Genomic DNA, 72,089 nt, shown 5'->3' on the forward strand with positions numbered 1-72,089 from the left:
TGGTAGAACAAAATCAATAGGCAGCAGATGAAAATTGTTTTGTTTGTTTCCAAAAAGATAACTAATAGATGTTTCAGAGTGCCAGTGATGACAGTTATTATCTGGCAGGTAAAACTTCTTCAGAAAAGTGGCTTTCAAAGAAATTTTGCAGGACTGAGACGTGTTTACTTGCATTAATCTCAGGGTGTGGATATGTTGATTATCAGTAGTAATTTCCTGCACCCTACCAACGTGATTGACCCATTCCAGTCTGTTCTGCAAATGAACACATCTAGTTAGTTATTCACCAAATGCAGTCAGGATAATACACAATACTGCCAGATCTGTGTGTGCAGTGAAATTCCTCAGGCTAATTTTGATCTTTGGTACTCACTCTAGTCTTCTGCACTGTGTAATCTCATGCTTTGTTTAATAACTAATGGTTTATTTGTTTTCTTTGTGCTACTTCATTGATTCATTTTTCTTTCTCTATCAGGTTTTTCAACTAAGAGTTCTGGCTAGAGGATGGGCACGGCTTATCTCCTAACTCAGCTTTATTCATATATTACGTAGCTATAGATTAAATGTAATGGTCTCTAGCAAGAGTTTCTCTGAGTAGAAGATGAAAAATAATCTGGCAAAATTAACAAGTGATAGTGATTAAAAGTAAGCCAAAACTGTTAAGGTCTATTCACATGAAGTTACTGCTTTTTAAACATCTGTGGCTGTTCAGCTGACTCCCAGTTTTCACTCATCACCAATATTTCCTGGATTTTGCAGAAGTAGTCTAAGTGATCTCAGATGTGTTTTTCAAAGTGAATCTCGGGTGGTTTTTTTGTAACCTTTGTCAACATTTCAGTTCATTGTGCTGTATTATTTTCAGCAGATTGGCATTGTTTGAAATGTCAAAAAAATTTCATTTAACTTCTGCTGACAAAGTTTGTGGGGTTTGAGTTTTGTTTTTTATTTTAGGGAGTGCGTGTGCTACATTTGTGCTAAATTTACCAGAGCAGATCTGTTCTTTGAACTACCAGAACCTCAGTGATGTGCTCCTTGTGCACAAAGGAAAGGAATTTTGTAGATACTGTGGGCCCAAGAGACTAGACTAGAGTGTATACATAGAAGATTGCCTTTGGTTATACATTAAAATAAAAAGGGAGGAACAGCTGTCAGAATGAATTCTGTGGAAGGAAAATTGACTTAAATTAGTAGTACAGTACTGGCTTCAAGTTAACAGGTCTCAGAATTATGACTGTAACTGCAGCTTCAATTGAAGGGATGAGTAGCAGTGAAGTGATGAGTGACATATTGCAGAAGGAGAATAGAAATCGTTATTCATCTTTCCTATGATCCAGGAAGCCCCTGGACTTTCAGTTAAATATGCAAAGCGATATATATAACAGTGCTGGAATTACTATTTACTGCATAGTATGTGCAAATTATAGCATGTTTTATGTTTAACTGATAAAAGCTGTGAATATTTCATTTCATTAGAGATGCAGTATGTCCCTTTCCCTGAAAATGCTATTTCTTTTCAACTGTTCTTGACACAAAGAACATAATAGTGAGAATACAAATGGACTCAACTCCAGTGCCTGCATGCACAGTAACACACAGGCATGAGCATATGCATGTTTTTGTGTTCCTTGCACACCACAAGTAGTGTACAAAGAACATAATCCATCAGATATGGTTGCTGATTACTGGTTCAGTCTATTTGGCAGAATCACACTGCACTAGATTTCCTGTCTGAGGTCAGATTAAAGGTATTAGTAACAAGCACAACCTGATTGCAGAGGATTTGTAGCAAGCAGCTTTGAAATAAACGGTATCAAGGGTACTGCCTATGACAAACTGTAGATGTGCTGTGAATTCTAACATGCAACTCAGACAAAAACTGTTGAAACTCTAAAGTAGGCACACTCCCTCACAGACACAAGCTTGCAGTATCCAATCAGTTTAAGAGGTAATGCACAAATACACTGGTTTTCAGTTTGAAAGCTTTGCTATATTACAAACAGTAAAGGTTTTCAGATGCAGTGTTTTATGAGGTTTCAGTAATAAAATAGCTCATTTTAATCTTAATCGTATAGGACTGTCAGCCTTTATAACAAGTATTGGAAGTGTTCTTAGAAAATGCTCAGTACTCTAATGAGAATAGCTCCTGTTTGAGCAGTGCTGACATTGGTATGTTAACGCTCCAAGGAATATTCATAGTGTCTTCATCTATAAAACTCAAACTTACAAAGCTACAAGTGATAAATGTGACTCAGTTGCCTCTCTTACATTCTGTAAATGCATCTGATTCTGTAGCAGGTTCAACATTTTGAAGATTAAATGGTTATGGAGAATCACTGGTATGGGCTAAAATGTTTTTAGAAACGTATCAGCTGTTTGAAATAAGTGTGATACATGGTTTATCAGAAAGAATGACAACAGGATTTTATTTGAACACAGTAACGTAAGGTGGCTGTTACTTTGAGAGAAGTTTTATTTCAATGTGGTACTTCAGAACTTAAAATATTTTGAGAGGGCTAGATCAACTTTAGTATTGTAATCAGAAGTCAAAATCTTAGCACTTTTAACCTTGTTCTGTGCCCATTGCTATCATAAATGAAACTCAAACTTCAGAAGTACCCATGAAGATGCTTGCTATAACTGCTATAAATATAAGGAAAGCACCCTATTATTTAATTGAACCTTGTTGTGTCCTGTGTTTGTCTAAGTAGTGATGACTTTTCTTTTTCAGGTCCTCAAAATATATTGCTGCTGTCATTGTTGGGCCATATGCTATGCATAGCTACTGTGGGGTTTTTGTTTTTTTTTTTTCTTTCTTTTTTTTTTTTTTAATTTCTCCCCTCCTACCTCAGTTCATCTCAGAATGACAGAGCACACAATTTGCTAAACTAGCATGATTGTTTGAAAATAGTATGTTGAAAAAGGCATTTAGCAGGCCTGTGAAACTCAAGTGAACAAAAGCTCAATTCAGTGAGATAATGATGAAGAATTATTTGTTTATGCCAAATTTTAGCAATAGTTGTCATCATTCTACTAAAGTTTTATTTCTTCTGATCTTTAGTTTTCTGTGGTATATTCAATATGTAAGGTTTTACTGAAGCCAATGGTGTTTGTGCGTGTGCAGTAAATATTCATTATTTAAGTGACATACCATGTGTCAGATAATTTTGCCTCATTAATTTTGCCTCATACATTTGGAAGGGAGCCTTCCCAAAAACCCAAAATAACCTCCCCAAAACGGTGCATCAGAAAATCCCCTCAAAGTGTTATTTGCTCACAGATGCCATAATTAGTTTGCTGAAAGCTGAGACATCAATGACACAGATTTCTGATTGGAAATCCTTACGTGAATTCAGCCCTCATGTAACACGTGGGTGATGAAAGAATCTTGGGTCATACACAAGGCCAGAGCTTGGCCTATTGTGAATTAGATGGAAATCAATTGTCAATGATTGTAGAAGGTAACCCTGGTTATGGATCATTGAACTGACTCTAATTAATTTAGGAGACTGACAGGTTCTGAATAAAAGACCTGCCTGACTCAGCTAGCAGCAGAAAGTAAAATGCAATTCTGTAGCTGATGTTTGGAACTTGAGAAGACAGCTCTAGGCGTTTAAGCAATACCCGTTGTTATTTTTGTTCATCTACATTGTCTTCGGTCTGCACAAATTTCAAATAGTTTTCAATTTCAAACTATTTCCGGCATTAAAGGCTGTGCAGTTATAGCTGGGAAGATGTGAAATGGGTTACTCTACTCTTGACTTAGTTCCAAGCAGGAAGGCCAATATTAAATTTAATACTTTGCTGTAAGTCCAGGGGAAAATGTCCTTTGCTGTTTAAAAACTAGTGCGTGTGCAGAAAATAGGATGGTGAAGTGGGTCCGTCCATGCTATCTGGGGCAGCTGTGGGATGCCTCGCCACTCAGCGTCGGGCTGTAAGGGTAGTCAGGGTTTGTTGAGTGTTTCTGGAAATTTACATGAGTAATATTGATTTGTTGACATCAGTAGACTGCAAGTTCCCCCAGGAGTTATTGAAATCTATTATGCTTGAGCAAAAAGTTTTGTCTAAAATTTAGAAAAAATTCAATAACGATGTCCTGTTTCTACAAAATGGCAAACATCACATTGATTTTTGAGTGTGATCAGAAGTCGGATGCTTAGTATACGCAGCATCATCTTATATTTTTAAGTATTTTGGAAGTTAGGAATGGTAGTTCCCTATAGGCAATTGTTTCTTTTCTTACGCAGCCAGCTGACCTGAAGTTCCAGGGGTTTGTGTTTTCTGTGTAATAAAAAAAAATAATAATTCTGTTCCTTTCATTCCTACCTTCACCTGTAGGAAGAACATTGTATACAGTGGTTTGTGTCCATTCTCCTTCCCTCTTACCACCAGTCATCTAAGTTACGAGTCCCAAGCTAGCATTTTGCAAACTGAAAATTATGCATTTCCAGTGTTGTTACTTAAAGCAAATAGTGCCAGTTATCCTGATGGTGTCCACAGATGGCAGCTGCAGTGAAAAAAAGTGAGAAGCAAGAAACTCATAGCCGTATTAAACCTTTAAATGACAAACCTGTTGATTCTGTAAGAAAAATTATTCCCATGTGTGTTACAATTTAAATATTCAACCTGCAGAGTTCTTGCAGAAATTGGTTTCTGCACTGGATAATGTTAGTGAAGATGGTAGTTGTTCTCATCAGTTCTGTGTTCCCTCTGAAGGGAAGAACCTTTCTGTTTGGAAACAGATACAACATTATTTGTTCATGGGAAAAGATTGGTCAATTCTGACCAAATACAGTAGTATAAAATGTGCCAATTTAATCAAAATTGGAATATTTAGCAGAGATATCGGTTACGATGAAAAACTTGTGAAATAAATACTTTACTTTGAAGTTGGAAAGATTTGTGAAGGAAGTTGCCTCACTGGAATGTTAGGGAATGCTTTAATTTCAAAAACCGCTAAAATGCTCTCAACAAATCATGAAATACAGACTTCTTTTGGTGTTAAGAGTGCAGACGTAGTACAAGAGTACCAAACTGGTTTGTTTTGCTTCTGAATACAGAGATACTAATTTGGTCTTTCATTCTTTCATGTCCTTCCAATATTCAAACCGTTAGAGTACAGACGGCTTCTCCTTAGCTCTCAGTGTGGTGTGTGGGAACTACTTGAAGAAACAAGTAAACACTTAGTTAATGGGTGTATGGGAATATAACTTTCATGTCCTTCAGTTCTTTAAATGACTGTTCCTTGAAAATACCTATCATAACTGTAGCTTAAGGTGGAGCTTATAACTCTAATAAACCTTTACAGATGTCGAAGGATTTTTAAATCTTCTGAAACATTAACATCACCACTGGATAAATGGGCTAGGTGTTTTTTGTTAAGGAAAAAGAACATCACTATAATGGACAGACAAATGGTGGAAAATGTGCTTAATCCCCATTTCAGTACTTTTAATCGCTGTTGTTGCCTCAGCACAAATACTGGTACTAAATTAAATGTATGTGGAAATACCATGCTATTCAGCAGTCTAGTGTGACATGGTAATTGAGCTATATTTTTGGTAAATGTGAATTAGTGATGGTTGTATGCTTCATTTTATACTAGTAAGCAAATAAGTTCCTTTTTTTATAATTGGTCCGCTTCTGCCCTTGAAAATATTTGAGCCTTAAGGACTGAAAACTAACGACAGAAAGAAGGATGAATACCCAGGGAGCTAAGGGTAACATAGCAATCTGATATAAAAATTTAATGAGCTTTCTTTTGACACTCCAATTTGTCTTAGCAAATTTTTCTAGTGAACAAGGCCAGAAGCTGTATGCAAATGAGCTTTTCTTGTGACTTGTGCTTGCCAGACTGCTGCAGCTGCAGGGGGTGTTAGGGTGATGAAATGGTATTGCACATAATGGGGTTAATGAAGATTACAAGTTACTTTCTTCAGGGAAGTGTACTCTGATCATTTTTTTGTTTTGTTTTAAGCAGGCTTATACTGAAAGTCAGAAGTTCAAGCCTGTGTTTAAAATATTGTAAAATCTAAGTGGGGCTTGAGGCAATATATCACAAATTGCAGGTGGTTAATTAGCTATTGTGATCTTTTCTGACTGATTGTACTTCTTTGCGTGTGTAGTTTTCACTTCAGAAACTAACACCTTATGAGCAGGGCTGCAGTATCCTTTATGAGTGTTTCTTGTAACTCACCACTAATGAAAATAATTGAAGAAGAAACTGTTGGGCTTGTCCCAGCCTATCCATACTTTACAATACAATATTCAGAAAAGACAATATCAAAAATCTATAAGCTATTATTTAGATATGTGGAAAATTTTCTGAAACTACTGTGATTTGAGTCTTTAGATTAATGAGCAGCTGTAGAAAAACTTATGATATGCTTATTTACTCAGGAAAAGAGTAAACAGGCTTGAGAAAAGCCAGATTTTTGTCTAAATTTAAGTTGCCAGGAGATAGTACGCTTCATGTACTTCCTGTCAGTGAAGACTTCAAAAGCTGTTATCTCATGAAAATTAAATATTCTAGGTAGCTCTCTGTCATGCAATAAAGTTAGATTTTGAGAAGCATCAAAGGCAGAAATCTTCAATTCTCTATAGAAATTTTCAAGGAAAAATAGAAGGCAGTAGCGTATGTTGGGTTTTTTTAGTCATCCTGGGGGAATTGTGCCCTGGATTTTCACTTATCTGAGTGCTCGAGTCCAGATTGTTTTTCATTTTATTTAATGTATCAGGGAAGGGGAAGACTTGCTTGTTTATTTTGAAAAAAACCTATATCCCAGTCTGTTGTCATGAAGTCCTGTGCTTCACTGGCTTCAGCGATACACTATAAAGAACTGTTCCTGTTTTCCTTTTCACTTGTATTAAAGCACTTTGCTTTTAAACTATCCTTTGTTCTACCTTTTCTTGTTTTATTTACTTGTTAGGTAAAAATTTTTTTTTTTTTTTAAAGCAGGTAACTCGTATTTCAGTTCCTATATTAGGAGATTTTTAAGAAGATACTTGTACTGTTTTTTGGTGAGTTTTTCAGCATTTACATTTTTCTTCACAAATCAGTTTTTAGTCAAGTTTGGTAAGTGATAAAAATTCCCTGACTAAAAATTCCCATGATAAAAAAATCCTTGTATGTATGTGTATATTTGTAACTTCTGGTGAGGTGGTTTAAGATGCCTTTTTTTTCACACCGCTGCAACCAGGTTGAGGAGAGAGGTTCAATGAGGTGCTTTGCACAAGTCAGCGGCTATCTTAACCCATTTTTAGAAGCCTCATTGAAGAGTTGTTTAAACTGCTTCAGATAAAGTAGATGATGAACTGCAATTTAAGAAATGTCATCAATAAAGTTTACATAATATATAAACATTGGAACAGGTGCTCTACTCTTCAAGATTACTTAGGGCCCTTTTCTGAACAAAGTAACTGGCCTAAAGTGCATACATTCCAAGTGTTTTCACTAGAAATGTTTTCAGAGCTGTTGGACTTCCATTATATATGTATCCAAGATATAAAATCTTACAAAAGTTGACTTACTGAACCAATTTGTGATTGTCTCATTACTTTTCATCTCTTTGATCTTCTATTTACCTTATATTGAGGTAAGAAGGAGAAGCGGAGGTACTCTAAGATCTGTCTTGAAAAGTTCTAGTAACTTCTAGTAACTTCTAGTAAAAGTTCTAGTAAATCAAACTTGAGAAGTTGATAATGGTGTTGTATAGTGCCGCTTACTTATTCACTGGATCCAGAAGTATACAAAGAGAATATCGATTACTTTGGTATTAGGTTATAAAGAGAATATCAATTACTTTGCTGTTTGCTTAATTAGATTATTTATAATCTAAATCTGTATTTTAGTTTAAAGCTATTCAAGGAGTTACTATTCTCCTCTTGTATAACGTCTGTTCAAGCCTACAATAATGATCAATTGTGTTGAATATGGAGTGCTGTGTCTTAGTGATTATAAGAAATGGAGCACACGAGAGTGAAAAAGCAGATGTGTCAAACATCCCTTTTGCAAATAGGTATTTTTGTAACTGGCTGCGTGTCTGAAAGTATTTCATACCAGAGAAAAAGTGAATGATTCTTGACATGTGAGTGTTTTAATATTTTCAACGGCTATGGCAATGTTTTCTTACTGAGCACCATAGGCCGGATAAGTGGGTGTGCCAGATAAGCTACCCTAGGCAACCAGAGTTCAGCCTATGATAAGACCAACTGAATGTGACTCGTATAAACATGCAGGTGCTTAAATAGGGAATCCCATATGTCCATTCATAAAGACTCTCAAAAAGCAGCATACCTTTTGATTATAGGTAATTCTGCTGTTACTTTTTAACATGCCTTGAAATATTTAGCTCTTCAGCTCCAAAATGATTTTGGAAAAACTTTGCCCTGTGTCTTCTGCTGGCTGGCTTTTCCTGGGAAAGCAGTGGCCCTGCATCACTGATTCTTTCCCAACAATTCATTTAATTTGGTTAAAAAATTGAAATCTCTTAATGGTCTTCCTTTTCAATTAAGAAGATTACAGGAATTTACAGGATCAACATAATTAATATGGATTATTCAAAACATTGTTTTGAATGTTTAAAAATATCTAGAAATCTTTAATCAGTAAGTACCCATATGAATTATTATTGACTTTTGTTTATGTAGGGCCATTTTTCCTAATGGGTTCTAAAGAGTTTTGCAAACAAGAACAATGCTAGTTTTCAGTTTGGTACCTGAGGCAAAAAAATAAACCACCCAAAAAAATTGGGTGATTCAGATCCCATTTCTGCTCTAAGTCAAAGCAGAGATGATGTGGAGTGTCCTGTCTCTTGCAGGTTCTCCTTTAGCTATTTACTTCTTGTGTATGCTAGGTTGATTTCTTTAAACTTACTCTAATTTATGTGCTGCTGTTCTATTTTAACATACTACAGTTAATAGGAATGGGGCCAGAACTCTGCTTCTGTGTTCCCCTGCCACCACCCGTGGCGAGTGCTCTAAGCAACACGTTACAGTCATTTTCTTTCCTTTTACGATCTGTGCCAGTGAGTTTCCCATTCTGTCCAGTGAAGACGTGGGGCAGTACTGTGTGGGTCTGTTAGCATCATCGAAGGAGCTCTGTGGCTGCCTTACCATTTAAGCTGTACTGTGAACCACAACAGAGAAAAAATCCTGCTGAAACCAACTTTTTGAGCAGGTTTTCATTTAAGCTGAGCCCATTCCCTGATCTAGGTCACAGCAGAGCCCCTATTAGCTAGACTTAATGGGGCAGCAGGGGGCTCTGTCATGCATATGAACAGCCAGGGGTGATCTTCAGGACCTCCACTGACATCCCTGTGTGTCAAACTGAGCAGTAGGGGAGAGGGAATCTCTACCAAGTTTATTTCATCTTTAAACTGGGTTTATTTCATCTTTGATATATACCAGAAGTATTTGGTGTGTTCAAGCTTTATGAATACTTTCTGTGATGTAGAGAATGTGTGTTGAGTATGGGTTTTACTGGAAAAACAATCAAACAATTATGTCCAGTTTGAATACAATTCCAGTTGTAATTTGGTATAATTCAACAGTTACACCATTGACTTCAGTGAAATTGAATTGGATGAAGAGTATTATGTCCTGAACATACACTTATGTGCAACTTAATGATATTAAGCATTTTGGCATTCTGTATTTCCATGTACAGGCACACAAGTGCAAGTTTAAGCCCCAACATTCACTGTAGTTCACTTTCTTCACTGCAAAAGTGGAAATATTTTTGCTTCGGCATTACATAGGCTACCTCCTATACTTTTCTGTATTTTTATGCAGAGGCAGAAAGAATCAAGACTGTTTTGTGAAAATGTCTGTTTCTCCTCTTTATGAATATATTTGAAGCCACTTACGTAAGTGGTAATATTGGTGACCCTGTCTGCTCCAGGTTGAAGAAGGAAGGTTAGAACAACAATAGGAATAATTACCTTTCCTTTAAGTTAACAAACTCATTTCTCTGTCTGGTAAGCACTCTAACAAAATGGTTTTATCTTTATTAAGCAACAATTCCAGCAGATGCTCCAAAGAGGAGGCTTCTTCTACCAACTGTGTAGGACGGCTTTGAGGCTTTTGTTCATTTGGGGTTTTTTATGCCTCATGTACTGCAATATTTGAAAAGATGGTGCCTACAGGAGCAAGGTTATTTCTTAATGTTATTTATAGACATGTTTATTGGGTGGAAAAGATTGTACTGAAATGTCTACTTAAAGCAAATCAAACATGACTGCATATGTGTGCCAATTGCTGCTTGTTTTTCATTTTCTTAAATTACTAATCCCATAGTGCTGTGTTCATGTAGGTTGTTTAGGGAAACAGATGACATATGTTGTAGTACTTAAGCTGAAGTAGAGCCAGGATAAAGACAGAAGGTGTTTGTTTAGCTTTAAATGAAGCACAGTCTATGAAATGACTTACCACAGTGATAAAGGATAGACAAACATGGTGTGCTTTGTAGTCAGTGGCCTAAGAACTAAAGCAGTTAGTAATGCCCAAATGAAACAAAAGAATTATTTGACTCAACTTTTGTTGTTCAAGATAAAGAATGCTTCTAATCACTCCTGACAAAGGCTAGCAAAATGGTTTACTTCTAAAACAAAGACATGTTGTGAGGCTTTCTTAGTACATAATCTTGCAAGCTATGTCAAAAAGAAAGGAGGAAAACTTCAGGTACATAAACTATGACTTTCAGCTGTTGCCCCAGCTGTGTTTTCTGGAAGGGTACATTTCCCCACTGGATAAAGTTCTGAGATCAAGTCTCAGATACAGTCAAGAGACAGAAGAAGTAAGAGGTGAATGACCAGTAATTCCAAGAATAAAGTAAGTTACTTCAGGAGTGCAAAAGTTATCTTCTTCCTATTCTCAAGTTGCCAACAAAAAGCTCATTCTCTTGCCATGGCCCTCAGCTGAGGTCTTGCTCTTAAACAAGTTTATCCAATCTACTTTGCAGTGGATTTAGGCTGGGCTTTACCATGGTCTTTGGTGTGGTCACTCAAGGTAGATGGGTTCAATGTTACTACAGCATTATAACTGGCCTTGAAAGGTTGTGGGAAAGGGCTAACGGGAATCTCATGAAGTTCAACAAAGGGAAGCGCAAAGTCTTGTGGAATAATGCCATTTATTACCGTAGCCTGGGGGCTGACTAGCTGGAAAGCAACTCTGTCAAAAAACTCCTGGAAGTCCTGGTGGGCAAAAAGCTGCACATGAGCCAGCAATGCACCCTTACAGCAAAAAAAGCCAACAGCATCCTGGGCTGCATTTGGAAAAGCATTGTCAGCAGTCGAGGGAGGTGATAATTTGGATGGCTGAGCAAGCTTTTGTTCTTAAGATTCCTTAGTTTCAGTCTGTCTTTTGTTACAGCATATTTCATCTGCAAACCTGTGTTGTTCTGCTGACTTGAGCCACGTTTTCTCTATTCTGCCCTCTCAGCCCATGTTTCTAGTTGCATTCTTCCCTTAGTAATCTGCTGTTCTGCTGCATTTCGTAATTTACTTCTCATAAGTTAAGTTTTAGCTATTGCCAGGAAAAACATTTTGACCCTTTCTGTCAGCTGGGTTGCCCAAGGGGTTGTTATTGTTGTTTCTGTTAGAGGAAGAAAGAGGAGTTGAGTATTTGTAATACAGTTTAGTTTTTTTACAAAGACTATACAAGAGCAGGCTGCTTGGAGCACAGCAGGAATCAAACGTGATGTTTGTCATAACACCAAGTCCTCACTAGGGGGAAAAATGTCCCTTTTCCTTAGGTGATAACAGTGCTTATTCAAGTTTCACCTTTGTCTTCTTTACAATTTCTTTGTCTTACTGGACTTCTCTTGATCAGAAAGGCATACTTTTACAAATATTATCCAGTGAAACCCCACTAGTAGCTGTGCGTGTATCTTTGTGTGGCGATGCCTGTGTTGGTAGGGTACTGTCACTGTTCCATCAAAAAAGAAAAGTGTGCTTTAAATTAGAATTTCTAGAAGTTGGAATAATTTTAGGGAACAATCTCTAATGCTTTAGTTAAATATCTAGCCATTCTCACAGCCGTGCTTGTGGTAGCTTTCTGTGAGTGTGAGAAGAAATTTCTAACTTGCACATACAACTTTTTCACAATGTCAGTTGACTATTATTATAATGACTATAGGCAGAAAAGACAGGAAATACAGTTTACTGGAACCATTACCTCTTAGTATATTTGTACAGATATGATATATTTTGTATTATGAAGTACAAGGTTTAGTCCCATGAAATGTTTTTGCTTTATCAAATTGAATGTTATCACTGTCTTCTAGTTTGACAGGATGTGATAATCTGTTTTACTGTATGTACCTGTAATCCTTTGATTGAAACAAACCTCTATTCCAAACTTATAATTTTTTGAATGTTATGCGAAGGTGATTTTAGTTAGAGTACACTAGTGTTTTCAGTTATTGGCATTTCTGTCTATTCATAGAATCATCGAGTGGTTTGGATTGGAAGGGACCTTTAAAGGTCATCTAGTCCAACCCCCTTGCAATGATCAGGGACATCTTCAACTAGATCAGGTTGCTCAGAGCCCTGTCCAACCTGACTTTGAATGTTTCCAGGGATGGCGCATCTACCTCTTCTCTGGGCAGCCTGGGACGATGTTTCACCACCCTCATCATAAAAAATTTCTTCCTTGTATCTGGTTTGTGTTGTTTTCCTGTGGCGCTGAAGACTGTGATAATTGTTCTTGATGGTTACCATGACTGGTTGAGAGGGAGGTTCAAATGGAGGACTTAAGGCATTTTTGAAGACGTATAGAATAACAACAAACACAAGCCCCATGCTTTTTATCTAATCTAGCTGTCTTTTTCAGTGAGTGAATTTGGAAAGGATTCTGTGCTAGTATGTAATTTCTGTGTTGTAATGAACATGTATGAAACCGCATTTTCTTGCCTTTTTAATACTTGTATAAAAATCAAAGAATATTATCTTATCAGAGAATATTACCTTATCTTCCACAAGGCTTATGTTAGTGCATTTAATGTTGCATTTACCAAAGATTAATATCACAGATAAACCTGTTAACTGCTGTGAGGACCAGTTTTGTAATTTTTGATAAATTTGTGCACTGTTTATAGTCATATAGAAAGTCTGCTGCAGTCAGAATTTGAAACTTCAATCACAGCCCTGTGCGTTGGTGACTATATAATCCTTTCTCTGACTTTGCTGGGGGGGGAATTCACTTAACTGCCTCAAGTATGTCTGTCTTTGACTGTATTTCTTGATATTATTGTAGAGTTGTATATAACTTAATGTGCTTCCCTTTGCACTTACACAATGTGTACTATCATAGAACTGATGCCATCAGTAAATACGAAGTTTTCACTGAGATAATCTGTTTCTGCACTTTACAAGAGTGAGACAGGTAATCTGTAGATGAGTCAAGAGAATCTGGTTAGGTGTTTGAAGATCATATATACCTTGTGGGGCTGTCTTCTGTTCCTGAACATTGTAACTGGCAAGAATTGTATGTCAGAATAAATGCTGCACTGTAAGACACAACCTCACTCCCTGCCTCTCCTAAAGAACTAAAGTTACACTCTGTATGGTCTTTATTCAGTTTTCATTCCTACCAGTTGATCCTAGAAACTATGAAGATTTAATGTTAACTTTTTTCATCTTGTATAAAAATTTTCTTTCTAGACTGTACACTGTGTAATGTTAAGGAAGAAAACCATAGATTCTTTGATACAGAAGAGAAAGAGACTATAAATATCGTTATACATAGTTTAATTTAAAATGACATGATAAATGTAATACATATCTTTAATTTTGTTTCTAATTCACTTAACCATTCACTCCATGTTTACAAAAAAACATTTCCCATTTAGGTTACCATTTAAAAATTACAATATTCTGTAGAGCACATCTAGGAAATGACCTTTCTTCACTTGAAATGCTCTAAAATTAACTTTTCATAGACTATTAGCAGCACTCCAGGGACAGGTTCTTTAATGTACTGGATATTGCTTTCAAAGTACTCTTAATTGCCTAAATTAATAATGGCTTCTTTTTTTTCCTTTGGTTCTTGTAAGGGACAAATGAATTTGAATCACTCTCTAAAGAATTGAATCACTGGCCATCTTTTTCTGATTACTTTTTTCATCCATTATGAAATTAAAAAAAAACCCAACCCAGCAAGGTCACCTTCAGCATGTTTTTTGTTTGTGAAAAAACGCAAAGGAAAATGACACTGACTCCACCAGTTCTTAGAAAGAACAGAAACTTTTAAAATATGGGGAGTTGTCAGCTCGATGTGTGTATATAAAAGGGCAATGTGATAGCTTCTGAATAGTACAATGAAAGATATATTATTATTCAACTTAAAATACTGATGCAATAGTAGTTGTGTAAAAAAAAAAAAAAAAAGGCCAATACAAACAGATTTCTGACCTAATCTGAAAATTAGAGGAAAGGATAAGCCTGATTTGTGAGTCTTGTTTGTATTTTTTTAGGAATGTAAAAGTAAAGCAGATGTAAAGTCTTCCCGAGGTTTTGGGTTTTTTTAGCTGTAAGCTTTATTCATTAATGTGAAAATCTGCATTATGGAATGTAGATGAGTTTTCTGTACTCCATCTGGCAGCTCAGAAGAGATAGAAAATTAGTCAGGAACCTTATTAATCACTTGGGGATCAGCTGAGTATGTAATTAGCCCAGAACAGCTTTTTAAAATGTTGCATATAAGGTATGGTAAATCAATTCCAGCTCAATAAATCAGGCTTGTTTGCAAGCTTGAACTTCCAAAAGTAGTACATTCTGAATGCTGATCTACCAGCAATTTGATGGAAAGCTCTTTACTGCTGGCTATCAGTCTTGGGTCCTTAGTGTTAGCACTCAAATTAAAAAGGGAAGTGTGGAAAATGAAAAGGTTGAGAAATTGCAGTTTGGATAGTCTCAAGTGCTAGTGACAGACTTTGAGGAAAGCAGTGTATAGGCATTCAGGTTTGTGCTTATGACTTGGGCTCTCATGGTTCAGGAATGTGCCTTTTCAGGTACTACCTGCTAATGATAGAAAAAGAATGATTATATCTCTCATCCTGTGTTAATTGTGGCTACTGGAGTATTAACCCAGTGAAACAAATGGAGTAGGTGGAAGCAAAATAAATACCTATGGTAATTTAATCTAATGGTGTCTTTAAGAAATTCTTTTACCTCTACTGTATTATAGCTGCTATTTTAATATTAAAGTTAGTATTACCCTTAAAAAAACCCCAGATGCATCCTTTAATTATTAATTCAAGGAAAATTAACTAAACTAAGGGGGCAGGAAGACTATGAGTAGAATTTGGTGACCTGTTTTGAGTTCTTAAAATTTCCAGTGTAAAGAAGCTTAAAATGGGTGTAAGTTCTTTTTAATATAAATGTATACTATATTTAAAGCTGACAGCTGCAGTGTGAATGTCTTGTTTAAAGGGGAATTCATTTTATGTGGAGTTTTCCCTGGAAGAATGCAAGACTTGACATTTTAATGCTAACATTCTTCTAATGATGTCTTCTCTGTTTTTTTGAAAGCCTGGCTGGCAGTTTCAGTAGTCCCAATGCAGTATATTTTCATGAGACAGGGATGCAGTGGTTTGTTTTGTAGACTTGTATTTTGCTGTTAGAGGCCATTTACTAGCTCTTCTTTCAACTGAACCATAGCAGGAATCCTACAAGGAATTACGGCAAATGCTGTGAGAACACTCAAGGTAGTCCAGCTTTGCAGCTAAGAGGCTTACATTACGCAAAGGTTTACTGAATTTATTAATCAGCAAAAATAATATGACAAAATTGTTGTGTATAAAGTAGAGAGATACTTTTTAATTACTTAGATTTTAACATGATGGATTTCAGGCTATCTTGAAATGCCTAGATAACTGGCAGTGAAAATTCTCTAGTAGCGTGGCAGAGAATGTATCACATATCCCCAAACTTCCTCTCTTAATGTTTTGGATTTCTACAAGTAGAAGACGAATCTTACTCTTAAAGATGATACAAAGGTTTAATATGGCCGGGTCTTCAGTGGGCTTTCTGTAGCATGTATGATTTTGCATGCTTTTAATCTGCATGTATATGCCGATGCATTAACAAAGGCGTTATGCTTTGCACTAACATCTTAGTCTACATTGTAATACACTACTACCTGCGTACATAAGGGTGAAACTCTCAGGTCCAGCGTGTAAAGCTGTCATCACCTGCACATACAGTTGAGTTTATCAGCACTTCATAGTGGTTGTTAGTACACCTGACTATATGTATCCAGAATTCTGTGTGGAGTCTTGGACATGTGTGAGTGAAAATCCGGCTCTTTCTGCGCAAGTGATGAGCTGGTGAAAGGGGAAAAAAAGATATATTATACATAGAAGAACAATTCTAGGGAATAACAAGTGAATTTTATTGTGTCACTGTCATATAAATCTGAGGAGATTCACAAATATTGTGTATTGCAGTACCTGGCACAGGACACTAGGTCAAAGCTAATTTTAGTTCTGGACCTCTTGTTCTCCCTATTGGGTGTCATTGGGTCATGATGCAAGTGGCTGGCTACAATTGGAAAATGTAGACTCTAAAGTGGCACTTTGTTTCTATGGTCATTACCAAAAACAGAATTCATTTTAATGAGGGGAGAAATTTCCCAGAGCAAGAGTTTTGATATGCTTTAGAAGATTAATCTCACTTTCAATAGAAAATATATCTGTTATCTTAAAGTGAGAAACATGCTGCCACAGCTGGGACTCTTAATAATCCCTCTGTTTGCTTAATTGCTTAGTGTTGCTTTTATAATTAAGACCCATTAACTTGTCACATATTGATAGTGGTGATGGACCCTGAGAAAGGCTTGTAGTCTCCTGTAGTTCTGAATGTTCATAGGAGTGTGTTAGTCTTCTGTTGTTACTGCAAAAGCAATAGAAAGAAGTAAAAAAGAGATTCTTGTGAAGTGCTGGAGTCTGACGAGTAGAACACGTGTAGTTCTATGTTGTTCAATAGGCAGCTGATAGTTAAGATAGCTTTATTCCTTTTGATGGCACTTCCCAATCTTCTGTAAAGAAGCTCAGATATTCACCAGCATTATAACATGGTGTGTTAGAAATCACTTTATATAAAAGTTAAGTTATGCAACAATTAAACTGGGAGCCTTTGGAGCCAAAAGGTATTCACAATCTTAAGGACACACCAAAGGGATCTCCAGATGTTGTGATCGTGTATGCCTGGGTTAACTTTAATTTCCTGAATGTCTGTCAGAGAAATACCACCAGCTGAAATGAGCAAGATCTCAGGAAGGAAAAAACAATACTATGTAAAGTAGCTTTTAAAAATCTATAAAAGCCATTCTTTGTACTCCTGTAGTCTGTACAAAGATACTGCAGTTTACAATAATTGTTTTAATGTACTGTCTGTGCATCTCACATACATAAGTGACAATTTACCAGGATCTCTGGAATTGATTTCATTCAAAAACAGTTTGGGATCAAGACTTGAAATGGAACATATTGCATCTTTTCCTTTTTTAAACAATAAAAGCGATAGAAGGAAAAAATGTGATCCTTTTATTTTTTGTATTACATTTAAAATACATCAGCATACAGGTAACATCAACAAAGCGACGACTTGGGGATTTGTCCTTTTTAACACACTTTCTTCAAAGATACAGTAATTGACACATCCACTGATTTTGTTAGTCTTTTTAGCATTCTACAATATTGCACAGATATCAAAAGTATACTGAAAAGATTGATCTAGAAACATTGTTTTAATCAACTGTGTTTGAAAGAACTGGTTTCCTGCATACACATTTTCCCCTGTTTTGCTGCACTTACTCTGGACGATGTGAATTTGTGGCATAGCTAGAAAGGAGATGTGTAATCTGAGTGTGAAGAAACCCTTCTGGCATGACATCTGTGGCACACTATATCCTTTCCTTGTATATGCTACTTTGAGGAATTTAGAAAGCAGCTAATCTGCCCCAAGGTTTTTCCCACAAGTTAGTGGGTCAAAAATCAAAAAACTATATGTAGGACAATAATTTCCTGATACATATGTGTGTGGAATTTTACATACCACCATCTCTTTGGTTGTTTTGTTGGTTTTTTTTTTTTTTTTTTCCTTATGACATTGTCCTTTGATGTATGTCTTGGACATACTGTTATAAATCTAGTAAAATTAGCTTTTATTATTATTTTGTGAGACACAAAACCTAAGCACCATATTAGAAGGAAACATTGAACTTCCTGGAAAAGGGACCCTTCTAGGTCTATTGAGCACATAGCACAGCTTAGCAAATGCCATCCATAGAATAGTTGCTGCTTGTGAAAGGTACACAATAATCATAAGGTATTTTTGTGGTTCATTAGCAGTTAGAGACTATTTTTGAAGTGATGTGTGCAATATACAATGTTTTCTCAGAAGCCTATGAAACAATGAAAAAAAGAAATCTGATTAAAACAGTATCAGAGAAAGCATTGGGATGTGCTATTATAACTTGAAATCTCATTAAACTATAACGAGTTAAAGGGAGGGCAAATTTTATGCTTCAGCAAGTTATGAGGGTCTTTGACATTTTCAGCTACAAATAATTAGTTCATGGTGACGATACCTTAGTTCCTTCTCTTGCAGCACAGTATATTGAAGCAGAGCAATCTGTTGGATGCAGATAAGCATTTACTGAAAGTCATTGTAAAGTAATAGGAAATTGTTCAGAAACCTCCACTAAAGCTGAAGTTGAATAACCGCAGGAGCAAAACCCACATACTAATGGTCCTATTACATTCACAACAACTTACACTTAATTATTATTTAATAATTTATAACTAAGATTATATCATTGCATGTTTCACTACTGGATTACCAATTTAAAGTAAACTGTATAAAGTGAGGGTTGTATTCTTTTTCCTAGCATAATCTCAAACAGGCATGGCATATAGTGTTATCTTCGGCTCTGTTTGGAAGCATGTTTATTTAGGTTATTTAGGTTTATTTAAGTTAGCGATGAATGCACTAAATGTTACTAATATTTTTATTTCTGTTAGCACAAGGCAGGAAATTACCTTGCTTCCTTGAAATGTTGATAAGGTTATTTGTGGAGCTATTGGGCTGTCTGCTAGTTAAACACCACTGTTGTTATATTTCATATTTTAAAATGGAAGTGGAATGAAATAGTTGTGGTCATAGAGCAAATGGGGGCAGAACCTGGAACAGATCTGCATATTTTGTACTGGAGTACAGAGTTGTTAAGTCCAGTAAGATGTTTTCTTTCGTCTCTACTAACAGGGGATTTGGAATATTTTTGCAAGTTTACTAAAGATAAGCAGTGTGAGCATTTTTTGAAGTGTACATATATGTCTTGATTTTGGTCTTATTTTTTTGAAGAAAAGCACTAACAAATCTCTGCATAGGCAAAATACAAACGTTTGTTGAAACCTACACAACTTTAAGTTTCTTCTTTTACACACTAATCTGGTGCTGAAAAAGGATCATTAGGTTTTTGCACCTCACTAAGTACTGTATATTACACTGCTCAAAAATAAATGACATAGTTTTAACAGAATTTTGGAGTTACTTGCTGGCAGAAAACTTGGAAGGAATTAACCTCTGAGGTCACAGAAGGCTCCCATATGAGCTAAAAGGTGAGGGCACTAGCCTAGTCTGCCGTCCCTTGAAAGTGAAGGAACCAGGATGTTTTCCACATAAGACTGTCTCCTCGGTGGCAGCCTTGTCACCAGCTGTCTCTTCTGATTTCTATATTGAGTCTGCTCGTTGGTTGAAAGTCAGGATGAGACAAGGCGAGGGAAAGGCTTAATCAAACAGCCTATTATTTAAGTGAGGTGCCGATTCCCAAGAGGTTATTGTGATAGCTAGAGGGAATAGTTTCTATGGGAACATTTGTCTCACTACTGTTCTCTAGAAGTAAATCTCTTTGCTGAGTCTAGGCTGTCTTCAACAACTTACTGACATTGAATAGTTAAAAAAACCTGAACCAAACTAATATAAAAACCCGAAGATGTCATAATTTGTAAAGTCTCAAAGTACAAAGTAACACTGTTCTTTCTGTTCTTACAGGTTTTTTTCAATACCAAGTTGTTATAAAGGACTTGTGTTTTGCTGGTATCAGTCAGTGGAATGTTTGAAACAAATGCATAGTTTTCAGATACTTCTTTTCACTTTCTGTTAGCCATACGCAGAGCTGTACTTCTGCAGGTTTACGCAGCAACTGAATGTTGTCCTTATATGGCACCTCCATTTTAGCTGAGCAGGATGAGAAATTTGTTTAATTTTAAATTGCTGTTCAAACTTGCTCTTTGTTTCTTTTATATTTTGGAGAATTTTCAAACTTAAGATTGATTCAGTATCAGTGAAGCTCATGAAGGAAATTTAGAAGCTTTTTGATGCTGTACCAAGATTCCAAGTTCTCAGTGATGCTAAACTCCTTAATCGCCCCTTAACTCCTTCTTTTCTGTGATATTTTTTTCCCCTCTGTGGACTTTTCAGTGGTATGCACGTTTCCCTTTTTCTAGGTAGAAGAATGAGTCCTTCAAGCTGAAAGTATATAGTCTAGTCCTATCTTTCATTGTATCTTCAAACCCATAAAGTAAAAGCAATAATAAAAAAAAAAGGGATTTCCAAGGAGCTGTATATCTTTAAACAGCATTGTTTTTCCAGTATGACTGGGTTCCTAGCAGGGATTAGAACTACACTGGAAAAAATGAGTTACCTCTTGCTTTGGAGTCTTGCAGAATAAACAGTTGTGTGAGAGTGGTGAGCTGAATGAGAATACACTACATGCTGTACAAATGGGCTTAAAATCTGTCATATTGGACATGGCTTCTATTCCTGAAGGCTTGGAGAGGCCAGGTTATTGTCACGCAGTCGAGGATGGCCAGGCTCAGAAAGCCGCAGGGCCTGCTCTGACTGTGCTATAATGGTTTTAAATAAGCTCTGCGCACAATATTGTTTGCTGATACTGAACAGCATGGGATTCATTTACACTGCAGCGAGTGATACAAAAGGAAAAGAACTTCCGAAGAGCTGATAAGTGATGTTAAATCAGAAAGCTTTTCTGATAAAGAGTAGGTGGTATGACAAGAAAAAAAGATAAAAAGCTTTATCTGTTGCTTAGGAAAAAATGATGCAAAAGGAGGTGAGAAATGCAATTAACTTAATACTAGACATAAAAATACATAGGAAAAGGAATGTAAGTGATATCTGGAAAAATATTCAGAAACACAAATTTGAAGAAAAAGACGTTATTACTTCTGTGTGTGTTATGTAAAATCACATAAATAGTTGGCAGATCTAAAGTTTAAATTAAAAAAAAATCTGTATTAAAAAATACAGAAGAAAATCCTTAGAAAAATGTCTGGTTTTCCCCCATGTAGAATTATGACTGATTTAAAAGAAATACTTGTAAGATTGGAAAATGACTGTATGTTGAAGACAAGTATTTCTAGTATTTCAGTTTAGAAATTCTGCTTATTTGTTAATATCATATACTCTCTTCTAGTCTGTCCGAACCCAGTAGAAAGTAGTGGGCATTTATAGGATGATTTGGATAATCCAAACAACAGTGAAGAATTTGGCTTTATGTTAAAACACGTGATGCTTTTAAAAATGTTAACAACTAAGGATCTTGTGTGAGCATAATTTGTTAGGAGCAACAGGTTTGATACCAATGTTTAACTAATGTGAATTGAATTGTCCGTTTTCTTTATGGCTGTATTTGACAATTATGAGATAAAAATTTATTACAAGATTAATGTTATTTTTAAGATGATACATTTATAGGCATTATTACAAAACATGAAGGTCAGCTGTGATATAAGTTCGTAGGATTCCTTTGAAAAGAAATTATTTGTTATCATTCCTGAATTGATTAGTGGTAATTTTTTTTCCTCCCCTAGTTTTTTCTTATTAAAAAGCCAAGGTTAAATATTAATGACCAGTTTTGTTTGACCTATCTATGAATAAAAGCAAAAGACAATGTAATAATACTCAATATTACTCCATTAACCTTCAAGAGTTTGTATTCACAACTAGATCCAAGATTATATTAGCCAACAAAGTTCATTACAGGCTAATGCCATTTTGTGTAATACTCCCTGTAACATATCCTTAATTTATGACATTAATCATCAATGACAAAAATTTTAACCTTTTATGGCCTCCCTTAAATTAACGAAAATTAAGCCTCACAGGATGTCAAATTACTTAGATTACTGCTATTGATGGCCAGTCTGCCAAATGATTGAATATGACTTTTTGATATGCTTCCTTTTGTGAGGTAAGTTCTGTGAGAATCAGGAAAATAATATATTTCCTGCTGTAATCAGGAGTCAGTTCTTCAAATAGAATTCTCCATGGGAACTAAATGCTGGAATTTTCAATCAGATTTCTGAAATAAAATCTTGTTCATCATCTTTTGCTCTCCAAAAGAGGTGCTGTTAAATACTGTGTTTTCAAAATTGAATTACTTAATTTACTTAAATTGCTTACGTTACTTTAAAGGACAAAAGGAACTAGATATATAAAAATTAAGCAATCATTTTCATTTTCGTTTTCCACTAGATTTATTAGTAGGCTTTTTGGATGTGAGTATAATTATCTCCATATGAAGAATGGTAGAGTAGACTTTCTCTCAAAATTGTTAAATGGGCAATCTAAAAATGACCTAAAATTTTAAATTACCCCACTCCCACAGAGATAATATTAGAAGTCTTTTTAATAAGAGAAGCCCTATGTTGTATAATGTTTGCGTTTTTTTCTTCATTTTTTACTAAGTACACCTGCAGCATGCAACACTGGATTTTGATATTGTAAGAGTTCATCTACTCCTGCTGGTTTTTCCCCCTGAAGTTATTATTTTCTCTTCATGAAGAAATAACGTAATTGGTTGTGGTAGAAGTCATTCAGGGGTCAAAAATAAAGGATTAGGATGACTCCAGGTGGGGAATAAGCATTAGGAACTAATATCATCTCTTAGAAAACAGCAGTCCTGTAATTCTAATGAGCCTTTGGCTCACAAATGGAAAATAACAGCAAAGCTATTTGAATTGCTTCTTTTCCCAAGCAAAATATACCTTCCCCTTCCTACCTCCTACCAACAATTTCTCTTGATACAAGTATGCTTAAATTGCATGAGGTTTTTGTGTCTTATGTGAGGGCAGAGGAATGCTGCTCAGGCTTAGGCTGCCTGCAACAATGGGCAGAATTAGGTTTTATAATACGCATTGTAAAACAAGAGTGATCAAAAAGTGATAGAAGGATTATAGATAGCAGTGGACATACTTTGTATGTAGTGGGCAAATGCTGATCATTATTGGAGTGAGTTAGAAAACAGAAATGTTGTTTCTATAAAAAACCCCAGAATTTCAATTTTTTTTTTTTTTTTGTTTCAAACTGTTAATGGCTGCTTTTTGGATGAAATACCAGTGTCATAAATATTTTGTTGCAGTTTCTGTAATGCTTTTATTAAAAACCTTACCAAAGAAAAGTTCACTCCTTTTAAATAAAAGTGGTGTATCTTTCACTGAGTGAGAAATTTCAAACACTGTTTGAATGTTTACAATAAGAAAAATCAAGAGAAGTGTGTGTGTGTAGGGGGTGGATGAGATGATCCAGTATATACTAGAAATAAATATCAGCTAAAAATATGAGTGTTCCTCGAGGCTCACTGTGAAAGTGAGGGATAGAATTATTTAAAAGACAGGTGGGATGGAAAAACTCTTTGTGACAATTTTGAGCAGTCGCAAGTAGTATGTTTGCATCTGCTTAGTTTTTAATTTTCTTGTTTTGTTTGTTAATTAAAATAGTTTAATTCTGCACTCTCTGGAGAGCAGAATGAACAATGAATTTGTGACGTTCTGACTGAAGTAATTTATTTTTTTTTACACCTCTCTGCCTTTTACTTATATGCTTATTTATTTACATGTACTTTGTCAGTATTGTTGGTAGAACTTGCATGCCACATTTCTGGCTGAAAAGTGATGGCCTCCTAACTCTTCCTGCCTGATTATTTGTAAAGAAATGTACTATTGTCTTCTTCATTCTACTTAAAATAAAAGCATGGGCCAGGATAAAGCATGAGTCTATAGATCCGTTGTTCCATGGCTTGAGGTGCAACCAGAGCATGCATCTAACATTTCCGGAGGGGAGGGGTTGCTAGCATACGCTAAAGGCCATGCCAGTGCTGCTTTGTTCACCATGCTAACCTGGATAAACGGATACGGGAATGTGCTGTAATCAGATCTAACTTTCCCAATGTAGAAGTACTGAGAGTCAGAGTACTAGAGTACTGAAAAAAGACTGTCAGTTTTATTCCAATTTTAATATCTTGAGAAGAGTATCAAGGCTGAAGGCAGTGATAGGTAACAGCCTAACTAAAAATAACTTCATTGCAGGAGAAAACTTTTTTTTTTTACTGATGGTTTGTGAGACTTGTTGTGGAGCATTTCACTGTCCCCTAATTTGAAATGACATATCACAATAGGATTCACGATGCAGTCTGTGTGCGCAGGGCAGGATTAGCAGGACCTGGGTCACACCCAAGAGACTTTATGCAAGAGGTTTCACAAGTGATGAATGTGCTTGTCTTGAAAATTCCTGAGTTGGTGCTCCCAGGCTCAGTCACTGTGTGGGGGTAGTGGGCAGTCCTGACTAGCATGTGGAAATAGTCTGTGTCCTGTAAGTTAAACAAGAGATTAGTTTGTCTGCCCTTCTGTGAATACAGATGAAATAGGTGAATAAGGGGCTTGAAACTGATCCTGCATCACTTTGAAAGTTGTATGTGAGTTTACTTAGGTTGACAGCAGGTGTGCAGCTCTAATGAGAGTACTTTGTAGAATGTTATTTTTCTGACGGTAGCATGTAATGTGTACTCATGTAGTTGGCTATATAATCCTTGTACTAATCGTAGGTTTAGTATGTGCCCCTTTTTTGGAGTTAGCTGTAAACTTGTGGGGGGTCCTGAGAAGAACTGATGTCTTGGTAGTTAATACAGCATACCGAGCATATTCCATGGTGCAAATTGTGGGATTACCTGGAAATGCCTGAACAATTGTCCTTAGGTTTGTGACTAAAATTTAGCCTCTTTGTGAAATTCACTTCTATGCTTCAACCAGTATTAAACCTTTATACACTAAAATTGTGTGTAGATTGGGTGGGAAAGGCTTGAAGGGAAGCTTTAATGCTGAATATATCTGCTGTGAGTGGACATATGGAAAAGAATTTAGCCTGTTCAAACAAGCAGAACTATTTGCAGTGAAAAGGACTATGGAATCTAGTACTCGAGAGGTGAGAAGACAGACACCGAATACCATACTTAGTTGATTTTATTTTATTTTTTTCATCAAATGTTGGCCTACCTGTTCTTTCCCAATTTAGCTTTGTCATTGCATTTGCACTATTCATCTTGCAAATGTGGTGATGGGGATCCGTTTAACCATCTTGTTTATAGTGCTTCTGGTTTAGTGCTTTGGGACCCAAGTCATGTCATCCTTTGTAAGAAAGGAGTGCATGGTTGTATCTAACCTTTTACACCTAAGTAGTAAGCCAAAATAGAAACAAGTAGTTGAGCTGCAGAGAATATTTAATGTTTGCGTTGCCGTAGCCCCAGTGAGTATCAGGTTGTCAGTGATTAGGTTCTGTCCAAACCCGAAGACTTAGTCTTTGCTGTTAATACGATCGCTCACGTTTGTTTTGTGAAAGACTTAGCTAACCTCCAGGGACTGAGGGAGGGTGGCTAATGCCAGCCCCTCCGTTTCCACAGTCTTTCACCAGTAGCGACCCAGTGAGAGAAGAGAGATGACCGGCCCCCTGCACTCTTACTCTGATTAACTCGCACCTTTGTTCAGAACTGTTAGAGTCTTTTGCTCTGTCCTTATGCATTTTGAGTACCTGCATTGTTGCAATTTGAAAGATGACTTTTCTTTTTTGTTCTGAATTTAGCAAATCTGCCCAACACTGTTTTATAGGTTAGGAAGGAGTCTGAAATGAAGCTGAGTAGAAGGATATGAAAAGACTAACTACTAAGAATAGAACTTTGCAGCCAGAGAAAGTAATGATGCCACCTTGACAGTCGCTTTCAACATAAGGGCTGGAGGACATCAGACAGAATTATATTGAAAAGAAAAGCAGATTTTTTCAGGAAACCTGGTAGCAGCTGAAGAACTAGAAGTGCCTAGAAGTTGTGGCTAAATGGCTTCAGAAAGTGATTGGATAAACTGATGGGAAAGTTTGTTTTCAAAAATAAGTGTAAGGACATCATCTCTTGTTCAGGAATCCTCTGAGCTGCGATTTGTTAGAAGAATATATGGGGGAAGCATCGTTATATGTTAAGTCTGTTCTTACTGCTGAGAAGGGATCCTGGACTGTAGATTTGCATTTTGTCTGACCTGGTAACCCTTCCTGCATTCTTACTCAGAGTAAAGTCTGTCTTAATTTGTGACTGTAACTGTGTAAGCGAGCCCTGCTTTGAGTGTGTTCAAAACCTTGATATACTGAGTTAAAGTTGTGGCCTGCTGTTTAAATCCTCCTGTGTTGTCTTTCCTTCACTTGTATGTCCCAACTGACACTTCTACTTCAAAACAGGTATCTTCATTTACTTTTTATAACAAAATATGGCTGTATATATCACCTGAGATTTCATCCACCTTTAAATCTGTGGCGTGTTAAGTGATGCTATTTGTTCAGCAAAGAGAAGGTAAAGCCTGTTTATTCTTACCTTCTTAAGAGGTTACATTGCTGCCCATGTGCTAACGAACACAAAAAAGTCACTATTTAGGTTTTCTTTAGTAACAGTTGCAGGGTTATAGAGAATCCATTTATGTGGCAAAATTGCTGCAGAAGTCTTCATTTTCATCTGAATTTTTTTGTCAGTGTATGAGATGGGGGGGAATAGTTTGACCTGTAACCCATCTGAATATTTCTCAGCAGGCTCTGATGAAAACCTTTAGCAGTTTGTTCTTTATTTAAAAAAATAATAGTTTTTAGGAAATACGAATCTCATTTAAAAGTAAGAGCTGGGGAAAAAAATTATGAGCTGCCTGTAACAAAAGGAAATGCTTAGGGTCCATTTTATGTGATCATGATTTAAACAGTGGTTTCACAGTGCAGTAGTGACCCATGCTTGCTTCTCTGACTTTTCGCTTTTTCACACTGAGGTGTTGATTAATATAGAAACTAGATTTCAACTGCTTCAAGTTGCAAACAAAAAGCAAGGAAATAACTTAGATTTTCGAGTAGAAGCAGGAAGTAAAAAGGTATGTGTAACTGAAATGAATTAATGGTAGATAGCTAAAATATTCTGACTTAGTGGTGTCAAACTACTGCAAGTCTGTTGTTCTCATTAGACAGTATGGATGCAGCTCTTTAATTGCCATGATCTGCCTGCCTTTTCATTTTCATTTTTTCGGTCCAAATGAGCCACTGAAACAAGTATTACATGATAGTATTCTAATAAGACAAAGCATAAAACCAGTTCAGTGATCAGAAGTCCAGCATGTCTGACACTTGCAGGCAAAATAGTAGTAGAACTAAAAGTATTGAAGTAGTGATATGTCATTTTCCTCTACATGCTGGTAAAGGTGACAGAAAAGTGTTAAGAATCCTTGCAGCCTATTGATCTTCAAGAAATTATCTTTTGGTGGCATAAGAAGCCACGTGTGAATTGGAGTTGCATTATAAAGTATTAAGTGAACCAAGAAAAACTAGCAAAAACCTTCTTTAACGCGGTCAGCAAGTCAGCTCGGATTGGCCCTGAGACTTCTCATCCTGGCTGTTCTTCCTAGTTGTCCTTGCCTTCCACACATTAGTTGCAATGGTGAAGTGTGTTGCCTTATTCAAAGCAGCATTTTTCAATCAGAAGATAAAAGGCTTTCAGATGAGATGTGAGTAGCTAGAGGTAGCTAGAGAAAGGGAACCTTTTAGGTGGCAAGACCAATTATAAAGCTTTCTTAAATATGAATGCATTTCTCTTTCTTGCAGGCCTCTAAAACAGGGAATTAACAATTCATTGAACTCAGCTGTGATTGCTCTGGGTTCAAGTAAAATTTAATAACCCATAAACCAAAGGAAATTTTTATTTTTAACCAGATGAAGTGCATAATTTTCCTCCCTCAAGTATTGAGTTCTATTGATAGTAATGAGATTAAAAATTATTCACAGTTAATCTAAAATAAAATATTTACCACTAAAAAAATCAATTTGAATGCAAATTGGAGTGACTCTTCATTAAATTGAAAATGCGTATAAGCCTGAAAATTTCACTTGCACTTACTGACTGTGGAAAGCAGTTACTGAAACAAAACTTTTCATCACAGAAACAGTAATGGTGGGTAAAAAGGCTTTTAACAGCAACAGCACTATCCATACCATCCTTTAGGGAGTCGCTGGGAATGTCTCTTTCTGTAAGGACATCTGCAGCTTTGAAAGCTTTGCTTGTGACACTCTGGAGGTTTTGTGCAAAGCCTGTGAGAAGGGTTATTCTTTTTTCCTGTTCCCTCTGGATACGCACCTCAATGAAAAGGTAATCACACTGTAGGAAGGAGCATCACAAAAATTACTTACACTTCATTTTATGAATATGCTGTTCTTGATGTGGCACATCTGTATGTCACTGAGACCTGTCACAAGAGCAGGGAGAATTGACAGTCACAAGTGCAAAGCAGGAAGGATATAAAAAATTAATGAACCAGATCATGCGTTTAAACTTCCATTGTGTTGTCAGCTCCGTTACAAGTTTAGGAAGTACAGTGCTAATAAAGTGTTTATGCTGTGAAGAGGTGGGCTTGTCTTCTTGGTAGAGACAAACTAAAAGGCTGTGTTTCCTGAAGGTACGCATTTTGTAGTTTTAATATCTGTTGAACAGGTACTAAGTAGTCCTTATGAATGTGTAGCAAACAAATGTTTGGCTTCTGTAGATAGAATTGAGTTATGTAGCTCAAGGGGAGACTTTAACTTTAAATTCCTTAGAGATTATTGAAGGAAATCCTTTGCTGCAAAGCTCAGAGCATCTTGAGCAGTCTTTGAACTGAGGAATTGGGCATTTTAAGTTTCAGGTGAGGCATGATACAACTAACTAATGGGATTCCTGTGACATGCACAAAGTAATTAAGAAAAGGTTGAAAAAGAAGTGGAAGTGCATTTTTTTTTTTTCTTTTTCCTTTGGTGATTGGATGGTGCCCTAGATCAATAGCTCCGAGCCTGAAATTTGTGTCCTATTTTTGTATCTCCAATTTGCTCATGAAATTTGGGGTTCTGTAAAATGACTACAGCAATATTCTTTTTGAAGAGTATTTATACCCTTTCAATTTAGTGCTGTAATAATTACAATGTAATCTTTATTTTTTAGGTTTTAATATCTAATATAAATTTTCTGGCTTTGTAAACATATGGGTAGGATTTTTTTGGGTGGATGAGTTTTGTTTTGAGGTTTTGTGGGTGTTTCCTCCCCTCCCCTCCTGCCTTTGACTGGTGAGAGGCAAAGGGAGAGTAGGTGAAAATAATCCATTTATTCTGAAATTGGAATAAGCGGATTTTCTGGTAGGAAATACATCAGAGCAGAAGGGATTTCTGAACAAGGACTTGCATTATCCTATCCAAGAAGTAAGAAAAGAGTTGGAAAAGCAATCAATAAAGCAAATGGAATAACTCAGAAAGAAAAACAATGAAAGAGAACTGCTGTGGTCATCCTGTAGAAGTCATGGGACTTCACGCTCTAGTTAATCTCTAAAGACCTGAAAACCCCATGTAGTGGGGAAACCTTGGTCTGACAAGTCGGTCATGGGAAGTTGTAGGAGTTGAACATCAAAGATGACATTGTATGGGCATCTCCCACTCCTAAATGTAACGTAGCAGCTTTTCCTGCAAAAGACAGAGATGGCAGGAACACGTAGTTTCCTGTGTTCCTGCCTAACTTCTCTCTCTTTTGGAAGCCAGAAAAGCAAAGTGTGGGAGCTTTTTTTTTTCCCTAATAAATTGAACACTTTCATCGATGGTAAATCTCTCACTGTAGCGGAGTCAGCCAATTAACTGTACCTAAAGGTCATTCCTACCAAATGCTGAATGCACTAAGTACATTCCTTGACAGAAGCAAGGTCACCTGCTCCATATGTTTGCTTTCTTTGTTAATAATGTGCACATTTTTTCTGAATGTTAAGCTAAATTAAAGTAATTATGTGTGACAGCTAATTTTCTGAGTGATAGGGAGGCAAGTATTTAGGGACTAGATTTTTAATATTATGAAGGACCATCTACAAGTTGAAAATTGCACTCTGGTAAATAGGTTTGTACTGGTGGGGAGAGCTCACCAAACAGGCCAGCTGAGGGAACAAATTAATAATTAAGTTATTGAGATGTGAGGATATGTGGAAAAAAAAAGAAAGTTTAGGGCCCTGGAGGAAATGAGAACTGCTATTTTGGGTTTGTCTTGTTTTTCTAAAGAGAGAATAATTCACAAGCAGAGGTCAACTATTACTAGAGAAAATGCGCAACAAACCTGGCTGGCTTTTTAACTTTTCAGTGTCAGCCCCTAAGGACATGGGATGGGATTTTCGTGTTTCTTTAATGCATCTCTCACTGACGTTATTGGGGTTCTATCACTGAGTGTCTGAAAAAGCATCTTATTCTGGGAAGTGTTAACAAGCAGTGGTGTCAGATCTGACTGTAAAGAATGTTTATGCATCTCAAGTAACAAAATTGAAAACTTAAAAAAACCCCGCAGTTCTTTTCCAAAGACTGATAATTCATCCAGATATATTGGTTTTGGAAGAATTATTGTTCAGCTCTTTGTAGTCACTTCTTTTCATGTTATATGGCTTTCTTAAGAAGAATTTCTGCTTGGCATATGAATTGTAACTGCTGATTTGACCTTTCAGCTACTGTAATCGAGACCCCTCCGTCAAATGGAATACAACACGGCAGTAATCACACTGTGACTTACCTTAACTAACTTCAGTGATGGTGCCATAAGTTGGCATTCTTGTGTTTTTTATCCTCATGGGAAAACAAAACTTTTTTGAATTCTCACATTTGTTTTAGCTCCCAATAAGAGGATAGGTGGTCTCATGTTTTTTTGTTCACTGTTTTTGATCTACAGTTCTGATTTAGCAGTATAATTTAGAGTTTGAGGGAAAAGAAAATTCAGTTGTCTGCTGGCTCTGGTTTAGCTGTGGGAATGGAGAAGTATTAGCATCTGATACCTAATGGCTGTCTTCAGTTTTGTTTCAAGTTTCGGTGACTTGGAAGGGCTCTTTACAGGAACGCTGATTTTTCTGGGTTCTACATCACTTCCCCCCAACCCCATGTTGTGTCCCACTCCACCTCTGTCCTGCTTCTTTGCCCACCTTCACCTCATTTTGCATCTCCATCCCACCTCTCGCTGTTGATCACCAATCCTTCACGCAAAATTCCCAAGGACCTTAGATGGAAATATGACAATGTGCACTTTTGAAATGAGACATTCAGTGGATTTAAGGGAGTTGTTCATTATACTTTGCTTTTCCAAGAAAAATACATTTCAGAAGTGATGCACTTTTAATAAGTGTGATCTTACTCGATGCAGTAAAGTCGCTATTGTGCTTTTTAAGTGCTTTAATTAAATACTCTTTTTCTAAGGCTTGGAATATCAATGATATATCTTATAGTCATGCAGTGATGACAGCACATTTTGTTTTTATAGCATGGGCAGATATTTTATATATCTTTTAAGCAAAATAATGTAGCCAACCTAATTAGACAGTAATTTGTGACTTCCAATGTAAACATTTTATGAGCTGTGTAGTCAGAAGCGAGTGCTAATTAGAGAGCTGTTAGCTAAACATATATAATTGGGAACAGACTGACAGGCTATTCCAAACAGCAGGCTATTTATAACTCCATGCTGTTTTTAAATTATATTTTGTTTAATAGGCTTTGGACAAAGCATAAGAGAAGAATTTTGTGACTTGATCTGCACTTTAATTTCGTTAAATAAAATGAAACCTTGCAAATGTGAATGCCACACAGGCTAGCTGCGATAATTAAAAAGTATTATTAACTAGATGACTCTCTGGTTGTGCCATTTTCTAATTTCTTTAGGAGTGTGGACTCCCTGAAGAGAGTTATAAATTCAAGTATTGCTTAATTACGCTTTTAACAATAAAGGGCACTTTAATCAGCAACCTCTCAAAAGCCCTTGTCTTGTAGTGATTTATTCAAACAATGAAAAAGTCAAGAGATACTTATATTATAAAGTCTTCTAAAAGTACAATGTACCTATTCACAGGCCCTAATTTATGTTGTAGCTGTTCCTGTGGACACTTGCCCTTCAATATCAATATAAAAGTATTATTTTAACTGGTTTCAGCTGAGGTGTGATTTACTACGAGGATTTTTTCCTTTTTAAAGGAAAACTTAGAAGATACCTGGGCATCATGATCATGCTTATGGATAGGGGTGAATTCTGATAGTTGCCCACCAAAGAACGTGTTTTGTTTCAGAAGGTGAGAAAAGTAAATGTACCCTGGAGACAATTTTAAAGTTGAATGAGGTTTTTAATCTGGATATTTGAGGGAGAAGTGTGTTAGTTTCTTTTTAGGATATCTTCCCTTTGGAAGATAGGAGACTGGTAGAACGCTGGTGTTGGGAAGCTCAGGCTGCAGCAGGGGCTATTGAGGATGTGGTAGCTTGTAATGGACTTCAAAAATTGCATGGAACTCTCCAGGTGTAGAGAAGTGAACTTTCCAAGTGCCAAATGAAGAGAGCATTCCTCTTCCAAAGGATTTATCTGTAAGACTACGTTTTGGAGTAAATAGTGATCTGCTGTGCTGCTGTTCCAATTCACTATTGCATGAGTGAACTGACTGCACTTAAGCAAACAAATGAGTGTTAGGGCTGACACTCTATGCCATACGAGATTCTTCATGCTCATTTTAAAAATACACACATACACTGAATAACACTGTCATTGCTGAATTCTTCTCTGCTGGTAAGTTTAAGCAACTTACGGTATGATAAAAAGGGCTATAACAAATTTAATAGTCTCTATTCAGCTGTGGTTTTTGGTATCCACCTTTTGTTATGCTGTGTTTTGTTTTGTTTTGTTTTATTCTTCTCTTCTCCATGTGCTGTTTAACTCCTTGACGTAGTGTCTCCCATTTTATTTTGTTCTAGAATAAATAAGCGAATGAAGTGGAGAGAAGAAATGGCCACACAAACTCTGGATTAAGAAATTTTGTTGAGGAAACTAAATTGAGAGAGGAAGTCCTTTCTTGTAAGTGTGACTCCATATATTGAAATTCATCTCCTTGATATTTCTGTTCAACTCTAGCTTATATTTTTGCTTGTTAAATGTATGTGAATGCAGTTTAACTGCATACCACTAATAAATTGTTTCGATTTACACTGCTGTTACTGAGAGAATCTTTTGGAACTGGAAGCTCTAAGTATATCTGTAGTTCTGAACTGATCAAAATGTTAATTAACATTTATGCTACTGTAAGATCTACATCTTCATGTTCAGTGTCCTCTCCAGGTATCTGTGAGTATGGGTTTGCCCTTAGAACTTTCTCATTTGATGTTTTATAAATAGTGATTTTGGTTCCTAAGCAAAAAATACCACTTTTTCCAACACTGGCTACAGAGATCGTATTCTAAAATTTCATCAGTTGTTACTTTGTATTATATTCATCCCTTAAAGTGAAGAAGAGCAGGCATGATATGTTTATAACTGGTCATCTTTAAACAGTAAATATTGCTGGGGTTTTTTTTGTATTTTTTGTTTTTTCCTTCTCATTAAAGAGACTCAGGATGTCTAAATGAATCTCCCAGTAATCCCTTTATGATCCCTGGCAGTTTTTGAAAGCTGAGAATTAAGTATTATTGAACATGCACCATTACAAGAGCAATAAGTCATAAAGAAACATTTCTATCAATACACTTCAACTATGGGGCAATTTGCATTAATCAAAATGCCACAGTATGAACAAAAAAAGCAACAAAAAATCTTTACTATTACTCGTATGCTGTAAAGAATTATATATGATGTAGTTTATCTTCGAGAACATTATAGGTGGCTACAAGTCCTCTTATTAGGTTTAAAAGAAATTCTAGACAATGGCATATACAGAAGTAAACCCAAAGTATTATTGACAAAATATTCCAGATGTATTTTAGGTTATGCTTTAAATAAAATATTGTCTTAAGAGATTCATACAACGCCTGCTTTTTGAAAAAATGTATTTTTAGCTGCTTTGGTTTATTTCAAGTTTTAACAGCCTGTGCTACTGTTTTGTGCTGCACTTAATGTCTGTTTGCACATGCTCATTTTCAGTCAGCTGCTTTGATGTCTATCAGATTAGTAAATTCACATTTAAAACATGCTTTGCATGTAGAAAAATGGATAGTATAAATATATATATCCTTGAGTGGAGCTGTGACTGCGGGGATGGGTAGGTTTGGCAAATTTCTGTGCTTTTTGTAAGTAATGCTATCAAGTAATCTATTCATGGCTATTTGTGGAATTGAGCAGGTTGAAATGTTGAAGTTCAAGTCTGCTTTTATTTGTACTCTTTAGATAAATTGATTCATTTTTAACCCTAATTAGGTATTTTAGCCTTAATTAGGTATGATAAGAACTGTTTTTGTGATAACATTTGCCTCCTGATCTAAAAAGAGATCAAATGAGGTGGATGGACAAGAATATTACCTTCAGTTTGCACACTTTTCAATTTAATGAATAAATGTTCTCTGCAAACCTGGGCATGTTTAGTTTGGAGAAGAGGAGGCTGAGGGGAGACCTCATTGCCCTCTACAACTACCTGAAAGGAGGTTGTGGAGAGGTGGGTGATGGCCTCTTCTCCCAAGAGAATAGTGACAACCAGAGGAATTGGTCTAAAGTTGTGGCAGGGGAGGTTTAGATTAGATACTAGGAAGAATTACTTTACTGAGAGAGTGGTCAGGCACTGGAACAGCCTGCCCAGGGAGGTGGTGGAGTCGCCATCCCTGGAGGTATTTAAGGAACGTGTAGACGTGGCACTTCAGGGCATGCTCTAGTGCCCGAGATTGTTGGTTTGTGTCTGTTTGTGGGTGGGTGTGGTGTGTGGTTGTGGGTGTTTGTTTTGTTTTGGTTTTGGTGTTGGTTGGGTTTTTTTTGTTTGTTTTTGTTTTTTGTTTTTTTTTGTTGGTTGGACTCGATGATCTCAAAGGTCCCTTCCAACCAAGAAGATTCTGTGATTCTGTGAAAATAAAAAAAATATAAAATTAAGACTTAATGGTGAAACAGGGCAGGTTCTATTGCAATTAATACTGCTTCCTGTTTGAGTTACTTTGTTTCAAAATTCAAATAAATAATGGTAAAATCTTCTTTTTTTTTTTTCTTACATTCATCATAATTGTTCCTTACATTGCATATAAACCACAGCTGTGTTAATGTCCACAGGAAGAAATCAACCATCCTGATGTAGAAGCCAAAGGCAAACCCAGCAGGTTTGAACCAAAGTGCTCTCAGATTTCTCACACTGTTGCTGTGAAGTGATCACACATCAAGAAGAGTGTGCAGGTACAATGCGAAGAGCATGACACAGTTCTTGTGGCAATGTCACCTTTGCTAGGAGCAGCCAAGAAAATTTTTATGTAAACTGGAGTGGTAGTCAAACAGGAGCATTCCCTTAGATTTAGCTTTTCTGATGAAAGAGAGAGAGTTCCAATAAAATCTAAACACCGGAGAGTTTTGCTTACATTTTGGTGTGGTTTGACTAAACTTGAAGGCTGAAGCTATCAAATGATTTGTTTTATGCGTTCTAAAACTACAGATAAAATTCTATCACATACTTGGAGAACATGCATACAAATAGATGTAAAGCCTTATTCCGTTCTTCTTAAAGCTAGTGGGAAGTTGATCAAATTATAAGATGACATAGAGATTTCGCAAAATACAGTAGCGTTTTAGAGGGAAGTAACTTTGTGTGGTAAGATATCTGACTCTAAAACTGCAGGTAGCATAAAAATGATTCATTGAGAACGTATAATTTGATAGAGATATATTGAGAGATGATATGCAAGAATGGTTTGGTAGTTCTGGGTCCTACATCATTGGACAGCACTGTGCAGTCTTGCCACTGTAACTGTGCAGTATAAAAAGCTGTAGATGGTGTACAAAGAGATTCTCTTATTAATCAGAAAGATGCTTTCAATTCGTGATTACTGAAGAAGAAAATTAATGGTAAATTAATGAGGCTGTTTATATCAAACTGCACAGTGATGGTCATTTTCAGTCTATGGTGCATAAATTGGAAATGGGAGAAGGCTGAGATTTCACAAGTTTATTTAAAATTTTCTTTTGTTGCATTTGCTAAGTCACTTCTTGTCCTTTCTGTCCATATCTTAAATGGTTTTCACCAGAACTGTAGCTTTCCTCATTGAAATTACACGTTTTTGAAGGTAATGTTTGAATACAAAATGTTCAATATTGAAGGGTGGCTTCCAATCAAAAAATTAGAAAAAGAAAACAAGAGGGAATGTTGACTATCTATCTTGGCTGTTTTGACTGTTTATTTTTTCCTTGATACTTTCCATTCTCTCATTAAAAGCCTATGAGTTATTTGAGCTTTGCTTATTTCTAATACTTACCTAAAGGTTTACTGATTCATTTTAAACTATGTTGGGTTTTTTAATGATTGCAAACCATTGGACATAAATAGTTTCTAATTTGCCATTTCTAGTAAAGGAAGTTTAAATGTGCTAACAATAAACAGTGTGGCTAAATCATCAGTAGAATTGTTTGTAAAAGGTAATTTCCATTTCTTACACTATGTTAGTGTTATGACATTTCTGTGCTACATTGAAAAAGTAAACCTTATTAACTTTCTCACAAGCAATTAATTACGAAAGCAGTGGGAGTAATAAGACTTGGTTTCCAATTCATGGTCGGATTCTCTTATCTAAAAAGGCAGATCAGCAAATGCTGATTAAAGTTTTTCCTATGGCTGGGATGTTCATAACCCTTTCTCTGGTGTATAATACGAGTTGGGTTCATATTGTAGCCTTTAATAAAACTTCTAAGAGTGAACTACCTTTGAGATGCTGATCCAGGTATCTTTGATTGAAACTGGCAGATCTGTTTGGAGATGTCAGCAGCAGAGGTGGACAGATGTGCGTACATGAAGAAATGCACATGCTCTCAGCAGATGCTGATTTGCTGAGTTTATTTAATCTCAGGCTAAAGACAAACTGAGAGACAGACACAAGGCAACAAGAAATAATCTCACTAAGGAGTTGTCTGCCACATGAAATACTGAAGTTCATATTCTAAATAAGGCAATACACAAGTTTTAAATTAGGTATCTCCCATAAGTTCCTGAGAGAGGGCTGTTCTGGGGTCAGTGTGTTTGTCTACTAATCTGAGAAATTTTTCACAGAACTTCCTGCAAAAGCTTCAGATTCAATAACCTGGGTTTGTGATGAGAAGAATGTTCTCCATAGTCTTTTAAAGTAGATCCAAATGGATCCATTTGGACTAGGCAGGTACTTTTGACCATTTGAATAATGACTGGGTTATTTAAAAAAGATACAAAAAGCACAAATCCAGTTCTTTATCTGAATAAGCATATGGTAAAGGAAAGGGCTGTAATTACTAATAAAAGGGCAGCTTTGCCATATGAATCAGGAGTCAGTTGGCAACATCTCTCTTTAGATACTTACTTCTTTTTTTGAATTGCCTATCTTCATTCTTGATTTTTGATACATGGTTTGTCTTCGTCTCTCCATTAACATTTCCCTCCTCACACATTAAACATAATTTTGTGTATGTATTCTTGGAATTCTACCTGAGATGGCCTATTAAGCATTGTAATTAGTCATGACATCATTAATAAGTCTGAACAAGCCAATTACGATGCATCTGTGAACAGTAATTAGTTCTAGAAATGCACAGGTATTACAAAAAACTGTATTAAACATTTTACAAATTCATTCCTTTCTATGAGGGTGCAAGGGAAGGAAGGGTTTTGTTTTACTGTTTGGAATTTGGTTTACTTTGGATTTCACCCTCCCCAACAGATCCTGAGAAGGTTCAGATATGAATTCCATGGCCAAGTGGTGAGAAAAATAAAGGAACTTAAATTTAAAGATTTTTTTTAACCTCTTTTAAAGAGAAATTCTCTAAATGAAATTTGTAATAACTAATACTAATTAGGATGTAATGCAAACAGGAGTCTTTATTGTGTTAGTTGGTCAAGACTGTATATTATTTTTCTTGCCTATGCACTTATTTGTGTTACTGGAAAAGTTCATAGATTATTTTAAGGTGCTGCCAGCTTATTATTTTGATCTGACTGGACTCGGGAGAATTTCTCTCAAATGTCTTTATTGCTTACTTGTTATTATATTTCTACATGCTACTTGCTAGTAAGAGCACATTGATGTGAGCAGTTGGTACTGAAGTCATAGCTGATGACAGCTGTTACAAAATTCAGATCACTTTTTCTTATTCTGAAAGCTTTTTAAAAATAGAACATATTTATTTTCAGCTGATGAAAATTACTCAATTATTGTCAGTCCTGTTTAGTAGATAACTACAAGGTAGCCTTTGAGTGTGATTTTTCAGATATGGTTGTGGTAGTTTTTTGGTTGCGCACATTGAAACACAATAAAGAGATCTGATTTCTGCAAGAGAAGCACTTGGCTGGACTGAGTGCCTGCGGAAAGGTGAGGTGTTACATCAATGAGAAGTATTCGTCAATTCAGTTGGAACTGGGTGAAGACTTACTATTAGGAAAAGCAGACACAGAAATTAACTGTCGTAATTAACTGACGGTTCCAATTCGAATAATACCACTGAGTAACTCATGGGATTTTGCTGTCTCTTGCAGACCCTCTTTTACAGCTTCAGCTGAATTTGCTCCTGGAGTTTGTCTTGCTAAGTGTTTTCAAGTTTGGCATTAAATAGTGCCTTAGAAACTTTTAGGAGCAACCTGCCGTTCCTTTCGTTTTAACGGGCCTAACTAATTGGAGTGTTTATATAAAAGGGCACAGTTAGCCCGTGCTTAAAAATTCTTGACATTAAGCTATGCCTCCTTGAAAATGAAGCATGCTTTGGATTCTTCTACCACCTGCTGATGTGAGGATTTATTTCAATAACTAAGCTGTCCAGATTTTTAGTAGGATTTTTGGTGTCCTAAATTTTGCAATATGCATGAAGAGTAATTTATTAAATCCACAAAAATCTTTTGGATGCCTTCATGTAACTGGAGCTTTATTTAGAATTTCTAGTTTCTCTCTTGAATCTTAATATACTTCAGTCCAGTATACAGCGCTGTATATTCTGGGAAACTGAATTTTACTCTTTTACTTTACTTTAAATGAATGATGAACTTGCTTTATGGTGCACTCAGATTGAGTGAATCCCATTGATTGTGTGATTGCCTAGTGCAGTCCAAACAATCTCCAAACCTTTTGATCATGCACCCAATCAGCAAAAATGTTTTTGAGCGTGCATCCCTAATTATATGTATTTTTATTTATAAGTTATGTAATTGTACTACCGTACTATTATGCACATTATAAAACATACACAAAAATAGAAATTTAAAAAGGATGATATAAAAATGAAATAAATAATATTTTAAAATAACTATTTATTTTAATATATTTTTTATTTTTATTAACTTATCTTTTTAATGGAAGTGAAACAGTTAGTAAATACCATTAATAAAAATATTATTAAAAAATAACATTGTTATAAATAACATTTTTAGTGAGAGCGGTGCGATTGAATATGCTTTATTATTTTTTAAATTTTTCAATTTAACACTTTGTGATGCAGTTATTCAAAGATTTGGTTCTAAATTCAGTTTATTTGATGCCTGCATTTAATGGCTGTGATAGCTGAAAAAGATACCTCATGAAATAGAGGTAAATGGAAGAAGTGCATCTTCGGCCACGCTCACTAAATCGTAATACTTATTTTTTTGAATCCTATTGACCAATTACTTTTAAAGTTTGGCTACTAAATTTCCAACTTCCCTGATGGGAATTAGTTGTTCTCAAAAACCAATTGGAAGGTGTTGCATTTTTATATTTTTAATCAATGGGTTAAAAATCAACTGAAACTTTTCGCTTGGAACATTTTCAACAGGCTGGAAAATGCTGTTTCCAAATTTATGTGTACAGCTAAGAGAGTTTTTATAGGTGACACTTTATGTGATTTGGTTATCGAAAATGATGTAATGATTGAAATGCTTCCAAACATCCGTTTCCAAGGTGCTCTCTCTCTAAAAGTTTCTTTTGAAAAACAGTTACTTTCTCACTAATTCGTAAAACGTCACCTTTACCTTCAAGGGACAGATTGGGTGTATTTTTTCAAAAATATCTTCCAGGTAGCATACCTCTGACAGCCACTTCTCATCACAGAAAAGGTCAGCAAATTTGGAACACTTGTCTTTTTGTAAAAGAATAGTTTAAATTTGACAACTCTATTAAGCACTTTGCCATGAGAAAACCAGAAAACATCTATGTGGTACGAAAGATCTTCATGGCCACTCTCCGTCTCGTTACAAAGTGTTGTGGAGATTGTAGTATTTAAAGGTCTTGTTTTTCTGAAATTAACCATGGTATCCTGTAGCACTTTCTGCACTTTTGGCCCCAATTTCTTTACTGCAATATCTTTCCCATGAAGAATGCAGTGAATAAATTTCGTGTGTGTTACTATCTCTGTAACCTTACCACTGAATCAGTCTTTTTATTCAAGTCAAAGCAGCTGCTCTGTCAGTGGTTACACTTACTCTATTTTCCCATAAAACATTGTTTTTATTATAATTTCTTGTTGAGAATATATCTTCTCTGGTACATCTTTGCTTTAGTGACTCAAAAAAAGATAGTTCTTCATGTATTTCATTATTGGAACAGAATCTAGCAAATACCATCAGCTGAGACATGTTAAAACCATCTGTACTTTCTTCCAGTTATATAGCAAACATCCCACACTGGCACTTGTTCTAATTCTTGTTTCTTCAAATCTTCTTCAGCAATGTTTTCTCTGTGTCTTACAACAGTATTTGCCAGCAAAAGAGTTGATTTTAGTTTGTCACTGTATTCCTTGTGTGTATTATTTCAGTCGTTTTCAGTGTGGCAGGAAAACCAGGCTGTTTCACCAGTGGTATGTGACTTTCTGGGGTTTTTTTGCTATTGGGTAGCAAACCTCTAAAGAGGCTTCTGTACATTTATTGTTAATTTAGTGAAGTTCTGTAAAGTACATCTCATGACTTTAAACATCACAAAAAACTGTAGAGGATGTCTTCATGTTCTGGATGCCTAAATGTCTTGCTAATTGTGATGGCTTCATGCTACCGTTGGCTAGTATCTCAAGGCACAATATAAATTTAGGACAAGGTTCATTGTCAACAGCGGTGGAAGTAAATCCGTATTTCAAACAGTTGTCTTGACAATTTTAAATTTTTTTGACCAACTTCTTGTCAGACCTGATTAGCTTATCATTGGCTTTTACCTCGTAATGTGGCTGATGAAGAGCTCATACCAGGAGTAGGAGAGCTGTTAGCTCTGCCATTTTCTTCCTCTTGGCTTTTCTTCTTGTTTTCTTTTGGCATTATTAGCATTATCAGTTTAGCACGGTTTCTTTGCAGGAACCTTTTAAGTCACTTGTCCATCCTATGAGGGTTTGTTTACTTAAAACTGGATAATATAAACTCTAAATAGCCAATAGCAAGGCCAATAGCCAATAGCATCCTGGCTTGTATCAGGAATAGCGTGGCCAGCAGGAGCAGGGAAGTCATCGTGCCTCTGTACTGGGCACTGGTGAGGCCTCACCTCGAGTACTGTGTTCAGTTTTGGGCCCCTCACTACAGGAAGGACATTGAAGTGCTGGAGCGTGTCCAGAGGAGAGCCACCAAGCTGGTGAGGGGTCTAGAGAACAAGTCCTATGAGGAGAGGCTGAGGGAACTGGGCATGTTTAGTTTGGAGAAGAGGAGGCTGAGGGGAGACCTCATTGCCCTCTACAACTAACTGAAAGGAAACTGTAGAGAGGCGGGGGTTGGCCTCGTCTCCCAAGGGAGTAACGACAGGACCAGAGGAAATGGTATGAAGCTGCGTCAAGGGAGGTTTAGATTAGATATTAGGAAGAATTACTTTACTGAGAGAGTGGTCAAGCACTGGAACAGCCTGCGCAGGGAGGTGGTGGAGTCACCATCCCTGGAGGTATTTAAGAAACGTGTAGACATGGCTCTTCAGGGCATGCTCTAGTGCCCGAGATTGTTGGTTTGTGGTGGGGTGTTGTGTGTGTGGTTGTGGGTGTGGGGTTTAGTTGGTGGGTGCTGCTTTTTTTTTTTTTTTTGTGGTTTTTTTTGTTGTTGTGGTGGTTTTTTTTGTTTTGTTTGCTTGTTTGTTTGTTTTTGTGTGTTGTGTTTGTTTGTTTGTTTGTTTGGGGTTTTTTTGGGTTTTTTGGTTTTTTTTGTTTTTTTAATGTGGTTGGACTCGATGATCTCAAGGGTCCCTTCCAACCACTAAGATTCTGTGATTCTGTGATTCTGTGATTCTGTAAATCCACTTAAATGGGCATATATAAACTGCATTATGTTGTGATATGCTGAAACCGAGTGAACAAGCATGGATGCCGCTGTTGAAGCCCTCCATGTTGTGGAGCACCCACTCTTCCCTCAGGGCACCTCATGCACTGTAACTGACTGATGGACTGAGTGAGGGTGACAGTGTTAAACCATATATTAGGTTAATTTCATTCTTATTTTTTGAGATAAAATATAAATATAAACTAATATTATTGCATTTAGATACCCTTAGCCTTCCCTTCTTCAGCCTGTACAAACCTGTGTCCTTCAGCCTCCCCAAGTACCTCAGCTGCTCTGGGGCTCCAACAGTCCTGGTAGCCCTCTGCTAGATTCACACCAGTGTGGGGAACCCCAGAGGAGACCGACTACTCAAGATACGGTTGTAAAGGTGCTGAATATGGGGGAATAATCGGTGTCACAACCTGCTGGCTGTGCTCGTGTGAGTGTGAAGTTAGCTTTTACTTTGTTTCTGTTGTATTTGAAGATGCTCCAAGGAGGCAGGGACTGCAATGTTGGAGCTCTTCTCATTCATATTAAACCTGTGCTTGACTGAGCTCTTAAATAAGCTGCTAACTATAAACCTCTGAGCTCTTAAATATTTTCATACCTCTACAGTTTAATCCACTACATGTTATCGTGATGCTTTTCAATGCCTTTTTAATGCAAGCTGCAATTCTTAATTAATTTAAGCAATAATAATACGCAATTTAACTGAGCAACAGTTTTAGTATTTTAAAATCCTGTGATCTGTATTGATTTGTATTATACATTTTAAACTAGGAGTATACTGTCTGATTAAAAATATGAGCTAGGTAAAGCACTTAGCACTTTGACTCTTAAGATATTTCATTTGGCTTCTTCGTAGGGAAGCAAAATAATGTTCATCTGGCATATTCGAAATCAACATTGTATGGAGAAAAAAAAAAGCAGCCTTGTCACACCAAAAGGATAAAGACTTTTCATATTTGAAGCAAGCATTTGAGAGTATAAGATGCTGGGTGGATAGAATAAGAAGACAGTATGTTCTGAAGAACAAATGGGTGGAATGAGAAAATGTAATTCCAGGGAATTGCAGGACTGCATCCTGCTTCAGCATGATCATGCAGAAATAAAGTATTAGTCTCTGTTGTTTCCATAGGAGTAAGATTGGACCATGTAAAAATAAGGACGGATGATTACTGTCCTTGAATTTAATATAGCAAATCAAGATAGACTCACTATTATATATACTCTTAGTTTTTTGCTGCATTTCTAGGAAATAATAAAACTATGATTCCAGTAGGAGAACAGCTTCCAGTCAGGTAAAAATGAAAAGTTTTGAGCAATCTTTGTTAGTACTTATTGTAGCAAATAAATGCAAGAAGATTCATAATATGCACATAAAATAAACATTTCCTTTGCTGTTCTTCTGCCAGCAGTTCATTATATGTATCTTTTTCAAATAATGTCATGCTTCTCGTCACTGTATTGCAGTTACAGAAATGGCAGCTGAAGGAATTAGAGAGGTCCTGGCATAAATCACTGGGAAACCTGAGTTTAGTAAACAAAATGTTTTTTGACTGAAATTAAGATACCACATGTGAGGAGGAGGAGGGAACAAGCACACTAGTCCATTTTAGTAATTATAGCAGTCCTGACCAAGTGGTAGACATCTGAATGCTTCAGTGTTCTTCCACGTTCAGATGACACACGGCTTTTGGTGAACCTTGTCACTTGCCCTTCCACTGCTATCCCTTTGTGTTATGTATCAGGTTCAGATTTCTTGTGCTTATTGCTGGCACTCATAGTACATTATTCTGAGTGTGCTCTAAAATTCTGCTTTAATTTTCATAGTCAGTTCTCACCAGGAACAACACTCCCTTTATCCACCTGTTCAGATCACAGAATCACAGAATGATATGGGGTTGGAAGGAACCTCTGGAGATCATCTAGTCCAACCTCCCTTGCCAGAGCAGGTCCACCCAGAGCAGGTTGCACAGGAATGTGTCCAGGCGGGTTTTGAATGTCTCCAGAGATGGAGACTCCACCCACGTCTGGGCAGCCTGTTCCAGGGCTCTGTCACCCTCAAAGTAAAGAAGTTCCTCCTCATGTTTAGGTGGAACCTCCTATGTTCAAGTTTGTGCCAGTTATCTCTTGTCCTGTCACAGGGCGCCACTCAAAAAAGACTGGCCCCATCCTCTTGACGCCCACCCTTTATGTATTTATAAACATTGATCAGATCCCCCCTCAGTCTTCTCTCCCTCAGACTAAAAAGACCCAAGTCTCTCAGCCTCTCCTCATAAGAGAGATGTTCTAGTCACCTTTGTAGCCCTTTGCTATACCTTCTCCAGCAGTTCCCTGTCCTTCCTCTCTTACTGCTGCTCCCTGGCATTCCATAGTCCACTGCCTCTGTGTGCTTCTCTGGAGTCATTCAGATCTTGCCTAGAGACCAAAATCCCTTTGAAGTTGTTGCATTTAGCTAAAAAAAAAAAAAAAAAAAAAAAAAAGAGGGAATAGGGAAAAGCTTGGACATTTCTAACTAGGCTTTAATAAATAGCAAGTTTGTACTGTAACACATTATTGCTGAAAAATTAGAAAACAGAGGAAGGTAACTGATAAAATCAAACATAAGATGGCAACAGAAATGGTAGCAAGGAAGAATAATTATACTTTGCTACTGCTCTAACTTTATTTTTAAATATTACATTTTAACTTCCATTTCTTGCATGATTAATCCTATTCCTGATTAATTTGAAACACTGTGTCTGTGGTACTCCCACGTATTGCTCCTGGAGGGTTAATGTGCTTCAGGGACAAATGTTAACTGAATGTGCTGCATTATCTTTTCTTGGCATAGCAAACAAAGAGGAAAAATCATTTATTTCCAGCTTCAGAAAGCAGCCTTAGGGGATCACACTGGCAGTGCTTAGAGTTCAGCTAAATGATTGTGGTAGCTTTTCCTTATTTTTACCAGCAGACAGAAGTGATGACACTCTTATTCCATTAGTAGACTTGGAAACATAAAACTTCTGTGGAATCCATTCAGGCTGAAACAGCAATCCTCTTTATCATCTGTGCAACACCAAGTCTCGTTCTCCCACCTCTCTACTCCTTATTCTAGAAAATGAATATATTGATGGCCTAACTGAACAATTACAGATAGCTCTAGACCTTGATGGCCCAAGATAATCTGACATTAGAGATGCCGTGATATATTTGAATGAGATTTTTAGTGAGCTGAGCACTGCTAGAGGAACACCATATAGATCAAAGACATTAAATTATTCTGCTTTACATCCCTGGGAGTGTGTCTGATGAGTAATAGCAGAGATGCGTATAAAGGTCCTGTGCCACAGAAACGAGGAAAAATCTGCAAGGCAGTTGACTTTTAAAAGAGATCAGGAGACAAGTGAAATGCTATTAGGATCCAATGATTACTGCATGTTAATATGTGCTTCACTGTGTATATTATATATGTAAAAAATAATCACTGTGAGTTGATATGGGTGGATTTTCCAGTAGCATGTTACAAAGGAGTGCCTTAAAAAGGTCTAAATGCAGCAGAACAGGTACAACCATGGTTTCTAGATGGGATATTTTGTTATAAAAAAGAACAATTTTTTTTTTTGTAATTGCTAGATGAATAACTTGGGGTTTTTTGCTGTCTGGCCTTTCTGTGTTTCCATGCAAACCTGTAGATAAAGTGTTTATTTGAATATTTAAAGACAATAAATGCATCTATTGTACCATATCTACTGTATAGTATCTGCCGTCTGTGGTCAAGTTGGTCTTAGGCTTAAGTACAATTCTGATAAATGCTTTATAAGTGCTTAGAGCTGTATCTTGCTGGGCTATCCAGTTTAGCTGCTACATGGTTATCTTACTTGGAATGGCTATTAATGGCAAAATAGAAATATCTTTCCCTCCTATCGTCTTTAAATTTACCAGTTAATTCAGGGAAATAATGTTTGGTGCTATTTTAGGGAAAAAGTCATCTTTATCCTTGTCTGAGAGAATTTTCCCCTGTGTGCGTATACAAGGACCTGCCCTTGACTGTCGGCTGTGTACCCAGCTGACTTTCAGTTGCATAAATGCTGTCACATTTAAAGTGAGTTGTTGGGTCCTTTTAATGAAACGCATGTTTTGAATGAATGAAACTGATCTGAAGACAGAGTTTGGAAACTTTAGGCAAATAAAGATTACAGTGTGCAAACAAATCGGGTTATTATGTGCAGCTGGCCAATGCGCACATGGAGCTGTGATCATCAGAATTGTAAATCAGACACTCAAATGAACACATAATAATAGGATATGTAGGTATGGTATATTATTTTTATCTGTGGATTTTAAAGCATATTAAAAAGGAAGGTGAAATAGTTTAAAAAGAGCAGCAGAATCCCCCTTTTTATATAAAAGAAAGTCTTATTTGAAGAAAACTTAAAAAATTAAGATTGCTGTTGAAAATCACATTGCGGCTAAGAGGATGTCCTGGTGTTGGGTAGATCTTTGTCTTGGATGGTATATAAGTGCATGCATTCGCTATACCACTGTTGGCATAGTGCAACACAGTTGCACAAATAACAAAGTAAACTTTTTGCTGTACTGCATCTCATACTGTGAACGTTCTGTACCTGTACATTGGCTTTCTGATCTCTAGGACATAATTTTATTGTTGACGTTGTGAAATTGTGCAATTTTTCTGGATTTTGCCCTTATCCACACTCATCCATCATTTGCATTCTTTGAAGAAAGAATTTTCTTTGGCTCTGGTAGTTCCTGGTGTTGTTTACTGAAGACATACATGGTAGTGTCAGGGAGCCTTGGAACTGATACTGCTCTTGTAACCTTATTCTGAGTATTCTAGTCTAAGCCACCCTTTTGCTCTGCTACAGCTCCCTCTTGCAGGCAGAAGCTAAGAAAAGGTCTCTGTCTTCCTTCCAAAGCTTTCTAGCTATTCTTCCTCCTGTGACCATCAGGTACTTAGTCTGATCAAAAGTGCTTTACGTTTTTGGAGAATTCTGTATGATGTAGACATGGGTATGATTGAAGGCAGACATAGGACTTGTTTTGAGGGTTAGAAAAGTTAATGTACTCTTGGAATAAAGGAGATTTACTTCTATCATCATTAGATGCAAGATACAAGAAAACAAGCATTCTAAAGAATTTCAGAATATTTAAAACATCTCCATACTGTTGGAGGCAGAAAGGAACGATGGGGCCATTTTCTTTCCAGTGGTGTCATTAGCAATTTTGATTTGTTAGGAGCAGGACTTCTGATGAGTATAACAGTACTTAGAATTTTCTCCTTGATCTGCTAGCGTAGCCTTCTCTTCATTTGGTCCTGAACTAGGCATAATGCACAGCAGAATTAATTTGAAATTATGCATGAAAGGAACCTGTGCATGAAAATCATATATGCATTAGAAGAACAGATGCAGGACAGCTAATAATTTCTAACGTGAAAAAGTCCTGATCAGTAAGCTCCTGTTGTGCCACAAACCTGGGACCAAATCAGGATCTTTTTCAAGAGGCACTATAGATTATGTCCATATGAATTAAACAACTGGATAAGACCACACTGGTTTAATGGTCAGCAATTCCCAGTCGTACTACTACTGACAACTTTTAGTCTTTCAGTTACTGTTCACATACAGCCATACAGACTACGATGGTTTAAAAGAAGATGCTGACTTACTAATTTAACTAAATACAACAGCCTAGGTTATAATTTCCACAAGCCCATTAAAGAGCTCCAAAAAAGAAGATATTTGCAAGATTTTACAAAATGGAACAGCTGGAGTAGAATGTATTTTGCCAGGGAGATGAAGTTGCCAAATTAACACATTTCGAGACTCTTTGCTTCGTCCATTGGTCATTCAATATTAAAGTGAGAAGTTCATATGGTTTTTTTACTACAGTTGAAGGTTTTAAGCATTACCAGCCTGTCCTGGAGAGAGGCGGTTCTTGCCTGTTTTAACTGAACAGCAGATGGCATTTTTAGGGGTACAACTGAATACACAGTAAGACAATTTATTTTGTCTGGTTTTACCTTGTTGGTAGCCATGCCCACTTCTTCTGTTTCACATCAGTCAAGCTATGTTCTGTTGTGTCCATATTCCTTTTTACTAAGAGATTATTTTTCCACTCTGAGTATGTGCTCAGGTTTTGTTGTCAGTGCATGTTGGGGCTTTTAATAGTGCAAACTAAACCAAAGATGTTTGCCCTGCATCAGCAGTGAACAGTTGGAACACAGCAATATATTATATCCATGAAGACAGTTAATTTCACTTCATTATGTCACTGCTGTGAGGTTACTTCAGTGTTATGGTGGTTAACGAAGCAAAAAAAGTTAACTGTTTCAGATGGCTTAAATATAAAGGAATATTTCTGTGCAAATAAGACATTTGCTGTCTGAAAGAGAGCTCGTTCTTATTGATCTTGTTGCGAAATAAAAAGCGACGTATAAGGGCTGTGACCTGTGGATTCATTTATATACAAAAGCTGTTGTTTGTTATAGGTTGTAGTTAATGGTTGATGCTTCTGTTATTTTCTTTATTATTTTTCCATGCATTTGTTCATTTTCCCCCCTCAAATGCTATTATTTAACATTCAAATGTAAATGCCATTCAAATTGGAGAGATGCTTCTGATATTTGCACGCTATTTTGTTAAGTTTACCCCCTTGCACTGTTGACTGTTGCCGAGAGAGAATTCACACAGGGTAGGTGCAGGTTTTTTCTTTGTACCTCAGTTTAGAATGAGATACCTTATTTATTTCCTAGAAGAGAAAGCTGCAGCTTCTTCAGGTGTAGTCAAATTGATCACATCCAGTAATCGAAGACAGTTATTGACTTATGCTGCAGTCCTTGTTCTGCTCTAAATTACAGATGGCACATTTTGTAGTTGAATTCTAATCTTATAAAAAAGGAAAAGAAAAAAGATTAAGAACACTTGTGCTCAGAGCCCTTTTAGTTTGCTGTGACGAATGATTCAATTGGTCATTTTCAATAATGACAGCATGCATGAAAAAGTAAAGTATTTTAAGATCACTTATGGTGAATTATATAAGTAATGGCTATTGAGCTATTAATCAAGTCGGAGTTGTTAGAAGTCACTGAAGCAGTATCTCCAGGATGGTCTTCTGTCTCCTGCTATTTTATGTGTGTTGTGAAAAATGGGATTTTTGCAACAATGATTGATTGAACTAGCTCAGTTTTGGTTATGAGTCACGAGTTTCCCCCCCCCCCCTTATGTTCAGGTAAGAAATCTAAGTCAGTTTCCCCAGCAGAGGACACTGTGCTTCTGCAGTTGGGTTTGTAGTTTTTTATTTTGCCAAAGACCCACGGAAATAAATCAAGATAGATATGATTTTGTACTTGGTATTCTGTATGGACACCATGACTGACATTGCAATTATAGGTTTTTGCATTGTTTATGCTTCTCCAGAAGCATATCTGAGTGCTCTGAACCACTGGCTGAAAAGATCTGTGCTAGGTTTTATTACAGTATATAATTGTGTTTACCTGTTAAGGCCTCGAAGTGTATTTGTGCTTTTCATAGCTCTAACACTGTTTGTCTTACTCGTAATTAAATAATGGACTAAATGAATAAGCTCCAAGTCATTTTTGTGAAGAATGTGATTTAGCATTTAGGATGTTTTTGAGCATCTACATGAAAGTATCCCATGCTGTACTTCTCTATATTTCTTTACTTAGTGTTTAAGGGTATGGCTTGATATCCCTCTTTCCTTATTATTTAAATAAAGCACATTTCTTCCAAAGCAAAAACTGTACCAGTGATACAAGAATATGCATGTATATATTATGACTAGATTCTTTGATACTGGCCTCCTTGATCTATAAAACCATATAGAGGTGCATACATTCCACCAGTATATTTTATTGGATGACACTTGGATTCCAAAGTACCAAGAACAGTACCTACATTGTTTTGAAACAATGTAGGTTGTATTTTTTCGGTGATATGAGTTAGTCTTGCTCTGTTGATTTCATGAGAGATTAGATACTTTACATCAACTGAGTGTCTATATGTTAACTTAAAACTTTCATAAAGGAAGTGCTAATAGTATTATTTTAAAATACTAGTCGGATATAGGAGGGTCTATTGAGTAGAATTGTTAAAACATAAAAGATGGGATGGAGAGAAATAATTAATCTAAAAATTCTGCTTGTCAGTTTTGTCTTTGCAGTGTTTCTGTAACATTTACAAAGAGGCAATTAAGATTTTCATAGTCACAAATGTTTGGAACTGCTCATTGCAGTCACAGGACAATTTAAGATAACCAATTAGAAGTATAACAGGAATATATGATGAGTTGTTCATTTGCAAGACAAATATAAAACTACAAATTGTGTCCGTGGAGCATCTTGAAATATTTTCACAAATTAGATCCATACAACTGTAGGTTTCTGACAAAGAAATGTTCGTGACAAAAAACTTAGGCATTTATTTATGTAGTTTATGTCTTGCTGTTATTTATAAATCCTCTTTTGTCATTCAGTGTATACTTTGTGTATTTCAAAATGATTTAGTACTGAAGACAAACATCATTTATGGCCCCCCCTAAATACATGGAGAAATAGAGTTCTGAAATGAACTGTGCAAGGAAGTTTCTACAGCAAGTCAGCAGCAGAATGAGAGAACTTCAGATTCCACTTTTAAAATAAAGGGAGAGTTGAAGTAGTCTTCCCTTAAGTTTTCAAAATTTTTTTAATTTTTTTTTTTTATTTTTCCCCCCAAATAAATCCAGAATATCAAACTCTTTGTAAAAACTTTATGTGGCTTTGCTCAAATGAGCCAGTTGTGAACATACAATTCTGAAAAAATGGAGTCATCGATAAGGACATCAAAACAGCAGGCCGTTAAAAGTTGTCCAAAGGCAAACTTAATTTTATGCCCCAAAATTGTAATGCGATTTCTTTTTGTTAAGAGAAATACTCAGATGAAAAAACAGGATCTTCAGAAATCTGTCCCAAATCCAAATAAATGTGCACATTTAATTGAGTTTTACTTAAAATTGTAAAGCTTTTTCTATTATTCTCATAGGCTATATTATATAATTCCGATTACAAGTATAATTCTGGGAAGTTTAAAACCTTAAATTGAACTTTAACATGGGGCAGAGAGGGGTAGGGGAAAAGCCTAAACATGCATGTTTGGAAAATAACAGTTGGGATTTGTGAAAGTTTTAATTCTCTATATCTCTATATACCTGCCTGGATTCTGCACCCCTCAAATTACTGGATTCCATATTCTTTCAGGACTTGTGATACTGTGTGGGTGCCCAGACCAGTGAAAGGGTCAGTTTTTCCCATGCTCTTAGTATAATATTTCTTCTAAACAAAACTTGTGTTACCTGTTGACTGAACAACCTTATGTACAAGAGTCAGTGGTTTTCTCAGCTCAGCAATCTCACGGGCTTTCATGGGTGATTTACTAAGATGATTTGGGTGACAGAATGGAGGGTCTTGATACATTACATAGTTTATTCTTCTGCCTTTGGTTTTGGCTGGACTGGTAACCATTAAAAGTTATGAAGCAGAGGATCCGAGGTCTGTTACTCCCTGTGAACTGTGGCACTTAAATAGTCACCAGGGTTGACTATGCAGAATGTGGGAGACAATGCCATATTATTTTATTTTTTTTGCAGACACTAGAATTACTTGTGGCTAAATAGTTCCTTTTGTTACCCTTTCTGCAGTGGGTTAATGGATTTTGAACTTCGATGTCCTGTGCTTTAAAATAAAAAAAATAAAAAACCAAACTGTTTTGCTTAGATACTGAATTGGCTCTTGTCAGAGTCAGTGATGTGTTTTAAACAGCTTAGAGTGCTTTAAAGAAACCTTATAAGAAGGTTCAGTTTGCAATGGATGGAGGTTTTATTAGCATTTTGGATAGTTCTCATATGAGCAAAATAAAGGTAGAAACCTTTCAGAGTACACTTTCTAAATTGCTTGCTTTTCAAACAGCCACCTAGGAGTAGGCATCTTAATAAAAGCCAGAGCAACACAGCAGATTTTTTCAATGTATTGAGAGATGACTGAAGGTACTAATAAAAACTCTTACAATAATGTCTAGGTACTCTATTTTCCACTGTTTTTCAGGTGGAATGAAATAAATAGGCCGATTTAAAAGTCGTATGTTTGACATGCTTTTGTGACCCGTAGGCACCTGTGTTAATTTCTTTCCTTTCCTTTTTCCTTTCTCTAGTTCTTAGACAGTCTCTGATTCTCTTTTTCTGATGGGTTAACTTTCAGTTTCTGAATGTTGTCATAATTTTAGTCTCCTTGGACAGCTGGAGGGCTGGCGAGGTAGCACACTGCTGGTGATCAGGCTAGGAACTGAGCATGATGGAACTAGAAAAATCTTGGTACATGCTGTAGACAATCCCAATCTGTTCTGCTTATTTAAAAGCAAAACAACAAAAAAAATCCAGACCCCCTATGCCTCCCCCTCAAATTATGGTTCGTGTTTAGATCCCCAGCAGACTATAAGACAATTAATTTTCTCAATTTATGTGGCTTTGTACTTGTGTGCAAAGGAATACACAACTCTAGTATCTTTCAGCTGGTTTACCAGTTTAACTCACTGCAAAAATGTCAGGGGGCAGAAGGACTCACTGTATAATGGAAAGAAACAGTCAATGGGCAGTATTAGGGGGAGTGGCAGTTAAGATTGCTTTAATTTATCCCTTCTTCTCTCTGGTCCTGCATGCTATGGAGACAGTAAGGGAAGGATGGATGTTGTCTTTTCTTCGAAGGACCAGAACCTTTTGTGTCGAAGCTACACAGCATCATTCTTGTCACTGCTTGTGCCATGTAGCCTGCAAATATCAGCCAAGCAAAGGAAGTTCTTGTGTATGAGCTACTTGTTTTAAGCTGGAAGTTTGCTGGAACTTAGGAGCGGGTATGATTTATTCACTTTTTAGAGCAGATCCTAGGCAGATGTATTATATTGAATCTAAGGAAGGAACAGTTCAAATAAGTACCAAAGAATAGAGCAAGTAGATAAAATACTTGAAGTAATGATTGTCTGGTCAAATGTGGTGTGCAAGATAACGTACATGTTTTGTGTTCAACTGGTTTCTAAGGATAGCTACACCATATAGTACTATATGTACTATATTAGGAATAACAAACACAAAACTTGTCTTCAGACAATATCCCCCAAAGTAGAAATAATTTTAATTTTTCAATATTGACGCTTCATTTTAACAAAGTCTACTTATTCCAGTATTGTTAGAAATTTGTTAACTGTCTGTAGTTTATTGCCTACATAATGTTGTTGTTTAGATTTGTAAGTGTATTAATCATTTACCTATGATCAATTTACCATAAGTGATTGCTGATGCTACTAAGGGAAATACTAAATTTTTTCTAGCTATTGTTTTTTGTAGTAAATTATTTTTGAAGGGTGGTCACTCAGATCTGAGATATAACTGTGGTTTACTTTAATTTGACTTCCCTTCAGGAGTAAAACATTTGTATTCTGTGCAGTTACTCTGTGTTTTTTGGTTGATTGGTTTTAAATTAGTCATTTAATGAGAATGGAGTGTGTTTGGAGAGCTGTAATGCTGCTGTCAGTTTATAAAGGCGGTGCAGTTGTGGAATGAAACCCATTTGTGAGTTCTTTTAACAGGAATGGTATAGCTACAAGCACAGTTTCTTCAGATTGAAAAGAATGAGTTGAACATCAAATAAAAACATGCTATTATGCCCACCTAGCTATTGGTGCATGGTTCTTCATCGAAACATCATAGAATCATGAATTATAGAATACCAAGTTGGAAGGGACCTCAAGGATTATGTGGTCCAGCCTTTCTTGGCAAAAGCACAGTCTAGACAGGATGGCCCAGCACCCTGTCCAGCTGAATCTTAAAAGTGTCCAATGTTGGGGAATCCACCACTTCCCTGGGACATTATTCCAATGGCTGATTGTTCTCATTGTGAAAAATTTTCCTCTTGGGTCCAATTGGAATCTCCCCCGGAGTAACTTGTACCCATTACCCTCTCTTTTCCATGTGACTCCTTGTAAAAAGGGAGTCTCCATCTTCTTTGTAGCCACCCTTTAAATACTGGAATATGGTGATAAGGTCTCCCCTAAGCCTTTTTTTGTCAAGGCTGAACAAAGCCAATTCTCTCAGTCTTTCCTCGCATGGCAGGCTTCCCAGCCCTTTGATCATCTTGGTGGCCTTTCTCTGGACCCTTTCCAGCCTGTCCACGTCTTTTTTGTATAGTGGGGACCAAAACTGAACCTTTAAAGGTACCTCTCCTTCACTGAAATGGAATACTTAGAGATGGATTCTTTCGTACTTGTATTTGTCCACTGGGAAGCAATATGTATGTTTTTTCCATGTGTTATCTGCAGTGTAACTAGAAAAGAGGTGCAATTTTTACAATAAAGGGAGTGGTTTTAGAATTGTTGATATTACCATGAAGTTTTCACGTAAAATAAAAATTAGTGAACTTTCTTATTTTCAGAGGAATTAATGATTTTAAACGTTATTGGATAAATACTCCATTGGAGAAGACAATGGATTTACTATACCTTTATAATGGAATGAGACACAATTCAGACATGTTTCTCTTCTGCACGCTAATAGTGGTACACTTTAGTTTGCCTCTGGAGAGGGAATTTCTGCACTGGAAAGAATGATTCAGCTTCTGTATCTATTCAGTTTTGGTATTTGTGTCAGCTGTGATCTTAACTGGTCCCTGAGAGTTGGTATTCTGTTGAAAACTTGCAACTTTTCTATGAAGGAGAAGAAAATATAACTATAAGCCTGTGCCTGTTCACAAACCTGACCAATCATATGACGGTACTTGTTGAACCTCATAAGGTTCACACGTGCCCACTTCTCAAGCTTGTCCAGGTCCCTCTGGATGGCATCCTGTCCCTCAGGGGTGTCAACCGCACCACTCAGCTTGGTGTCATCCACAAACTTGCTGAGGGTGCACTCTATCCCACTGTCTGTGTCATTGCTGATGGTATTAAACAGTATTTGTCAACAAATGTATGGTGTGGCCTTTGTTTGCATCTGTAATACAAGCTCTGAGTGTAGTTTTAGGGAGATTTGAATGTTTTTTCACCTCCTTTTAAGTAGTTGGATTTATTCGGTGATGTGTCCATGCTGATTTTTGAGTTTTCAAGTATAAAAAAGCAGGCATACATTTCCTTTGCAAAAGGTAATTGTCAGATCTATATACTTGTTTGGTAGTGTTCTTCTTGAGCTGAAGACTTCAATAAAATTGTGAATCTTGGAATTAGTTGGCTTTCCAGTAAATAAGTTTTTTTTTCTGACTATTTCTTTAAAAGTTTGGCATTTTTAGCATATTTGGAAATCTGAGCCTTGAAACTACAGAACATGGAAGAGATGGATCTTTTGGGTGGTTTCAGGTTTCATACTGTCTCTTCCTGTTATTTTTACACCAGTATAATTCCTGCAAATGGACTTGAAATCCTCACTAGCTGAGGAACTGAGATTTAAGTTTCCAGACTTACATACGTGCATGCGTTTTCCAGTGCAGACAACATAATTAGTTTACCTGCAGTAGGTTCAACTGAATCATCCAACAGTCATAGAGATCCTTTTAGTTGCAGGACAATAGGGTGTCCCCTGATCTTGTTAGAGACGTAGAATTACCAGTGCTGTTTGTTAATTATGATAATTGTAATCTATATGTTTGTCTGTTGTCAAGTGGGAATGCACACATCGGTGATCAAATACCAAGAGCTGGATACTAATCACAGTCCAGAATTTGGGAGTGGGAACAAACTCACAAGTAATAGGTGAAACTACAGGAGGACTTTATGTGAGTAAGTGTGCACTGGTTGGTTGGGTGTTCTCTGCAATGAGAAAAGGTAGCTTTCAGCCAAAGTTCTGTGGGTTGTGATGCACCTATGCATGGCTCACTGCTTGTTAGGGAGTGACTGGTAAATATTGGTCACCACAGCGAGCAAGCCAACTACCAAGCTTTCATTCTGATTGTGTGTTACGATATACTGAAACACCATGGCTGTTACCCTCAGTACAGAGTTATCATTCCCCCTTTTTAACTCATTAGTAAGAGCAATTTAGTCCCAAACAGAAGACAGTTACACCAGTTTATACTGTGTCGATTTTCCCTGATCTAAACTTCTAAGTTCTGTGTATCTGACCTACTTCTACTAGATAATTAATTTCCACTTTTTCTTAAAACTCACAAATTCTGATCATTACTTATATGCAAGAATATATTTGTTCTGCAGGAAAGCTAAATAAATAAATAGATATAGCTATCCTTATGACAAAAACTAAGTATTTTGTGAAAAGTATTTTGTGAATTAAATGAATTGCATCAAGTAAATAAAATGTATTCTGCCCATTTAGTATAGATGTTCTGTCACCAAGATAAATGAACTAACTGTTATAAGTATCTGTGTGGCTGAAATGCATAACAACATAATTACTTTGCCAGCAAAATGCTAACTTGCTTTAATCATTCTGTTCACAGAATAATATAAAGTGATTTAGTGGGTAGAATGAATCCACTTACAAATTGTTTTATGGTCATAATGCAGTCCCTTTGTAGAATGTAAATTGATGATGATAATTTTATGGGCAAATGATTTTTCAATTAAAATGTCTTTTCACAGACAAAATGGGAATCTTACAAGCTGTTCCAAATACCAGTATGTCAGGGTGAAGGCATATGGGGCTGTCACATGTATCAACCAGAGCCTCAACTGAAAGAACTGCTATGTTAAAAATGTGATTTATTTTAGTCAAGTTTGTAATTTCCTGCCATTACACGTGCAAAGTACCCTTATTTAGTCCCATTGCCAGAATAACCAGAATAAGGATTTACTGTATAAACAGTAGCAACTAACATTTCTCTTGCCCTGTTAAACTCTTTTATCTATTAATAACTTACGTTTTATTAATTATTTTCAGCTAACTATACCCTGTTATCTTTATTACAATAATTGCAATGTCTATTAGAATAAATCACTGTAGTTCAATCATCTTCAATTTTAAAATTGTGATAAGGAAAGAAACTGTATTGCCCAGCCTAACTCGAGTAACTCCTTTTCAGCATAGGAGGGCACTCTTTGATTATTGCTATATTGTTATTATATTCTAAGCTGTTTATATAGCATCTGTGTTATTTTACTAAGTAATAATGACTTTAGCCATTGATAGCTCCTGCTACTGCAAATAAATGCATTTTTTCCTTCTTAGGGTAGGTTAGCCTAAGAAATACTTATGTGGTAACTCTTTCAAAGAGCTATTAACTGGAAGGTCATTAAAACATTATCAAATGGCTCTAAATGCTGTACATAATAGCTTATTTAAGAAAGTCTCTTTGTTACCCAGAGATCAATTTTTTTCCCCTTTGATGTAGACAAAAATGTTACCTTCTTTAAATTTTATTCTTTTTTTTTTTATGTATAAAACTGGAATAAATAGACTGGCTTCCTCAATGCACAAAGGAAGATGACATTTATAACTTCATTGAATTCATACTAAAGAATCCCCCCCCCCAACAAAGTATTTGTCTGCTTCAACTTGGTACTGCTACTCTAGTCTCAGTCTGTTTTTCTTGTTCTTTTATTATTCATTTTTTGCATTTATAAAACATGTATTTTGAGGAAGATACACTTTTGAGTAAGCTAGTATGACCTGTACTTTTCCCTCCTTTATAAAAGTGCAATCATAATTCATACATAAATTCACCAGAAATGCAGGATTTACTTTCAGTTTTCTTGCACTGAGGTCGGAATTCTGTACATGCAGTAAACAGTTTTTACTCATTTGTTCTAACACATGATATTATTGGGACATATAGTAAAGATGTTTACAAATGGCCCTTTGTAAACTAAATGTGGGGTTTTTTCAGTACTGATTTTACTGTGGTTCAGAGTTGTGGAGAAAGAGAAAATTGATTTTGAACTTGCCATTTTGAAGTTACTTTTATGAAGGTTTACTAGTTCCCCCTCTTCAAGGTTTTATGGATTAAAATAAAGGTTAAGAGTATTTTTGTGTCACTTCTGAGCATTTATGACTTAAGACACATCCCTTCTCACATGGCTGTCATATTTTAATAAAAACTTCCGTTAGAAAGAATGGCCATTAAAAGTTGAAATGTTTTGTCAGCTCTTATTTCCAATGTCTGCTAAAAGAAATTTCAGAGTTTTTCTCCTAAGTTCTTTCATTCTGCACAGCAGCGTCATTAGACACTGCACATTTCTTTCAGAGATGATAGTGAATCCTCCTGCATGAAAGGTCCAAGAATGTAAAGAACAGAGCTCACAAATTACTACTCTGATAAGTAAAGCTGAAGAATCACAAAGAAATGTCCACTGAAATCACTGGCATATTCAAAAAGATTCAAAGTTTAAGTTTTCCTGACCTACCCTGATGTATTATTCACATGGCAGTTTCAAGGAAAAAAATGGAGCATTTATTCTCTTTATTCTCATCTCCTTTTATTTTTATTTTTTTTTTCATTCTGCATGATAGAATCTTAAAGGTCTTCCATTTGCTGTCTGTATATTGAGGTTAGACAAAATATAAGTGGGTGATACAGCAGTAAGCAATGATGGTCATTTGATGGTTTGAGAGATTTTTGACCAAAATAAAGGCCTGGACTTAAACTGACTTGTGTGTGTTCTTCAAACCTAGAAGCTAACCAACCTTATAAAATTCATTAAAAAGACCCTATCTGCCCTAAGATGGAATTAGAATAGAGATCCATGGGAAGTGATCCCTTGTGACCTCATGACCCTGGTGTGTTGGAATGATTGTATGATTCACATTGGTGTTTTACAGTCACGAATAAACAGGGAACATCCTCGGCATTAGAACGAGTGATAGCTGCAAGGTGCTACAAGGCAGAATATAGTTCAGTTCAGTTGCTTAAACTCTGAAAGGTAAAGATGGTCTAAGATTCTTGTATTAGAAGATGGGTGCTGAGTATCGCATTCACAGTAACATTTATTTTCACTGAAGGACTCCTGAGATTTGAGCCTGATAACTCTTGTTTCTCATTTGTTTGGTGTTTTCCCTTCTGCAATCTGTCTACAGATTGCTTATTATGTTAAAGACATTTTGCTAGTCTCTTGCTTTTCAATTAGTATTTTACAGTTGTTTCTCCATTTCAGTTTTCAAGCCTTTCATAAGGTTTTATGAGATAACTTTTACAGTGGGATTAGGCAATGATGCAACTACACTTGCGATGCGTGTATATTAGTAGGACTTGATAGTCCCCATTTACTGGATTGTAGGATGCGCCATGAAGTGGTCTTAGAGAGCACAAACTGAACTCTTTATTTTCAAATGAAACTAAGCCAGAAGAATTGTTCTGAGAACATACCTAATATATTCTCTCTGCTAAGGGAATGTCGATCCATAGCATCAGACTGTATCTGGTCTGAAGTAGGACCATACACTTAAGCGTGTGTGCTACAGCTATAGTGTGGAAACGTCAGTTGCTTCACTCAACAGCCCACTCATTTTACGTATGTGCTAGTGCACGCGTAGCCATACACCTTTTCTATGGGTTTCCCTTTAAGCGATAATGTTTGATAAGCTTGAAATCATGCTTCTGTTCATCTCAGTTGGAGTTAATTTTCTTGACCTTTAAATCTTTGATTGCATGTCACTTTTTTTCATTTGCACTGTTTTCTACCTTTTACAAATACCCATCTCATACATCCCTTCATAGAGCAGAGCTTCAAAACTTGAAATTTGATATCATACTACCTCTTTAAATGGCTCAGAAGGGCTTCATGTAGAGACATTATTTGGTCATTTAGAGGAAAGAGTAGGGAATGAAATAACCTGAACAAGAAATTATTCTAATGTCAAATCTCCTGGCTATCCCTACATAAGTTTTTACATTTTTATGTTGCAAGTTATTTCTAAATATGGTTGGAGGTCATGTCCCGACTCCTTCATTTGTCTTTATTTTAAAGTCAAGTTAAGTAAAATAAGGCAAACTGATAAGAAAAACCAGGAGGAGAAGAGAAATAATTAAAGCAGTTTTGTTTTAAATTGTTTAAAGAGTCTCAGTGGACCTTATTTATCCCTTACACCAAATTTAGTTGTACATTTTTATACAGCTTTGAATGTTTGAATGTTGAAAAACCTGGTCTAGTGGGAGGTGTCCCTGCCCATGGCAGGAGGGTTGGAACCTGATCATCTTTAAGGTCCTTTCCAACTCTGACCGTTCTATGATTCTGTATTTTCAATTAGGTTTGTCTTATCCCTACTTCATTAATTTCTGTTAAATGGCTAGATTTGATTTCATGTTGTCCTACATCAAAAGACTTGGCTGAGATTTTGAGTGCTGGTGGGGAAATTGAAACTGAATTTGTATGGTTTTGTCTGTTTCACAGCAGAGTTTTTTGTGGGAAATGTTGTGTGGTCTTCTAAGAATTATATGAGTTCAAAGTAATTTTTTGCAAGGCTGCTCTGAAGCATTCAGTACACCGTGTTAATGACTATAAATTTTGCAGTTTCCCGAGCAAACTGATACAGTAGCTTGCCCTTGATACTAATGTCAAGCAGGAAGCTCGAATCTCACTGTTAAGAGGCAATGCACAGTAGTGCTGTGTATATAAATAGCACCAAACAGTTCTGTTGATTGCAGTTCTGAAAGTTTTGGTGAGAAGCATAAATATTTAGCGGTCACAGGGATAAATAACTGTTACCACAATTCTACCTTGCAAGTGCAGTGTAATGAAGAATGAAAATACGGTTAGATGTGTCATGTTGTGTTCAGTCTAAAATGGCATCTTGAATGAAGGTTTTAAATTTTGAAAGCTGTAGTAAAGGAGGTACCAGAAAAATGGAGTGATGTGACTGTGTAACAGACCGGATCTGTATAGTAAAATCTCTCCAAGGTTTATCAGTCTCTTTGTTCTTATTTTCTACCTGAAGTTTTCTTTTTTCTTGCAGGCTTTTCTCACCCCATTTCTCCTGCTTTGCATGAGCTTTGAGGTAGCTATAACCACTCTTTCTGCATCTCAGTCCAGCCTTCTATTTCAAGCTCCCCATGTAGTGTTTAAGCTTTCCAAACTCTCATCTATAAACTGATTGTTTCTACACTCAACAGCAGCCATCTCCTCTCAGACCATTTTTTCCTTTCCTTTTTCTGTTTTCTGTTCACTCCGTAACACTGCTGTTAATAGTATCTTCGTGACTCACTGCTCTGATTGTCACATCCTCATTTAAGTCCCTTATTAAAAATAAACTTCTTGTCCTTGCTTTTCATGATTGCTGCTGCTCTTTTTCTAATCTGATCTGTAATACAGGATGCTCTTTTCCATTTTCACTTTAAAGGTATTAGGACAAATTGCTTAATTCCTTAATTCTGTCACTAGTCCTTTCACGCTCTACGATATTCCTTCTAATTTGAGGAAGCGTTCACCTATGGAGTCAGCATATGCTTTCCATACATTCTGGTTACAATAAGGCATCTGACAAGCTACATTTTTATTACTGATGGGCTAAAAACTGTACTTATTTATTATCTGATGCTGGCACCCATTATCTTGGCGAGGTTTTGATTCATATGCCTGTTCTATCCTCATATTGAAATACTGCACTTCTGTGGCAGTGTTCAATCTTATTCTGTGTGATGGAGGCCGGAACTGCCGGGTGGGTAGTTGGTTGTGCTTACAGTGCTACATGGAGAAGCAAATAACATAAATTCTTTTATCAGTAAACTTACTAATTATTCTCTTACCTCTAGTTTCTTTCTCATTTTCCTCACAGAATTCTAGAAAGTGAGGATGATTTAAAAATGAGAGATTAATTCTACAGACAAATCCGTGTGCTAGACTTCATGCCATAGTGATGTGAACCAGTGTAAGGGACAATATGTGACAAATACAGTCTCTGATGAGCTTCTTATGGTGAGGAAACAAATATTTTTTCAAGGATTTTTGTCTGGCTAACAAATTGTTCAGTTTCATGTTGAGAAAATAGCATGCAGAGAAAAACTGATTCAGGGGAGAAAAGATAGAAGAACATGTGTTGAATTGACAAGCAGAGCTGGACAGATGTAGAGGGGAAGAAACAGAAAAGTAATTGGGGAAATGATGAGGTCAGAGGCAGGGAACCTCCTGTAAGTGTCCACCAGTCTTGGTTTTGTGTAGTGTCTCTCTTAAATCCTTTAGAAATTCATCCAACTTTGACTACAGCTCTGCTGCTCTTGGTTTTAAGTGAGTAAAGAAAATAAGGTTATTCAACTCATAAATTTCACTTTGTTAATTATGAAAGGAGTTAGAGGAAGGAAATGATTTCCTCGTGATTTCTGAAGGCCAGCTTTATTAAGCTGTATGAGATTTCCCATCATATGTCTGTTGTAACTGCAGTGGATATGTTTTGTTCTTTTTAACCTTAAGTGTTTAACCTTATTGTCCACTCCAAAGACATAAAAACTGGTGAACTCTACAGAGAGGATGTGTTGGGTGGTTTTGGTTTGTGTGTGTGTCTACCCCCCGAATTCCTCAGAGGGACAATTCAACCCTCATAAAATTTTCCTCAAGAGGGAGAGATCTCATTTCTTCTAGGAGGGACCTTGAGTGTCTTTCCCTGCTTCTGAGTTTGTTTGAAAGTGAGTGATGAGAGGTAAGAAACCTTTCTGAGCCTTTGCCGTGTATCATTTTTCTCTGTTGCTAAAGCATTCTAGACAGTTGTATTTAGTCACCTCCGTAGTTCCAAGGAACTGGAAGGGAGGATCAATGGCAGGCCATTGGGTGCAAAAGGAAACGTAACAGCAACAGTGAAGGCCCTGTTCTTGTTTTTGCTCTATTTGATATTTCTTCTTGGTGTCAAACACAGGCTTTTTTACTAAGACACTTGTAGTAACTGTCCCCATCCCTCTGGAGATTTCCTCCATATTTCTCTTCTGTTTGGATTTCATTGTCCGAGCCTCTGACTGGGGCTGTTGAGCCTGAGTCAACTCCATTGGGTCTCACTAAACAGATCATCCGGTTTCTTGCACAAAGTGAAAAACCCCAAACCTCTGTTTGTTACTTATACCAATTCTGAGCATGTCCATGTCAGAGTAGATTTTCAAGCTTTTCACACTACTGATTTCTTGCTTTTAGCAAACAGCAGCTCCTGTTGTTAAAATTAAAACCAGACATTATTTTTTTATTATTTGTAAGAGTGGAAAAAGGATTTGGTTTTTTTCAGTGAAAACCTAAAAAAAAAAAAAAAATTGACAAAGGAAACAATCCTCTCTTAATATTTCACAGACAGAAGTAAGTTGCTAATTTCCTAACTGGCAGAAATCTCTGTTGTCCTTGGAAAGCTAAATCATTTTAGTTTATAAATTTCGTCTTATGATTCCATGTGACTTGATAGCTGGAGAAAAAAGATAAATATTGCTTACAAGATGATCTCAGATGTATATTTTTAATGAATAGATAGGGATTCTTAGCTGCAGTATCAAACTAAGGATTTGCAGACCTTCAAAACTTTTAAACAGTGTTATGGGTTTTTAATTAATTTTCTTTCTTTCTTTCTGATAAATGACTGTAACTTAATAAATTCCCTCACTCTACTATGATTTCTGCCCTTTTTGATTTTAACTAAAAATGACTTGTCTTCATTTCTGCATCAGCAGCCAGGGATCACTTGATAGTATCTCCCTCATAACATTTTTCCAATGGGGATTGTAGCTGGGACCCTAACAAGAATAGCAATTTGTTACAGTTTGAGAAATGTCTATAAATCCTTAAGGCCTTGTCATATTAGAAGGAATTTAGCTGTATGATACTGGCAGGAAAGATGCAGAATCAATGATAAAAAATAAATAAGAACCAGTGGGTGGTCTAAATTGATATAGACAAGCCAACAATACAAGCTATTTCTACCTGATTACATTGACTATAACTCTGTGAGGACTTTGCAAAGTAACAGTTTGGTCATGTTCTGTTAGTTTTGAAGCGTATAGTCTCTGGATATCTTGGTTATTAGTTTCTTTTGTGAATGTTGGATGGGGACTTCATGTCCCAGAAGCTATAATTCAAGTTTTAGCTGCATAACTTTTCAAGATACAGAGATTCTTTTGTCCAAAAACCAGAAGCAAAGAATGTAAATAAAATCATGCTATAATTGTAATGTATTTCACGTCAATCATAAAAAAAAAAAAACCAACCCAAAACCCAGCAACTTGTGATTTGAAACATAACAAGTAGATCTTTTCTTTTTTTTAAGTGAAAAGGCTGCAAAGGAAGGAGTCCAAGGGAGGAACACAAAAAGAAAAATAATATAATATTATAATAGAACAGTAATATATGTATAAACCTATTAAAATAAATTCTTACGCACTTCCATGATTTCATTAGAGCTGGTTAATACTAGTGTAACTTCGTGAGCTTTGGCTTGTTATTTCCTTGTTGGTAGGCACAGGACTAATCCAGTGGGAACTAGATTTTGTTAATAAGCAAGTTCTTATAACTTTTGATTGTTAATTGGGAATACATCTGCCACAGAAGCAATGGGATATACTTTATTCATTGAGAATTTGGAAAGTATATTCCTATCAGTGCTCTTTGCTGATGCTATTTGCTCCCAATGGACAAAGTCACCAAAGGTAACTTTTCAGGGCCTTAGGTAACTCCAAGTCCTACCTGTAGTACTTTAAATTTTGTCAGAAAAAAATGAAGGAGGTTGAGTTTTACAGCATTCTTAAACTGCTTGAAAAATTTGTTCTGAATTCAAATTAGAATTAAATGATCATGGAAAATTCTATCAAGCTTGTATAAATTGAATTTTTGTGCAAAGCAATAAAGTCACATAATCTTCCAGTGGGATTTTGGGGGATAGGCAGAGAATACGCATCTGCAGCCTCCTTTATGACATCATGAAGGAAGGGTGATTTCATATTTCTGACACATTTTTCTCTTGCAAGCATTTCTCTCAGGGCTGTTTCTACAGAATTGCATATCCTGTAGTTCTTAGTAAAGGCAAGCAGAAGAGTAAAACAGAACTCATCTCCTTAACAACTGTGCAATAACCACAATAAATCATGGCTTTATACAAATGTGGTGACAGTCCGTTTGACATTTACTTGTAGTAAAAGATTCTCTGTTGTTCTTTGTTTTGCAATAAAAAATAGAAAAGTCATTTTGTGAGCTAAGAACAACATAAATCACATCATCTTTAAGAAAGCAGTGTCACTGTAGGTCCTCTGTTAACATCTTGCATTGGGGGTTCAAATAATGGTATGAAGTCTTTTGTTGGTAGAAGAGATCCTCTCCTCCTCAACATTCTCCTGTACCTTATTACCAAGACAAGGAATTCAGTAGAACAGAAGCAAGATATTTCTGCATTTGCCTGCTGTTTTTATTCAGGTTGTTAGCCATTTGTTGATAGAGTTTACATTTGTTTATTCTATACAGAGTAGGACAATTGCTTTTTCCCTTTCTATGGTCAGTACGCTTTCATCAAATCAGGACTGCCTTCATTATCTCCAGACAGATGACAACCCCAGTTTACAGCTCAGTATCTAACTGAGAAAGGTGATGTTTCTCCTCTATTCCAGTAAACTGATTGCACATGGTAATAATGCTATTGTTTCTGGCATTGAGTATCTTAAGCTGATTAAAAAGCTGTATCATAACAGTTTTTATTAATTACTTCAGTGTTTTTGGAAAAGATAGTAGAGCTTTCCAAGTAGGTGTTTCCATCTAAAAAGATTAGAGTTACAAAGAACTTGCTGGAGGAGGTGGTAGGAGTTGCCTGACCTAATGCACCTTCTCTGCATCTTACTTAGATGCACCAAAGATGTCCAGCTGCCCAAAGACCTGTTAAAAGGTATAACCATGGCAGTGCAAAATGTAGTCAGTGTGGACTCTTACAGTCTTCTCAGGTGCACTAGATTTGGGTGTAGAGTGGTCTGTGCGTGAGGCTGTACTTAATTTTCAGTGTCCCTTAACTCAAGCCTGAGTCTTGGCTTGAATAAAAGAATTTTCCTGTCAAAAGAAAGAGATTCTGGATACTTGAAGTAATGTGGGCAGGGGAAGGGGAAAAAAGGGTAAGTGGTCTTAGAATAGATCTGGATGTGTTCAGGAGTTCAGGAAAAAATTTATATGATGTGGTTGTCTGTGGTAGGGAATTAGAATTAGTGACTTGATCCTTTCCTTCTCAGTGTTCGTTAAGGAAATTGAATATTCTCCACTAAGCATAACAAACTAGGGTCAAGTAGATCTATTAAAGTAGTATGATGGGCTCAGCTGTGCAGACAGTTACCTAGAATTTTGTTACTGGGACTTTCTTTCATGCAGAACATCTGTTGAGTGGCCGTTAAGCAGTCTGTATGTTAAATAATTCCTCCAAACGTACTGAGATTGCTTTAATAGAATGTCTTAATTCCTTCAGGTGAAGTATGTGTGCTGACTAAATTCTTGGTCCTTTGGGTCACATGAGAAAAAGGTATGTTAAAGGATGTGTTTTTATATGTATAGTAAAGATGTTGATCCATGTATTAGTCAATAGTGCTGCCCAAAGGGATTGATGGTTTTAAAGGAGATAGAACCAGACTCCTCCTAGAGGAGCACAGTGAGAAGTTGTGAGGCAACAGACAGTGCAACAGGGGAAATTCTGATTGCACAGAAGGGGAAACATAGAATCATAGAATCATCCAGGTTGGAAGAGACCCTTGGGATCATCGAGTCCAACCATCTACCCTACACTACAAAGTTCTTCCCTATATCATATCCCCCAACACCACATCTAAACGTCTCTTAAACACATCCAGGGATGGTGACTCAACCACCTCCCTGGGCAGCCTGTTCCAATGCCCGACCACTCTTTCTGTGAAAAATTCTTTCCTAATGTTCAGTCTAAACCTACCCTGCTGGAGCTTGAAGCCATTCCCTCTTGTTCTGTCATTAATTACTTGTGAGAAGAGACCAGCACCAACCTCTCTACAGTGTCCTTTCAAGTAGTTGTAGAGAGTGATGAGGTCTCCCCTCAGCCTCCTCTTCCTCATACTAAATGTTCACTAAATGTTCATACATGTTCACACAGAGACTAGGTAGGCACTGAAAAAGGATTATTGTACTCCAAGAAGTGTGCTTTGTACTCCAGGAACCTCCATAATTTTCTTTCAGCTGTGCCAGAGTACTTTCCATGGAGGCAATACAGGCAGTTAAATGGTTGGCTCTTTTGGCCCAAAGGCTGTATTGCGGGATTTACACAACAGCATTCGTGCAACCTATGAAATTACTTTCATTTGCATTAGTCACTGTTGTAGCTCACAGCTGGAGGAGCTCAGGGATGGTTTTCATTACTGATATGTACAGATGGCTCACCTCTAAGAGCTTTACTGGCTAAAATAGTGCCTTAGTCCACCACTAATGTATCCATGCCATTGGTGAAAGTGAGTTAACTGACAGCTTCCTAATTGACATAAATGAAATTCAGAGCTGAAGCATGTGAAATGATTCACGAAGAAAAACAATTCTAAATTTACAAACTCAATAACAAGCTTTAGACAAGCTATTACCGTTCAGAAAAGTGATGTTGGAGCTTATAATACAAATTGTTTGGTTTTTTTCAATATGTCTGGTCAGTGCTAAGTAGTGGCCTGAAACCAAATAGAACATTAGAAACTATTAGGAGTAGAGAACAAAATAGAAAATGTTTTTGTGATGTCAGAAATCCATGTTGCACTTTATTTTTGAATTCCGTGTATGCTTCTTGCCCTCGTTTGAAAAATATTTAATTGAATTAGCAATGTATAGAGGAAAGCAGAAATGGTAAAATAGGCTAAAACTGTTCATTTTGGAAAAGAAATGGCATAGACGGATATGAAGACGTCAGTGATATCACGAGTAACATAGGGAAGGTGGAAAGGGAATGATTGTTCCCTGTCTCTTATAATATGGCAACTGGTGGCATCAAAATGAAATTATCAGGAGCGTGATCAAAACAAATAAAAGACGTACTTCTTCACACAGCATGTAACTAAGTTTTACAACTAACTGCAACAGGATATTATGGCTCCATGAAGGACAGTTAAACACAAAGATATCATTTCTGGCTCAGCCTTGAAGCTTTTGAACTATGAATCACTGGAGAATGGCAGGAGTGTGTATAAGACAGATGGTATGGAGTGGAAGGGATGAGGAGGTCATGGGGTCATCATATGGTAGGATGTGGCAGAATAACTGTAAACACAACTGTGGATGCTCTTTGATATTAAGTTAGACTGACTGACCAGTATCTCTGCCTGACGCTCTTCTGTACAATTTCTTTTCCCAGATGTTGGGAAGTGCTGAAAAATGGAGAAGAAAGTATTGTCTAATTGATGGTCTCTTTATGTGCTGTTTAGCGTGTGGTCAGCCCAGAGCAGGCCTGGGAAAGGGGTAGCTCCATTTGGTTTCCATTTTAGTGTGTCCCACCCAAATGCAGTATTGCATATTTTGGGATTTTGCAAGTGCTGCAGGAACTAGAGTGTCTAGATAATTCCATGTAGTTTTTCCTTAGCAAGTGCCAACGTAGCAAGCACCGGCTGTGAGTGCTACTTGATTTTACAATATTTGCTTATAATTTAAAGCATGAATATTTTTTCCTGTGGTTTCACAGTTACCCATTTCAGTGCATTCTGTGTTTCTCTCTTAATTTTTTTTTGTTTTTTGGAGGGGGGAAGATCCGAAAGTATCATTGCAGTGGAGTCTTTTATTAGTATAAAAAATTTGCTGTAAATTCAGGAATAATAATAATTTTTTTAAATTTTCCCTGTGATAGTATCAACGTTCAATCCAAATACAAGTATTTATCTTGGCCTAAGACAAGATAAAGCAACAGGCAATGCGTGTGTGGCCAGAGGGTTTCATGGTCTTGCATTGTGACGGGTGTCAGTTCATGCATCTGTGTCAGCGTGTGGGTTCTGATCAGGAACTCTGTCATCTCCAGTTGCTGTATGCTTTGGTTCGTACCAGGGAGCAAGCAGTCTTGAAGCACATGAACTAGATTTCTTTTTGGACTGAAAATGGTAAAATTAGATGTGCTTCAAGAGGGCACTGACGGGATCAGTGTCCCATAAATGAGGGGGAACCAGTGACAAACGGGACCAGACTAGAGATAGACCAAAATAAAACAAACGAATGCAGACAGCGTGTATTGAAGTCCCTTATACAGATCTCCTCTTACTGGTCCTCACTGCTTGTTAGTACCGGCATAACGTATGTCTCTTTGTAAAACAGAAGCAGAAAAGAAAGAGGGAAGAAAATAAGCACAACCTGAAAAAATATTTGGCTTGGAGCTCTAAGAAAACATTGAAAACACTTTTGCGAGAAGTGCTGACCTGAGAGAAACTTGGAATATATCTTTAAATGTATCTTAAAAAGACAGCTATTAACGTCCTGTAAATGAATTAGTTTGCATTTCAGTACATTATCTGGTACCTCATTCAGTTTTGTATGCTGATTATTTTGTTGCGTCGTGTGGTTGTCCTTAGTACTGAATTTTTTGAAATTATTTCCTCACTATTAATTATCATTTTATAGCCTCAGATAAAAAAATCTCCAAGAAGTGTCAGGATCCATTTTTGGAATAGCAACACATTATGAATTTGGGTTAGGATTCTAAATATAATGACTGGCTTTCAACTCAACAGGCAGCAGATTGTATTGTCTTGTATGCTAACAGCTTTTAATGCAGAGGATTTTTGCCGAGTTCCTATTCTGAACTTGCTGGCTTTTATATACACTTTTTTTTCAGAGTAAATTGTTTATACAGTTTTAGGTAAATAATAGAGCACTTTTAATGATAATGCAAAATGAATTAGAAATGTTTAGATGGAGAGATGTGTTTAATAACCTAAAGAAAAAAAAAGGCATCTTGTGTAGTAAGTTATATAGTCTTCACTTAAAAGCTGTGATTGGCTTTGCAAGTGGAAGAGCAATCTAGTGAATCATTGCAGGGGAATCACTGGAGGGGATCAGCATAACCTTTCCTTGTACTGGCACATTTCAGTGACAGCATATCTGATTCAATCTGAATGCTCTGTGGACCTTCGAAACAGTAAGAGTGTGTTCTTTGTGTCCGTTTCCTTCCTTATGCTGCTTCCAGGAAGGTGCCCTGTTTGTTATTACACGTGCAGGTCATTTGAGAAAGCAACAATCTTGCCCAAAAGCATGTGGCTTAGGTAAGCCACATGGACGGAAAGCAGGATGGTGCTAGTTTAAGAATTACTGTATAGATGTTAACCAGGATGCTTAACTTACATGCTTATAGATGTTAAGCAGGATGGTGCTAGTTTAAGAATTACTGTATAGTTGTTAAAAAGACACATGCGTCACTGATACTAATTCTGGTTACGTTTTTTACAGAGTCTGCCGGTGCTTAATAACATCACACGTTTTGTTAGTGTCAGGTTTTCTAATCCTGTATTTTTGGTGCACTGAAAGTTACAGATAAAACTGAGCAGTAGGAAGTGGGACAGAAACAGCAGCAACTCAAATAGAAAGAATGAAGGGATTAGTCAGTGTCTGACTCGTCCGTGCTTGTAGAGGGAGAGTAATCAACACACATGTCAACATTTATTAATGCTGTTCACATCAAAGGCTGTCGGATGAGTACTACATGAGAGTCCCTGGCTTCAAAAAGGAAATATTGATTGAAATAAACTGCAGTTTGAGTTTCAGCATCCTCGCTCAATACATATATAGCGTCATGTTCTGTAACAAAGCCACTAAAGGCTGGCAAACTCAGTAAAGTACTTACAGAAATGTCAAATCATGATCTTCGCTTGGTGAACACTTGTCTGTCCGATTCCTTCTATTTAGTGTTAGAGTTAAGGGAATAATAACTGCAAATGCAAAAACTACTACAGTCCCCAGTTCAGAGTCAGGCACATGTATGAACTACTTCACATGCTGCTGCGTGTGTGCTACAATGCATGTGTTATCACACATAAATTTTAGTGGAACTATATGATACGGTAAAAATACGAAATTGCTGTATAACGGTGTGATAAAAAAAGCAAATTTTTGAACATTGGAAAAATCTTAAATGTGTAGGTTTTAAAATAAAGTGATAAAAGACATTTTAAAATAAAATAGTTGACTGGGGGTTGATTATGTGATTGCATCTTTGTCAGGGCTTTAGTGATCAAATTATGTGGACAACTGAGAGAGAGCACTGCCTTAGGAAACAGATATTTGGGTATGAGAGAAGTTCCCTAAAAGCAGAAGGCTTTTAGACCTGTGGTGGAACACGTAAATTGCTTATGTTCATTAACTGGTACGTTGCTCAGCCTTCCCTCTTTATTTCTCTGTCATTTCTGGTTTAACCCTTTTGGTCAGGCTCTTGTAACGCGTCTGCTTTGCCAACTAGGAGGGGCCCTTGATCTTTCCTAGAGCCTCAAATGCAGTGAAGATAAATTTAAGTACTACCATTGCAAAGAGTGGTAACGACTTGAAGAACATTATTGCCAGCATTAAAACAGTACAAAGTTTGATTCTTTTTCGTTTTCTTCATGCCAAGTTAAAGGAATAAAACTGTCAATAAGCTTTTTCTCTGGCTTCATTACTGCAAAAACTAA

The sequence above is a fragment of the Numenius arquata genome, chromosome 13, assembly GCF_964106895.1.
Source record: "Numenius arquata chromosome 13, bNumArq3.hap1.1, whole genome shotgun sequence".
Taxonomy (NCBI): Eukaryota; Metazoa; Chordata; class Aves; order Charadriiformes; family Scolopacidae; genus Numenius; species Numenius arquata.